General features: G+C 41.2%; 3 protein-coding genes across 6 annotated transcripts; 1 reads left to right on the top strand and 2 right to left on the bottom strand.

Moving 5' to 3' along the window:
* Positions 1 to 4,361: 4,361 nt before the first annotated feature.
* Positions 4,362 to 12,566, top strand: ANKRD22 (ankyrin repeat domain 22; the record flags this gene model as incomplete). 3 transcript variants are annotated; one of them, XM_084526216.1, is made up of 6 exons in its annotated part: positions 4,362 to 4,579; positions 8,512 to 8,703; positions 9,682 to 9,789; positions 10,119 to 10,196; positions 11,302 to 11,400; positions 12,091 to 12,566. In XM_084526216.1, 6 exons carry the CDS (start codon positions 4,559 to 4,561, stop codon positions 12,166 to 12,168), a joined length of 576 nt encoding a protein of 191 aa, XP_084382342.1. In that variant the 3' UTR covers positions 12,169 to 12,566. The 3 variants fall into 3 exon arrangements, with proteins under 3 accessions (XP_084382342.1, XP_084382343.1, XP_084382341.1); XM_084526217.1 differs by lacking the exon at positions 10,119 to 10,196 and having other exon boundaries at positions 4,371 to 4,579; XM_084526215.1 differs by lacking the exon at positions 4,362 to 4,579 and having other exon boundaries at positions 8,488 to 8,703.
* A 1,967-nt stretch (positions 12,567 to 14,533) lies between these two features.
* Positions 14,534 to 27,431, bottom strand: LOC311439902 (lysosomal acid lipase/cholesteryl ester hydrolase-like). Of its 2 annotated transcripts, XM_084526205.1 has the most exons (11): positions 27,339 to 27,431; positions 26,476 to 26,549; positions 22,650 to 22,788; positions 22,012 to 22,126; positions 21,421 to 21,619; positions 20,724 to 20,833; positions 19,306 to 19,442; positions 18,571 to 18,711; positions 17,082 to 17,153; positions 15,234 to 15,302; positions 14,534 to 14,772 (listed from the first exon to the last, which is right to left on the bottom strand). In XM_084526205.1, the coding sequence occupies exons 3-11, from the start codon at positions 22,779 to 22,781 to the stop codon at positions 14,539 to 14,541; spliced, it is 1,209 nt and encodes a 402-aa protein (XP_084382331.1). In that variant the 5' UTR covers positions 22,782 to 22,788; positions 26,476 to 26,549; positions 27,339 to 27,431; the 3' UTR covers positions 14,534 to 14,538. The 2 variants fall into 2 exon arrangements, with proteins under 2 accessions (XP_084382331.1, XP_084382330.1); XM_084526204.1 differs by lacking the exons at positions 26,476 to 26,549; positions 27,339 to 27,431 and adding an exon at positions 22,922 to 25,483.
* Positions 27,432 to 29,723: 2,292 nt separating this feature from the next.
* On the bottom strand, positions 29,724 to 41,433 carry LOC311439905 (lipase member M-like). The gene is made up of 10 exons (XM_084526208.1): positions 41,066 to 41,433; positions 39,831 to 39,942; positions 38,575 to 38,692; positions 37,409 to 37,607; positions 36,902 to 37,011; positions 36,036 to 36,172; positions 34,236 to 34,382; positions 33,303 to 33,374; positions 31,744 to 31,815; positions 29,724 to 30,476 (listed from the first exon to the last, which is right to left on the bottom strand). Exons 1-10 carry the CDS (start codon positions 41,179 to 41,181, stop codon positions 30,243 to 30,245), a joined length of 1,317 nt encoding a protein of 438 aa, XP_084382334.1. The 5' UTR covers positions 41,182 to 41,433; the 3' UTR covers positions 29,724 to 30,242.
* Positions 41,434 to 50,667: the final 9,234 nt, after the last annotated feature.

Genomic DNA, 50,667 nt, shown 5'->3' with positions numbered 1-50,667 from the left:
CTGCAGTGTGATGTAGATTAACAGAATTTGAGGATTCATACTATAGGATTGAAGGTAGGTTTTGGGAGCAGCAGCTTAAGTTCTTGATAGAGCTGGTGAGAACTGTACATACCATGTTGATGTTTTTCATGTTAAGCCACCAGACTGAAGAATATATTTCTACAAAGTCTGGCAAAAGCATGGTGGCTATTAGGGATGATTCTTAGTTTTCTCAGGCATTCATTCTGAGAATCACAGAATTGTAGAGGTTGGAAGGGACCTCAAGAGATCACCGGTCCAAACCCCCTGCCAAAGCAGATTCCCTAGAAAGATCAAGCAAACACTATAAAATACAAAGGTAGAGTTCATTTAAGGAAATGGTTTGTATGTGTTCTTCCCTTCATCTTTGAACTCTATTCCTCTTCCCAAGTACTCTCACGGTTCTCATAAATTTTCTTCCTGCATTTGCCAGATGATTACCTGTTGTTTGAGTAGGCATGTATGGGAAAGAAACTAGTTGTTTATCACATGCATCGCTCTGCTGAGGCATCGCCCAGTCAATATCCTACTTGGATAATTTAGATGAAGAGATACCATATGGGATAACACTGATGCTGCAAATATTTGTGCATCTGCAGGTTTGTGCAGATGTAAAGCTCCACTCATTTTTAGGGGCCGTTGTGTTTCACATTGTGCAATACTGCCAAAGAACTGGTTATGGAGGTCAGTAGCTCAGGCAGGCCAGGATCAGCCTTTATGAGTGATGAATCCTAAGAGTGATGCAAAAGGGAAAGATGGAAATTCAGTAGCTCTGGCTCCTGTATTCTGTCCTCAGAACGCAATTGTGAAGTGTGCACATATCTGTGTCCTGTTTTGTAGCACCTGCTGGTGTTGGGGAGATTTTCAAACGGACTGTACTCTGCAGGTATAGTCAATCAACAGCTTCAGCCCTGGGACAGAACTTTCTTAAAACTAGACAAAGTCTGAAGAAATGGATTCTCTGGAACTAATCATCCCAGCCTACATATCAGTCTTACCACTTTTAGGTCCAGCACATGTTTAAAACCAAGTGTGCAGTAAATAAATTCAAAACCAAAACTCATCCTTTTCCTCAAGTAAGGGGGTGTGAGAACATGTGAGAGACAATAGCCATGTTTCTTAATACGACCAAAAGAAATGCGAAATAAGTGCAGAGACAGGTGTTTGGTGCAAGAAGGGAGTAGAAAGAGCTTATGATGGAGCCTAAAGCTCTTCATTTACTGTATGTCCAGATAACATTTTTGCTTTTTTACTTTCTGTTTGCTTTCTCCCCATTTGTTTATGGTAATTTCCAACAGTCTTTGGGAGTTCAAGGCATGCATTTGGAAACTGGGAAGGAGATAGAACAGATCAGTTGTGCACTGGGAACATTCCTGAGGGCAGCTGAGTTGTTGGAACAACTGTCTTAGGCACAGGATGGACTGTAACAGAGGTACCCCAGTAGCAACCGTATGAGCATTGGGATGTAAGGCTAGGAAGTCACCAGTCACCTTGAGTCACCCCAAAGAAACCCATCACATCTCAGCTGTAGACACACATGTGCAAGCATCACAAGATTCAGTAGTTCCTACTAAGTTTCCCTTACCGTTTCTCAGGTGAAGGCCCTTCTGATAAATTCCTAGTTCGATTCTGGCTCACAGAAAACTTTTCAAGTACTGTAAATTCTTTCAGGAAGTACACAGACTAAATAGCTCCCAGTTCACCCATCCACTCAGTCTTGGCATCTTTTGCAGAAAAAAACAACTTATTCAACAACAACAACAAAAAGATTAAAACAGTCAGGATTTGAATCTTCATTTATAATCATGTTAAAGAACAGTAAGGATATACATCTAGCAGAATTGAACCTGTGACTACATGAATTTCCATAACTCATATCTCATCTCAGTTGAGAGTTCAGATCTCATCGCAGTTGGGCTGCTTATCTCTTTTCCAGCTAAAACTCTGACCGCAACACTCACTTCAATAATTTATAAGAGGGCCAGAGATGTTACACTGGATTAAATGGTAATTTACACTGTCTGGGGAAAGGTGATGCCTGAAGCTATCTATCTCTGTGCTATTTGAAGACAGGTTTGTTAGTTTTTTCTTTAAAAAATTATTTTCCTTTTGTTGTGGGTTATCTCTGGTAGACAACAAAGTCCCACACACCCACTTGCTCATTCTCCGTGGTGGAACTGGGGAGAGAATCAGAAGAGTAAGAGTTGGGAAGCTCATTAAAAAAAAAAAAAATAAAAAAAAAAAGGAAAAATAAGGAGTTTATTCACTGCTTCCCACTGGCAGGCAGATGTTTAACCATTTCCAGGAAAGCAGGTCTCCATCACATGCTCCATCACATGTAATGTTTACTTGGGAAGCCAAAAGCTGTAACTCCAAAAGTCCCCCAACAACACTCCTCCTTATTTTTCCTAGCTGTTATTGCTGGATGTGATGTTTTATGGCATAGAATATCCCTTTGGTCATTTGGGGCTAGTTGTCCTGGCTGTACCCCCTCCCAGCTTCTTGTACGTACCCAGACTGCTTGCTGGTAGGACAGCGTGACAAACAGAAAAGGCTTCGAGGCTGTGTAAGCACTGCCCAGCAATAGCTCAAACATTGGTGTGTTGTCAACCCCATTTTCATCATAAATCCAAATCTCAGCACCATGAAACTACTATAAAGAAAATTTGGCTGTCCCAGCCAAAACCACCTTAATACCATACGTTTGTATATTGGTATTAAGAGAGAATTAAGTAATTTACTAAGGTTGTTCCCACTAGGGAACAGCTGAGTGATTTAAGCCTTTATAAGCGTTTATAAATTCCAACAACCTTGCCAGCTGATGTTGGAGAGTGCCCATTCCTTAGGATCTGGACATGACAAAATACTGACAAGGAATGAGGGCCACAAAGATGATACGGGGCCTGGAGCATCTTCCCTATGAAGAAAGGCTGAGAGACCTGGGTCTGTTCAGCCTGGAGAAGAGAAGACTGAGAGGGGATCTCCTCAGTGTATATAAATGCCTGAGGGGTGGGGGACAGAAGGATGTAGCCAACCTCTTCTCAGTGGTTTGTGGGGATAGGACAAGGGGCAATGGCTGCAAGTTAGAGCACAGGAAGTTCCGCACTGACATGCGAAAGAACTTCTTCACAGTGAGGGTGATGGAGCATTGGAACAGGCTGCCTAGGGAGGTTGTGGAGTCTCCTTCTCTGGAGATATTCAAGGCCTGTCTGGACGCCTACCTGGGCAGGCTGCTCTGAGGAACCTGCTTTGGCAGGGGGGTTGGACCCGATGATCTTTCGAGGTCCCTTCCAACCCCTACAGTTCTGTGATTCTGTGAATACCTTTTACTTCTGAGGTGTTACTACTCTGATCAATTCATTGGGAGGATACCAGGGAGGTTTGTTGCAGTTAGGTGTACTGTGTGTTTCTGTTCCAATCCAACCTAATTTTCTTCCAGTAAGGAGCCAGTGAAATGTTTAGAACTGGTGCCAGCAAACTGCCACTAGTCAGTGGAGCTATCCAACTTTAACCAGAGAAGGATAAGTAGTTTTAAATGTCTACCCACCTCACTGGAGAATAAGTTTGAAAATTGTATGGTAATAAAAGTTCTCAAATGTAACGCAGATGGATTGGATTTAAGATGGGCAGTTGCACGCATTTGTTTTAAAACTTTGAAATAGAGGACATGTAGTGGATTCCAATTATAAAGGGAAAAGGGATTTTGGAGTGTCTTAAACACTTAAAATATACATATCCTACTCAGAAAGGCTAAGCATAATACAGAAATGTTCATCATCTTATTCTTAGAACCATGAACACTCAAGCAGAATGGAGGCATTGAGAATAAATCTCTTCCCAAGGAAGCTCTACGGCATTTAATGTGTAAAATGAGCAGCCTAAACATGAGTCATGTTCATTGTTTGGGCTGGGCTAGGAAGAAATGAGTGAGCAGATGGTGATGAAATGGGCTGGTGTGTTTAATAAGAGACTGAAGCTAATTACACCTGGAACTCTCATCAAAGGTGTGGGATCTTTCCTGGTAGACATCTGACGTGTTCTTGCAGAGAGTTTGAGTTGTATGCAAGTGGGAAGTCTACTGACTGGCAAACTAGCTACTGTTCTCAGTTACTTGTTTCCAAGTTTAGTTTTCTTACTTTTTTTTTTTCTTTTTTCTTTTTTTCCCTTTCTTCACTAGTGAAATTTTCTTTTCTTTTTCTTTCCCCAACCCCCTAGTCTGTTCTGCTGCCTTCCTTTTTAGGCAACCAGAGGCTGTTATTGCAAAAATAACAAAGGAAAATGCTTCTCTCTGTTGTAACTTGTTCTGTCAGTCTCCCATAAGCTGCTGTTCTCACGTTTACCTCACTGGGTTGGGTTTCTGAAGGCAATTGTTTCATGCTACCACGCAGAAAGCACTTAAAGGAAATGTAGCTTAAGAAAGCGAGATAGCTACGTTTTAAGTTAAATATTAACCAGAATTAAACAAGCTCAAGAGCATTTCAAGTGAGGTTAACTTGTTGGGCTGGTGAACAAGAAAGAACTCAAGCAGTGAAGAATAGGCATGGGAATACTCTATTCAGAGGTACGTGACCATTTTCTGCACGGTAACTGAAGCTATTGGAGCTGTGGATATACAGTAGTCCTGTAGTTGTTTTTTTTTTTTTTTTTTTTTCCTTTCACATCCTCACATACACAGGCTTAAAACCATGGAAGTTCTTTTCCTTTGGAAATGCTGTGCTTTGGCTATTACAAATTGCAAAAGTACTGTTTGTAGGAGCAAAGAAAGTGCAATAACCAGTATAAGTGTTGTGACTTCACAAAGAAAGTATGTGTTTGTTCAACATTTTTTTGCTGTTCTGCGTTAATATCAGAGAGATTCTGAGCACTGCATAATTAAGGACTGCAAGCAGACTCCTCGGCTTCTGTTGAATACAAATAATAAAGGTAGTATCTGAGGAAACCCCCTGTCCCAGGACTGCTTTAGGAAGGTGATTTAAAAAAAAATATAATAATAAAAAATAGCTCTTTATGGGTTTATCCTCAGACTATTGTCCATTTAGCACAACTCTGGATTTCAGCATAGGTGCTACCTAGACTTACTAGTTGTTTTATAACCTTTCCATCTGTGCACTTGGAAACAAATGAAAGTTTCAGTTCTTTTTGATTGTGAATACAGTGAGTTGTACTGCTGTTTATCTTCCTGGAGATAACATCAGATAGCTGCTCCTTTAAAAGGTTACATTTTGATGCTGAAAGCCACCCTTTTATTTTTAAAAGGCTATTCAATGAAATTAAACATCTTCTCCTCTTTCAGTATTATGGAAAGCTTGAATCTGTGCATTCATATGCTGATAGGCTGAGTAGATTGAGTCTTATTCTGAAAGTATTTGTTTCCTCTTTCCAGTTCTACTACTCTGAGATAGTACTGTACAAGAAACCAGTCATCTAGCTTAATTAAAGTGGTGTTTAGAGAATGCTCAAATGCTGTCTCTATCTTCCATGCTTGTTAATTAATAATTTCATATGGTTTGTTATCCTTCCTTTAATTTTTTTTTGAGTGAGAGGTAATTTGCTTGGTAAAAGCAAATCATTTACACCTGATAAAAATCTACACAAGTGCAAATAAGAAAGTCCAAGTTTTATTTGCTGAGAAGTATGGAAGGGATAATAGTACATTCCTCAGCATCCCAAATATGATTTAGACTTTCCTGTTAAGTTCATAGCATGCCTCTGCATGAATTTTAGCACACAGGAAGACTTTGGATTGATTCAGAATATCTGGATGTTATGAAGTGACTCCATTTTTGTCTAAACAGCTGGTGTCTGATGTAACTTTGGCAATCCCTTGCAGTTCTTGAAGGAGAAGGCAATTATCACCTGAAATTATTGTTCCAGTTGCAAGACCAGCTTTACCTTTAGCTTCTTCTCTAGTGGCTGAATGCTTTGTCCTTAGTGCTTTGCCTCACACTTTTATGTCATGTTTGGTAGAATTTGCTGAATATCTGGTAGCCTACCACTACCTCAGCAAATCTAAGCAGAGGAAAATACAAGAAGCTCTGAAAACAAACCAGGAAATTCACATGTGGCAATTCATCTGAATCTGAGCAAACTACCAGGTCCTGATTTCGGACATATGACCCATAATTGAGACTATAAATAAACAATTCCATAGAGGCATTGTCCTTCTATCTGACATCTAATGTTTTTTACTTTCACCCCTTATCTGGTGATCTTGTACTGAGTGATTTTAAACATTAAAATCTTTGTCTGTCCTATGACTACTTCTCACCTTTCCTGTAGCCTCAGATACCGAACAATGCAATCCTCTTCTAAAGGGCTCGTAAAATGTGTTTGTATAATGAGAGATTCTGATCTAGCTATAGAGCTTTTGCTTAAAAGTCCATATTCAGCTTTTCTTTGAACACCTGACTTGGGTGACCATCAGTCATTGCCATGTGTAATCCTCAACCCCAGATTTCATAATAACCATACAGGCAGGCTCTTGCACAGCATTGTGTCTGTGGCTGGTTCTTCCTGCAGAGCACTGAAAGCTCTCTGGAGATGCCAATGTCCTTGAGTGCCCCTTGGTGGCTGCTCCCAAGCTGAGTAAGCTTGCTGTCAGCCTTGTATCCACACAGCCAGGTTTTGAAGAGCTGCCAGGTCCCCCTTCTTTCACCTCCCACACAGCACGGTCCCCAGTGCCTGCCCTTTGTTCTCTTCAGTCGGACAGAGCTGTGTGCTCTGTCCATGGAGGGTCTGAGGCAGTTCCTGGTTTGCCCGATCCTGCAGCAGGGAAAGGGCACCCCTGGTGAGGGTGGGATGAGTTTGGTGTTGGGGTTCTGTGTTCTCTGGCCTTCTATCATATGTTTTGTGCAGCTGCTAGGTTCTGGTGTGCAGCTTGTGTCAGTGTAGGTGGTGCTGCAGGAAGGTGCGAGCAGAGGTGAGGGGATTTGCTGTGAGACTGTTCAAAGAGGTGCTCACTTCGTCTTTACCTGAGCTCAAATTGTTGGTCCTGCTCCCTGCCTTTCAGACCTGGAGCTCTTGTTTGTATCTTGTTTGTGCTTTGTGTAAAGCCTTGTCTCCTCTGCTACGGTGAAGAGCAGGACTAGGCCTCTGCTGAGCTCTCTGGGGTGCTCAGGTCACTGGGAGCTGACAAGTAATGTGGTGTAGGGGAGAGCCATGGACTGCAAACCTCTCCAGAAACTGAGCTCAGTTCCCACTGATACTTTCCTCAGTTTTTTTTTTTTTTTCTTTTTTTTTTTTTTTTTTTTTTTTTTCTCTTCTCTCTCTCTGGGAGCACTGGCCTTAGTATCTCATGTGCCTAAAGAGAGGCCATAGACTTATATCTGTCCTCCAGTTGGCAGTGCATCTGTAACAAGGAAACTGTGGCGGTTCTCCTGGCTGTTATACCCTTCCGGGCAAGAGCAACAGCTATTTGAGACTTCTGCTGTCATAGTCCTGCACTTCTCCACAGCTGAGTCAGTCTCAGTCCAAGTTGTGAATCTTGGATTTTTCTGATACTGCCTTCCAGTTGCTCTGAGTATGCATCTTGTGAGTTTTTTTCCCTCTTATGCATGATGGACAGCTAACAGTAATAGAGTAACCATAACATCAGAAGCTGCTTGTTTAGCTGCGCCACTACTGAGACAGGCTTCCTACACTGTGGAAATCTGGGTGAGGGCTTCCTGACTTACAGTCTCCTTGCTTTTCTGTAGACATGAAATGTGTTTTCTAGGGCTTAACATGGAATCTACTGTCTGTACATTACATTGTCAGAACTCTGTAGTTGCCTCAGTGCTCTTTGTTTGTTTAGACTGTGATAAAGGATAAGAAATAATAAATAAATAATAAAATAATAAATAAATGTATTATTAAATATATTATTGAATCAAAATATTATTAAAATAATAAATAAATAAATAAATAATGAATTATAAATAATAAATCCATAAATAAAATGATAAAGGATAAGAAAGAAAAACTGTAGGTAATATTTAAAGAAAAGACCTGTTTGAAAATATAAATAAGGTGAATGTTTTTTAATGTGAGAAAAATTAAGCTAACAACTGGAGGGGGTGGGGAAGTGGCTCAGTGTTCAGGGCTAGGTCTTGTAGCATATTTAGACTGTGATAAAGGGAAGATGAGAAGGAAAAACTGCTGGTGATATTTAGAAATGCCCTATCCTGGAAAATGATGAAGAACCCCGGTACAGAAGAAGAAAGAAAAGAAAGAAAACTCTTCCTTTTGAATGGAGAACTTCAAATGTTACCAGTCTGCCAGACTTCCCACTGTTGGGCTGTGTTAGGATACTAGAAACTCAAAGCATTCTTGTTATTCTCAGCTTCATTTGCTGTGTGTCATCTCTTACCACCATCTTCTGGAAGTCACCTAGAATTACAACCTCTGTCAGAAATGCTTGGCAGTTTCGTAGCATGTGCAAGTAAAAGCCAGGATGGGCAGTACAAATGTCTTAGTGAATCATATCGGTTGATGAATATTATCTTCTCTTTTCAGCCCATTTGCCAAGCAGCGTATAATAATGATTTCAATGAAGTTCAGCTCCTTTTGGATAAAAACAGCAATTACGTGAATATCCAGGACAGCTTTGGTGGAGATACCCCTTTAATTTGTGCATGCAAACAGGGAAACAACAGAATAGTTAGCTATCTTCTAAAAAGAAATGCTGATGTCAACCTCAGAAACAAGGTAAGTGGCCACAGACTCGCCCTTTGCACTGACTGCTCTTTAAGACTCTTGGAGTACATGTGTGTGAACATTGCCAGTACTTCCAAACCTTACTTTTGTTTCCAGCTGAGGCATGTCTAACCCCTAAATTGTAATTCAATAAACCTTTATGTTTCTTTTTATCTCCTCACTTATTTTCCTGACTTGCCAATGCACACAGGATACAATAAACATTGCCAACCTGAAATTCTTTCTATGTTCATGATCCCAGGTTAGGTAATACTGCATGGCATCCCCAGTATATTCTGCCTGCAGCAATTTGCATTTGTCCTACACTCCAGCTTATTTCTGTTCCTTCTGTTCCTCTTTTTTTTTTTTTTTTTTTTTTTATTCACCCTAGTAAAAAGGAAGTTCTGAAGGACAGCCTGTCCATTTTTCTTACAGCATGTCCATTTTGGGCCATGATGTAACACCATAACCTAGTTTGTAAGACTCCAGTTTGAGGAACTGTAGGGTGTTTAACATGAGTGTTCTTTAACACCCAAGTCAACAGCTCTGCCCTTTACTAGCTCTGGTACATGCAATACTCAAAGATTTTGAAACTCTGTTCTCACTGAGAGTCTGCTAGGGGTCTTGCTATTTCCTCTGTGTGTATCTCTATGTGACATTGAGCTCTTATAAGTCTCTGCAGCCAAGTTTGCAGACATACTTTTGGAATCCTTTGGATCCCACATCCTTCTTTCATGTGGAGTCCAGTTTTCACGGGTCTTTACAAGTTAAATGTGCTACCACTTGAAAGAAGCAAAATGCATGTGCCAGTTTCTGCTTGAAAATCAGAGAACTATTTATAGTAGATAACCTGGGGAAAAAAAAAAAAAAAAAAAAAAAAAAAAAAAAAAAAAAAGATTGTGAAATATAAAAGGATTGAGTATTGTCAGTATTAAACAAATATAATCAGATCAGTGAATCTGATACTAATCAGAGTTATTTTGTATTTAGAAGGACCGCACTTGTCTGCATTATGCTGTGAGAAAACGGTTTACCTTCCTTGACTATGTGCTCATCATAATACTCATGCCAGTTTTGCTTATTGGATATCTTCTCATGGTGAGTCTGGAGGAAAGCAGAAAAGCCCCGATATCTTTACATTTCCCCTTATAACCTTTCTTATGGTGATATTTTAGGCCAGGAATGCTTACAGAATGCTCTCTTTGAAACAAGAACTGATGGAGAGCAATGGAAGAAGCAGTGTTTTTGCTACAAGTGTAACTGTTGAAGGGGCAGAATTGTATCACTGCATCAGTTTGGCATTTGTAGAAGCCAGACAATTTTATTATTGTTATTTTTTAAGGAAAAACAGTATCTGCCAACATCTACTTAATCATGTATGCAGATGAACTGTCTCACTGTGTTATTCTTTTCCTTGCACCAAACAGATCTCAAAAACTAAGCAGAATGAAAACCTGATCAAGATGTTGCTTAGGGCTGGAGCTGATGTTAATGCTACAGACTTTGTAAGTGGGATTATACAAACGTAAATATGGCTCATATGCATAAAATGTTACTAAAAGCAAACTTCAGAGTCTTCTGGCTATAAAATACTGCTTCCAGAGTAGGACCAGGGACTGAACTGATTTTGATGTAAAAGGAAGATTCAGTTTTTCACATTGACACTTTGGCAGGAGTTTTGTAATGTACACAGCTAATTCTCCACTGACAGCTCAGTGCAGCTTTCTGATCAAGCTTATTATTTTCTTAGCTTTAGAGCCAGAACAACTGTTGTTACAAACACAGCATCTAAAAACCAATGTGATGTTGTTGGATGTGCACTTTTACTTTTTACTTTAGACTATTATAATTGACTATCTGCTTCTTCACTGCTGTGGTATGTACCCCTGGAGGGAATGATTTTCTGTTTTTTTGTTTGTTTGTTTGTTTGTTTGTTTTAACTTTGTCAGTCCCTTTCTGACCAAAGTCTCTTAGAAGAGAATCCAGGCCAGCTGGGTCAAAATACTGATGTATTAAATACCTGATCCTATAAAGATTCTAGTAATATAAGGATCTGGGTTTATCACCATTTAAGAGTTCTTGGACTGGAGTAGATACATGGGCAAAGGTCATGTCCCAGTGCTAGACCCTGTGTCTTTTCTTGGTTTTCAGAGTGCATTGATCTACCACGTGTAATGTCTGTGTTGACTAGTCTCCTTGGGTGTGGCAAAGAGCTACTCTCCTCTAAGGTAGAAAAGGAGAAACCACAATTTCACCAGCAATCAAATTATAAAACACTTAAGCAATACTGTTTGCTCAAACTTAAGACATAGTTGTTGAGCAAAAGATTATGGAATCTTTTGAAATAAGTAAAGAACTATTGGCTTCCTGATAAAAGGTATCAGATTTGTTTTAGCAACTACATCTGAGGAGAGGAACGATTTTTTATTTTCCTGTTGCTCTTATGAGAATGTATTTTACTGTGTTGTGCATTGGGAAATGAGATACGTTTTTAATGCATTTAGTTATTAGGGGAAAAATGATAAGGCATAGAGTAAAATTGATAGAATTAACAAAGATCTAATAAAGAAGTGATAAAAATAAAATTCTTCTGCTACTGTTTCCCTTCAGTCTGGTAGCACAGCCCTTCACTATGCTTGTGAAATGAAAAACCAGGCAGTCATTCCTCTGCTTCTTGAAGCTAATGCAGATGCCTCTGTAAAGAATCAGGTAAGACAGTGGAGTTAATAACTGTATTTCCTTATCAAGAGGGTGAATAATTACGTTGTAGGCTTTGGTTGGTGTACAGCAGTTAAAAAAACAAAACAAAACAAAACAAAAAAAGACAACAAAAGGTGCACAGCTTCTTGGCATCAGACTTGTTTGCTGTGGGGGTATAATACAATATTTGCCCCTTTGCCTTCATTGGCAAGACCAACTTTAAAATCCACATTCTTCACTGTCAGATTTCTTCCATTCAAAACTGCCTAGATGTTCAGTGGATTGGCAGATCTCTTAGCTGTCTTTAGAATACCTCAGCCTAACTCATAGCTGTGATACATTTGTTCCTAAGATGCAGGCTGCAGGGAAGTATTAAGAGCCCTCCTAGGTGCTTTGTTGAGCACCATTCTTCTGAAAGGAGCTAAGTCAAGCAGCTGCTGTCCTCAGAGAAGCTCAAACATTGTCCCAAGAGATATTGGGAATACCTGTACTGCTCAGCTGAGATGAGCGAACTTCTGCCTGTATAGATCTTGAAATCAGCTCTGCAGTGTCTTTGGACATTAGCCCCAGGAAACAGTGGATTGGCTATCACTACCTAAGTGGGGGCAAGGACTCTGTCCCTGACTTTAGCAAGACTAGTATTAGACCTGGTATGTTGGTATTTATCATATTACAATGTATTTCATCTGTTTCTTTCAGGATGGGGAGACTCCTTTAGATATTGCGAGAAGATTACAGTTCAGCAACATTGAAAGCATGCTAAGGAAAACTTCCTAGTGCTGGATGGGGTGCTATCAAGGACTCTTGAACATGCAGAAAATTACCCCATCTGGCAATCCACCTCTCACAACTGCAGGAGTCCTGCGGAGGACTGCGGTCTGGTACTTGATAGAGTTTTGGTCCAAATCGACCTGTTCTTTGCTGCAGACTTTGACTGTTTTTTATGTGACTTGTCAGTACCCCCAAGGCTGTGTGGGTTGAAAGGAGTTCATTTGCTTCTACTAAGCTGTGAATGACTACAATAATGGTCAAAATATTGCCCTTCGCATCTGCTCCCCCAGTTTTACTGCTTGACTTGCACAGACAAGCAAGTCAATGGTAAGACTTCTGTAAACCTAAACATTGCACATGATTGGCAGCTGATGGAGTAATAAAATATCCTTTAGTGTGTGTTACTGGTTCTTTAGGGGATATGCTTGACAACTGAACAGTATACCACAGCAGCTTATATAAGGTCTGGCACCCTTCCTCTTAGTATTTCTTTTCCAACAATGGAAATGACTTGTCAAACAGATCTCTCTGTTCTACCTCCTTCCATCTCTGCTACAAATTTCACACACCTTGTTGCTGTGAGGGAAGTTTTATCTTCTCTTTTCTCAGATAAGAAAGAGCAAGAAGAGATTAAGTTGTTGAAGTCCACAAACAAAGCCAGTTCCCAGGTTGCTTTAATGCATTAATAAATAACAATGAAAATATGTTAGTCTCAGAAGAGAAGCAAGTGTCTAGACTGACTACCTTTCCAATATAAACAGTTTACTAATAGAAAATAAATCAATAATTGAAATGCTGATGATGGGAGCCAGATGTGTCATTCCCAGGGGACTAGACAGGATAGTATGTTTTTAAAAGTGGTGCACACAGCAGAGGATGCACATACCAAAACAATAATAATAAATTCATGTTTCTTCTCTTGCATATATGAAGGCAGTAGAAAACCAGCAGTCATAAATGATTTGTAAATGTGGCCTGGCACTTTGCGATTTAATAACGTACTAGTAAAGCGGAATCTCTCCTTTCAAACACTGCTGTATCTTGCTTCCTTGGTCTAATGGATCTTTGTTTTTATTGGCAGTTTTGACCATTTTCTGTAAGCTGTCATAAGTTTAGAAAATAAGTGCCATGATCAACGCTGCTAAGGCCTCTAGACTATATGTATGAGCAAGTTAGCATGTGTTTTCCGTGTTGCAGAAAGCCGGTGTATTTTTCAGTGTACTTGTCCTATTGGATACTGATTCCAGCTGCAGAGGGTCTTGATTGAGCAATATGGGGTCAAGGCCCCACGCAGAAACACCTGGGAAATAAACTACCCTGTCTGAGCCTATAGCTATATATAATATATATATAGTGGCTATACCATTTTGGGTATAGCCTGGGGACAGTATCTACCAGATCAACTTGTAGGTCAGTAGATATGAGGCACTTGTTTGGTTAGCATGGATTTAGTATGGATTTAGCTGCTATCTCTTTGGGCTGGAAGGGAAAACTGTCGACTGTTTTCCTATACTGAAGAAATTTTGTGAATACAGAATGATCAAGACACAGTATTATGTAAAAGTCAAAACTGAAAGCCCAGAGTGCTTTCAGCAACTCAATTGACAGTGTCAAGAATACTATATGGGGAGGAAGCTGTATTGCTTGGAGTGCAGCTTGCCTGATGCATCTGCATCTCCTCATTCCTCAGCTGCCACCTATGGTCTTTTTTTTTGGGGTGTTTAGAGTGTATGAACAAAGCCTTGGGTGATGTGTGATCATAGAAGGCAGTAGGAAACTGGGATGAGTCCAAAAAGAAAAGGCTGACACAGTTCTTCTGAGGTTGCTTTCCTTGGTATTTGGAAGTCATTGATTGTCTCCTCAGACTCTTATGAGTTAAAATAATCTTGTTGGTCATGACAATGTTGGTAAACATGAAGAGGGAAAAAAGAAAAAAAAAAAAAAAGCTAAGCTCTCTGGCAAGTGGATAAATTATTTAATTTAAATAAAGGTGAGTTGTTCTTTAACAGACAGATGAGCAAATCCCATTTTTGTGTCTTCATGGGATAATGGTGCTGTGGGATACATAAGATACAAAAGAAAATCAGTCTTGTACAAATAAAAGCTGTCTAAATTAAGTGATCCCTGAAGAGTAGGCCCAAATATATTTGTGTTTTCAGTTTTCATTCCCATACACATTAACCTTCTTAGGAAGATGATGGTCACAACAACATAATGTAAAACCTCAGACTTTGTGGAAAGCAAGAAACAAACAAGTACATGTGAACACCTATTGTGGTATTCATTATGCATGTCTGTGTGTTTCTCTTTTCCCCTTATCACCAAATACAATTTTTGGAAGTTTATACTAAATGAATCAACACTCTACACGTGGTTTCAAAGGTATTTTATTATTAGTTCAATGATTTTCTGATACATTCTCTCAGTCGCATCAAGACCCCAGATGAAATCAAGATGTCCCCACTCAGGAAAGTGCTTATGGTAACAGAGATTAGTAATCTGAGAAAGTAGCTTTGCAATGTCTTTTGGACCTGCAAATTTGTCTTGTCCGCCACTCCAAACAGCAATGGGTGTGCTTATCCTCTCTATGTTGTATACAGGAGGAGTAGGCTGCAAGAAAGGGAGGAGACTTTAGTGCATACTGTTATATCAGAAACTGTGTTTAGAGAAAGGATGCTGTGCAGACATCTCTCTGTTTCCCTTCTGCACTCGCTCCAGGAAAACAGCAAGGGTCAAGCTGCCCCTCAGTTATGTTTATGTCCCTAGCCCTGGTCCCCACCTACTCTGGAAGGGAACGATCCATCCTATTTCTAAACATTTCTGAAATGCAAGGCAAGAAATTGTCCTGGAGTTTGACATCTGTTCGTGCTGTTCAGAGGTGGGCATAAGGAAAGAGCAATGTTTCTGTTTATCATGGAAGGGCTGTGGAGCTTATTCGTGTGCATACTTAGCATGAGTACTTTAACTTTTGCTGGGGCAACAGTTGGTCTTAGTTGTTTTGTTTGTGACTTACTGTGACTTGTTACTTAACAATATTGCCTTACCTGCTTGTGACAACCATATTGCCTTACCTGGTTGTATTTCTTCATGTTTTCCTTTGAGCCATAGTCATAAGCCTGGAATTGGCCTGCCTCTGATATCTGTGAATATTTTAACAAAGATAAAATGAAAGTGTTAGTGATAAGAGACAGAGCAGAGTGCAGGAGGTATTTTCTTCCCTGTGATTGACCCAAGGCTCAGATGGTGGCTTGTGGCTTCCTCCTACCCCTTCCTCCAGTTTCAGGTTTCCACAGGTACTGAGGATGGGTCGTAGGATGAGAGGCTTTATTGCCTTTGCCCTTGCTAGTGTTCTCTCCTCATCCTCAACTATCACCCTTGTTATGTTTTGTTTTTAAAGTGCTGTTTGACTAAGTTAACTAAGGTGGTGTTCCCGTTTGTGATGCGGAGTTGTGCTCAGTTTTCACCTTGGTGGGAGGGCCAGGCTGTCTAGTACCTGTCAGGGCTCTTAGTGGCTATCTAGTGTAGCTTATGATTTCTCCTCCCCTCCTCCCACAACTTGTTTTGTGTGTCAGCAGTGTCTGGTCTGCTGACAGGAGTGGTCACATTTCCAGTGCCTCTGTAATTGTTAGAGAATTTGGCTATATGTAATTTGTGCTCTGACAGCAGTTTTGAGGAGGGACATTAGACATATGGCCTTTTGAGCTTCTCTTGTCTAGAAGACATGCCATATGCCCTGTAGGACTGAGGAGTGAAGAAGTGTATACATATCTGTTGTGTTTTTATTGTTCTTTTATTTTATTTTTCCACAAACCTGACATGTAATTTCATTTTTAAGTGACTGTGTAATACATGGTGAGAGAATGCCAGTATCTCACTTGGATTTTGTGGTTTAGAAAATCTTGACTTCAAGGCTTAAGTAGTTGGGAATGTGCTAGAAATATACTTGGTATATCATTGTTTTTGCTGTTTTCTTCTATAGTATCTGTGTTTACTTTCTAGCCACTTGACTTTGTTAGAGGTTGACAAAATAGGCTGCAAAGCCACTGACTGTCAATGGTTTGGTCCTCATTTCCTGGCTCTGGGTGGATGTATCCCGAGTGACCTACTGTCAGGAATTTTTGTCAGAGGATGCACACAGATATTTTACACCATCATGTTTGTAGAAACGGGGGATCTGTCTAGAGGATATGTGCAGATGGATCCTGACTCAGTGTGTGAGTTACCTTGGAGGCATGCAGTGATGTGCTTCTGCTCTGGAGCTTTTTTGCCCTGGTCTGATTCAGAGGACAAGCAGAAAAGAGCTCAGATCTGCCCGTGTATAAGTAGAAGCCCACCTTTAAAGAATTGGAATCCAGGAGATGGACACTGGCATGAGTGGCTAAGATGGTTTTCTAAATACCTGGCTGTTGGGAACAAATTTTGCATGTCATGTACTGGAGCATTATAAAGTAGTTCCCCACTTTTCCATTGTGCCAGCAGAAGAACTTGTGTGGTTAACTGGCTTTGGGAGGTGATCCAGGCTGCAATTAACCTTCTGGGAGAAAAGCTTTAACCTGGATCACTTTGTTCTGGCTCATCCCCTGGCTGCTCAAGTTTCAGCTGTCTTCCTACTGTGCCTTCCAAGTGCCTCGACTGTGCTCCTCTGCAGCTTTCGAGGCAATTGCCTTCACAAATGGAGCTGAAGGCTGGAAGCCACTAGACCCTAACATGCAGAAAGGTCTGATATGAAAGGGACAATGTGGGTAGTGGTCTGGTGAGTGATGGGAAGCAGTGCTTCCTTTGTGGCAGCTGCTTACGGCACTGTGCGAGAAGACATGTTGGGTAATTTCCCAGAACCAGCACCTGTGGACTTCCCTATAGGCTGTCAGTTGCATAAAAAGCAGTAGTACGAGTCTGCTTATGTCAGTACACAGTTATACCTGATGCCAGTGAATGATGTTCTGTACTGATGTCCCGGCTGGAGAATGTGCTACCAAAGCATCTGTTCGACTCTGGAGAGAAAGCAGAAGTGTTATAAAGGTAGGGATTTACTGTTGTGACAGAGTAAAGCTGTGAAGTACCTGAGTAACGTACTGCTGCTGTGTTAAAGCCCAGTTTTAATAGGATACTCAAATCAATATAATAGTCATATCAATATCAAACTGAAGACTGATAGGCAGACTTAGGAATAGCTGGTTAATGGTACACATCTGCATGCAGAGCTTTCTCATGAAAGTGCATCTGTTCATGAAGATAGTGACACTGTGGAATCACGTGGTTCCTTAGTGGCAGGAAAAAACGTTCCTGTCCTTTCTAAGTAGAATCCTCACCTTACATTAACCCCTTCACAGACATAAGTCTTTGAAGATTTGCTTTTGTCTTCACTTTTCTCCTGGTGCTAAAGAAGCCAGCTTACAAAATACAGACTGCCTTTTCTTCTGCCTGCATTTTTATAGTTCTCTTGAGGAGATGTTCTAAGTCCATCCCCTCAGGTTCCTCCTCAGGCTTGTTATCTTGCCCTGAGAAGCTGGTTGGTGACTTAACACAAGTCAAGAAAGATCCTAAAAGGTTTAACTCTGTTGTTCAAAAAGGCTGTTATGCCTTTAACTGCTTTTGCATTGAACCTTTGAGTCTCATTGCTTTCCCATATGTGCTTTTATAAGTCGTCACAGATGGAGAAAAATGGGCCTCAGTCTTTCGAGAGATTTTAATAATAAGCATTGCACAGGCCAGCTTCTGCATACTTTGGCCTCTGTAGAGGGGAATTAAGACTACAGGATCCATATGTTGGCAAGTATAGGGCCAACTCTCCTGTCCGTCCTGTCCCCCTTACTAGCCCTTGTGAATCCCATTGTGCTGCACTCCTCAGGCACAGGCAGGGCATTTCTGTAGCCCTCTGTGTTATGGACTGAACTGTTGGGCTTGGTTCTGAGGACAGCAAAAATGGGATGTGCTCCTTAGGGTAGTTCTTTGGGACCATGTTCTAATGCAAGCAGTCTAAAATATGGGAAGAGAAGTGGAGCTTTTCCTGTCTTTTAATTATTCCAGGGTTCAGAAGACCGTGGTGTCTGTGTGCTGAGGAAGAACACTGAAATCTGACTCCATCATCCACTGTCTCTTTTTGAAGAGCATCTGTGTATGACCAAAATCTGGTCAGATTGGCTTTAAAAGAGGACACAGATAGAGACATATGCAGTATAGCTCCAGACTGAATTCAATCCTTTCTGCCTGGTTTTTGGTCCCATCATTAGGTCTAGCCCTATTTGGTGCTGTTCACACAATGTCCTGCATTCCCTCAGCCTGCTGAGAACTGTTGTGTTTTATGTACATTTACATTTGTGACAATTACTAGTTAACGATGGAGTGCAAAATGCAGTTTCCAAAATGGCTTTAGTTTTACTTTGACTAGGTGTTGTTGCACGTACTTACCGTGTTCAGATTTTGTATGTTGCCCCCAGCTATATAACAGAGTATTTGGCCACAAAACTTATCCATGTTTGTACAGAACTCCGTCACAGGTCCTTTCATAAATCCAATCTGGTGCATGGTTCCTTTCCAGCCAAGTGTTAACTGAGGAAAGGGAAAAGTGTGACACTTTTTTTTTTTTTCTTTTTTTTTTTTTTCTTTCTTGTTACAGGAGCATTTTATGCAGGAAACTGTTGCTAATATTCTTGCCTCTTAACACTACAGTCAGAGACTTCTGAAACAGCTTGCCCTCCCAGTACACCTTAAAACATCTTCTTCCCCGTAGTGCACCACATGTCCTTCCTGACTCATATTACTGTCTTCAGTCCTGGAGGAAACCATCCTTCCATTTCTAGTGTAGTGATCTCAGTGCTCACTCATTTCTGAAGTCTGAGATCATCATGGCTGTTATTCCAGCTCTGTTTTAGTTCCTCCTGCACAAGGCCAGCATGATGTTAGTTAACAGCAAGAGTCCTATGACGAGACAGTTTCACAAGTCTCCTGCTTCACTGGAACCCGCTGCAGCAAGCCCCATCTTCCTGTTCTCCAGTGCTCTGCCCCAGAGTTTCAGAAGAGATTTTTCAACAGCACTTTGTTCATCCCAAGCATCTCACCCCTTTGGAAGCACTTTGGCTCGGGTTGAGGAACCCTAGAAGGGTAAGATGGACATTGAGCCTCTGAGGAGGAAAAAAGACATACCCTGAGCAGTGCTGGAGGAAGATTTGCTATCTTCATCAGAGGGCTTGTAGCATGCGTGCAGGTGGTTACTGGGCCAAGAGCAAAGAACACTTTTATCCTTTCAGCCAGCTCAGGATATGTAGAAAATGCTATAAAGCCTACAAACAGAAGAGAGAGCCTGAGTTAGTGAAGACATGTTCCACAGGCAAAAACAAACGAATAAGCAGTAGGTAGCAAACAAGAAGTGAGACTAGATTTGTCATCGGTTGTCTCTTTGTCTTTGCTGTGTGTTTTAGCTAAGGCAAGTGTTGATGCTAAATCCTGAAATACATTTTATTTGGGAAGCAGAGTTCATCCTGAGGTTGACAGCATATCTGGACATTGCTTTTATTCAGTTTTTGCAGGTGACATGGCTAGGAGGTTTTTGTGATAAAATCAGATTTCCTCACAAAGCTATTATTAAAAAATGTTTGTTTGTTTGTTTGTTTGTTGTTTTTTTCATATTATAGTCTCTGAAGGACTATGTATGTTTGTGCTTCCATGGGGCAGTAGAATAACATGCTGAATACTGGGAATTTTAAACATTTTCAACTGATTGCATCAAAGGCAGCTGACGAAAGCATGAATGGAAAGTTTGTTTTGCCATCAGAGTCTTTAAATACTCTTATGAGAGGAAAAGAAAGAAAAGGCCTGGAGATTTCACAATATATGACTTTTCCACATTTTCTTCTCTTTTTCCAGGCAATTAACACTAATGAATGGGCAGTTGATCACTTCTAGTCAATGTTCATTCACGGGTCTTGCACATAAACCATAAACATTAGGAACTTTTACCTGGTGCTGAAAGAAAATTGCATTCGAACACTACAAAGCTGGTTAAGTTATTAATACTTTTTATTTCCTAATTTTCAGTCTCCAACAATGTGTTTTTAAACAGTAACATGGACAGTTTTATATACACTCATGAACTGTGCTTTTAATTGTAGGATTGGCAATAAGTCATACAACTTAGTAATGTGGAGGTTCTTTTTACTTTTCTCTTCTTTGAAATTTTGCACTTATGTGCAGTTTTTTCTTACTAGTTTTTCCTTACACTTCACAAGGAAAACAACTGTATGCCTTAATAGAAAAGATGAACTTAATGAAAATTCTTGTTGCTGAGAATTTCAGAATAGTGCCCAGTGTCAGTACTTGGAGTACCCAGTAAGGACTGGCTTTTATGTCTCTAATTATTGGTTGAACAATGTTTAGATCTACTATTAGATTTATTTTCTTATTAATGGTAACCAAATCTGGCTTTAGAAGTGTCACATTTTGCAGCCCTCAACTCAGAAGGCACTTCTCCACAAATAAGAACAATTGCCGAGGCAATGGGGAAACTCTCCTCCTGATCAGATGGGAACACGAATGATTGTGAACCATAAATGTGCTGACCTTACCTGATGCGGTGCCTTCAGAGTGACCAACATAGTATACATCCTTCTGTTCGGTTTTATTCATGATGAAGTACAGCTCTGCTGGAATATCATATTTACCCATTTCATCAAAGCTACAGAGGGGAGAAACACAAAAAGCTGGCAGACTGTTTGGCTATCACAGTGTGTGTTACTGAAATGTCAGTCTTGTTCATTGCACTGGGCAGGACCCATTCAAACAAGACAAGAAGGGGGCAGAAGGATGCAGCCGTACTGACAGGTTGCCTGATGCCTCAGGCTCTCTGCAGAGGAGGTGCAAATTTTGTCTGTCATATGTGGCCCTTGGGGAAGTGAATTTAATCAGTGCTTTCACTAGCAGGGGTTACAAAACACGTTTCTCTCTTGGTTGAATTAAGCCGTGAGAGATTAGAGATTTCTAGACAGGGCTGCTAAGCCTGTTCCAGCTTGCTTTCCTTCTCACAGTGCTGTCTCCCTTTTTCTCAGCATCCCCTTTCAGTTCCCAGTGTCTGAAATCTCTTCCTCAGCCAGTACTTCCAACCACAATTACTAGTGACCATACTTCTTTGTCTTGATCTTTACTGTCCTTGGCTTGTAACAAGGACCCTGTTCTGATGATGTTTTAAGTAAAAAAACCTTTAGGCTGAAGCTATCTAGTTCCCTTGGACTTTCTGTCTTGAATAATTCCCCATCCAAAGAGTACCTGAACTGCCAGAACTCTTTCTGGCTGGTTTTAAGGGTCTTGTGTTTTGAAGACCAAGTATTCCCTCGGCTGTTTCCCAACCAGACATCGTAGCCGGCATCTGCAAGGATGAAGCCTAGGCTGTTGTTGGGCAGGTTAGAAATCCAGTGGGTGGCGTCTCCTAGAAAAGCATGCTGTAGGAAGACTGCAGGCTTTTGCCCTGGAAAAAATTAAAGTATTCTCATATTGGAGCAGTAGTTAATGTCATTCTGAGATTGGAGTACAGGGTTTAGTCTGTGAGAGGCTTTAAATCTTTCCTGCTTATAGAAGCTCCCAGGAGAACTGTATAGATATTGGGCTGAGAAAACCTAAGAATTTGTCACATGCAAGCAGTTTAACCATTTAGTGACAGGAATGACAGATAAAAAATGTAATGAGGTGGCCAGTCCCCACCTACTTTTGTGCTAGACAGCCAGTGTACAGGTCCTACATTGAAACCAGCTATCTACAGCTGAAAAATGCTGAAGGCAGAACAGCATGTGGAAAAGAGTATCCTGATTTGTGTAGGAGTTGGATCTCAGACCTTCCTTATGTCCTATGCCCATGTCACACCTGTATTTTGCATGTTCCTCCCACTGGGAATTCTGAAAACAGCAAGTATGTATCCATCCTCAGTGGTAACTTCATACTCCTCACAGGGGTATCCGTGATACCTGATAATTTCACTCTGTGGGAAGCCAAAGGAAAGCTCGTTAATATAAAAGCCATCCCCTTCTGGAGCATAAACAAGCTGAATGGGCAGGCAAGGCAACCAAGTGTGGAGCTCTTGTCACAAGGAACCTGATGAGACCACCTACACCTAATTTTGCCAGTTCTGTGAGCCAGAGCAAGGGGTCCTGGATTACTTTGTGTTGTGAGAATCTACTGCTCGAAGAAGGGGTTAAGCTTCTCCTGCCACCATCCTGAGCAAACAGGTTGTTACCAGAGATTGTTAAGAAAGATGACTTTATAAGAAATTCACAGTTATAAGTATAGCCCAGCCTCGTGTTCATCATGTTCAGATAAACGATGCTGTGTGTGCTCTGGACACAGTCTAAAGCTGAGTCCTGCTTCTGGGGTAAAAATTCAGCAGCCCAGACCTCCAGGGCCCTTCAGCAGGTTCAGGGGAGTTGCTTGTTAGAGTTGGTACCATGGTGGTGGTATTGTGAGAGAAACTTTAAAAGAAAGGCGGAGAAAGTGCCACAACTTACAACATTCATAAAGTCTTCAGGGTTGCGGTGCTTCATGTGCTGTCTTCCCTCTGAGCCAAGAGTGAAGGGTGCTGTGAACCCTGCTGAAAAGGCAGCTCCCTGGGAGCAGAGCAGCACGAGGAGGCACCACATCTCGGGGCTGTGTGAAAGAGCAGAGGCATGTGCGTTTGCTGTAGGAAGGGAGAGCTGGGGAATTCCACAGGGATACCCAGGTGGGGAGTCTCTTGGAGGTTGCCTCGGGTGTTCCCCAAGGGGCTGACAGAAACACATACCTTTGTGAGGAGGGACTGTCTACAGACCACAGTTGCAGAATGGTAGAGGGAAACACCTGGGGACACCTTCTGAGAATATGCCTGAGCATTTTGTAGAGGACAAGTGAATTGTGGTTGGTAAGCATGGCCAGCTCCTCCATTGAGTCAAGCAGAAACTTGATATGGAAGCATAGTCACCTGGGATGACGATCACCCAGACTGGCTACCTATATGTGCCTCCACCTCTCTGCCAGCAGGAGAGTGAGAGGAGAAATCCTTTTTCTTCAGGAATGAGGTGGTGGAGGTTTGGTGAGGGCCCTCTTTCCACCTTCCCCCTCCTCCTTCAGAAGCAGTGCCATTCCTGGTGCTGGTCAGCAGTGTGCTAGGGTGAGAGATCAGCCAGGGAAGATGGTGAAGAGTTATGCAGGGGCCAGGAGTGATTCAGAGGCTCAAAGAGGATGTGTAATGGGATTAGCGGAACAAATTTGCACCAGACCAGTGCCAGCTTGTACTTTCACCATGGGTGATCTGCCCCAGACCATGTTACAGTTCTTCTGGAAATTAGTTCCTCTGAGATGATGGTGCTAAAAAGATGACTATGTGTGGCCACCAAAAAGCACCATGAGTCAGTTCCCAGCCAACCTTTCCTTTCAGGCTGACACTGGCTCATCCAGGTCTTCATTCAGCATCCTCATGAGCATCTTCATCAGCCCTTTGCTGCCCTCTTCATCCAAAAGCCTCCTCTGCTATCCCCAGATAACTGCGTTTGTGCTTCCGCTACTTCTGAGCCCAAAGTATCTGTCTTGAAACTGATGCTTATCACCACTGAGAAACTGTGGAATGATTCATTTTTAGAGCAGTAAACAATGGAGACTGCCTGCATGTTGCCATGGCCCTGTATCCTTTCTCTCTTTGAGAGAGCTGTCATTACAGATCTTGTCTTGGTCACAGGGAGGTGACACCTTGCTCTTTCCTGGGCCCACTGATGATCACATGGGAACTTTTCTGAATAGGAATTAGAGAGTGCAGTCTATCTAGTGCCAGATTACACTGATACCTCCTACCACAGATAAGATTCCAGGCCTTAGTCATTTTTCCCCACAACTGAGTCAATGAGTATAGGAACACTGCAATCTGTGAGCCTCCCTGACCTTTTTGTCGTCATGCAAATTTTGTTTTTCAAGTTCCCTAGGAAAGGGAAGAGCATGTTATATGCCATAGGAAGCTACTGAGTGTGCAAGTATGAGCTAAAACTGCAAGAGAATGGCAAGAGAAGTGCTATTACGCACAGTGATCCTTACTTACAAGAGAGCTGCAAGGAGGTGGGATAGGATTTTTCTTTCTAATGCGAAGAACTGTACAAAAATGATTCATCCATGAAGCTCACAATTGGGCTTACACTTTCTGGAAATGCCCTTATACACTTAATTATTATTGTGTGCTGAACCTGCCTGTGTGAAGAGAGAATGAGGGCTGGGAAGAGAAAAGTAGCAACCATTCTGCTTGTAGATAATAATCTTAAAGGTCAGGAAGGCTACCTAAAGTTCAACAACAGATTCCCTGGATGAGTAATGCAACGTAATGTTTCAGCTCGTCAGGGCTTCTTGTAGGACTGCCTCACCAGTAATGACTGGGGACATTGCTGCTTGTGTAGGCCGGGTTTCCTCAGAACAGGGCATGCTTCTGTGACTGAGGGGTGTTTATCCTAGCTCACCTTTCTGTCCATCCCGCTATTAACTTCTGATGTCAGTTTCTGTCAAGTTTAACACTGAGATACAAGCCTGCAAAGTAGTGGGGCTATCAGGAACCCTTGAGTACTGTTTGCTGGGAATGACTGTTCAGTGGGGTTCGTGCCCAGCTGGGGGAAGGCAGCTGAGGCATGTTCTGCAACCAGCTGAGCAGTCAGCATGGGTAAACTAGCCAGCTAATCAGCATTCATATGGCTCCAAAGTAGCCATGGCATGTGTGGCTGGTCAGGAGGGTTTGTGAGGGAATTTCATAGGAGACCCATATGAATTATAGGTTGCGTTAGGAAGTTAAGCAGTCTTGGGAAACAAGTCCTTCTGAAACCACACGTTGGTAGGTCCACTGAACACAGAGAATCCAATTTTTAATGGAGGACAGAGGTCCTCATGCAGTCACATTTCTGGAGTCTGCTTCTAGTGTAAGACATCTGCTATGGCAAGACGTGCCACTGTGATGTTTATTTCAACTGGGAAATGGAGCTGTCGATCAAGGTAAGAAAAGAGAGTACTCCCTGGCAAGTAATGAGGAAGGTGATCAGGATCTGTGGGGTGACGGAGAGGTACCCAAGCACTCTCTGAATATCCATATAGGAGAAGGAATTCTGACTTTTTTCTATTCTTCAATTTAACCTTCAAATTTGACTGAACAAATTGAAAGAAGCCAAACCTCCTGAGTCATCAAACAACTGGAATGAAGCAGAGTTTGGAAACACCCAAAGCTTTAAACTTCACATCAAAACAAACACCATTCAATTCCCTTTATATGTGAAATACTTCTTAATTTTTGTTGTCCAAACAGGAAGCCTCCCAGCTACACACTGAGTCAGCACAACACTCTTTTCTGGTTTTTGCCATTTTGCTCTGTTCTAATGGGAATAAAACATATCTCCTTTTCTGTGCAAGAGGGAATAAAGCATTTTGCTAATGTCTCAGCTTGCTTTCAAATCACTAGCAAGACTAGCTGAGGCAATGTAGAGGCAAAATTACTTCGTTTTTTTTAGGGCAAACTTTTCTCGATGCACTCTATTATCATGTAGCTCAGCTGGCATAACTCACAGACTTCCAGGTATTCACCTTTTAAATCAGATACAGCAGGCTAAGTAACATCAATCTTGGCAGGCCAGTGCTCCCTTAAGCTTCAGGAGCAAAGGCTTACAGTTAGGAGCTTTCAACAGCCATTTTTTATTGAGAGAAATGAAGTCATAAGGAAATATTGGACTTGGTAAACTCATAAAAAACATACATAGAAGGAAAAAAGGTCAGAGAGAGAAATGCCCTTGAAAGATCTTTAGGGACTTTTAAGATTTGCTGAAACTAAGTTATAAGACTTGAGAAATTTATCCATCTAGCTTTATGCTTTAAGCAGTATAAAACTTACTTCATATTGGCTGTAAGGCATACACACACCAACCACAGAAGCAGCTATGACTGAATGCATATGAGAGTCTGCTGGCTTACTGATAAAACATACATGTGCATGGGACTGCAAGAACAGAACATCCAATTTACACACACAGCTGCAGACCTTCATCCCCTTGCTCTCAGACTGAATAAAACAAGTAGAGAAAAATGAAATAGTTGCACTTTCTTCTTTTTCTTTTTTCTTTTTTTTTCTTTTTTTTTCTTTTTTTTTTTTTTTTTTTGCAGGTTGAACTTCTTTGTTTTCTGACTTGAGCAGACACGCACTTCTGTGCGTAGCAGTAGGCTTACAGAACAGAGAAGAAATAAGCTGTCTATTCTTACAAGCAACGACACAAAACCAAGACTGCAAAACTTTATGGAGACAGGCAGCAGAGAGAGACCATGATCATGTATGTACAAGAAACTTACCTCTGCTTTGACTTGTGTCCTCTGCTGCAGTTCCTTGTCTGTCTCCACCAGCAGACTGATTCACTGGCAGAAACCTATGCCAATAAAAGGAAGTCAAAACACAATGAGCACTTCAGGGTAGCAGCAATGAGTGTCATGAGTTGGCAGCATGTATTGAAGAGCATGTTTAAGTGCTGATTTGGCAGTACTTCAGAAGTGAGGAAATCTTTGTGATGAAAAAGATCTTCCAGTTAAATTCACAAAACCATGGAGCAGGAGAGGTTAAGAATTGCTTACATACCAGTGGTTACGATACTTAACACAGACCTGGGCGTCCCAGTTCCCTGAGGCTGTGGCAGACCTCGACCTGTACTGTTGCCTGTCTCGGTGGCTGCTCTGAATGTAATGTTTTAGGATGAAGAGGAGGAAATGTCCAGCTACCCTCGACATACTCTCTCAAGAACTCTCTTTCTGCTGCTACTTTGCATTTATCTATGTTAATTTTAAATTTAGCACTGCGCACACATTCCCAAATACATTTTTCAGTGAGCACCACTGCTCCTGATACCCATCGTACTCTAGATCAGTCTCTCAGAGTTGACATGGCTCCTGCAGGGATCCTCTGGTGCCAAAGAAGGCTTGAACACTTCATATAACCTTTCTTACAGGGAGGAAGGGGGGGAACAAATAAGGGTTCTAGTTTCTCCTAAGCCATTTCCATGAACTCTGAAAACATAGTGTCCTTAGAGACCTCTGCCTAACCGCTGAGTTAATTGCAGACAGCCCAGGGGCTCAGCGCTCACTGAAATTGGCCTGGTGGCCGTGGCCAGAAGGACACGTTCTGTGTCCCCAGGCAGCAAGGCTGCAAAGTAGATTTCTCCTACCTGAACACCAGTCCTTTCAGCTAATTAAGTCATAAATGTCTTTGGAAGAACTTGTATTTTGTCATGGACTGATGAGCATTTAGAAGAAGACCGGGTGAAAGGTATGTGTTCTCAGGAACATGTCTGCAAATAACATGCTGCCACTGGGTGGTGGAGAAAGGAGAGGAGTGATGTAAGAACAGGGTGTCAGAGTAGCCACAGTACTGTGGTTGTGCTCTACATGCAAAGCACAGAACTGTCACACTTTGGGCTGTGATAGGGTTAGTTTTTTTCATAGAGGCTTGTATGGTGCTGTGTTTTGGATTTTTAATGAAAATGGTGGTGATAGCACACCAGTGTTTTAGTTGTAGCAGAGCAGTGCTTACACAGAGTCAAGGACTTTTCAGCCTCTGGTGCTGCCCTGCCGGTGAGGAGGCTGGGGGTGCACTGTGAACTGGGAGGGGACACAGCCAGGACAGCTGGCCCAGACCACCCAGAGGGATGTCCCATGCCATAGGACACCATTATCAGCAACAAAAGCATGGATGAAGGGGGGGATGTTTGGAGCGATGGTGTTTGTCTCCCCAGTCTCACCATCAGGCCTCAGGAGCCCTGCTCTCCTGGAAGGCGCTGAACATTGGCCTGCCAGTAGGAAATAGTGAATGGATTCCCGGTTTTGCTTTGCTTGTGTGTGCAGCTTTTGCTTTACCTAGGAACTGTCCTTATCTCAACCCAGGAATTCTCTCTCACACTTTTACTTCTCTGATTCCCTCCCCCATCCCACCTGGGGTGAGCGAGCGAGCGGCTGGGTGGTGCTGAGCTGCCTGCCGGCGCTAAACCACAACAAGAGCATTCTGTAGGATGACGGAAAGGGTGATTTCTCAGTGAAAAGCACTGCAGCTCAGCAGCTTTGATGTCTCTGCATGACAAAAACTTTCAGCAGAGCATAAATTCATCACTCAGAAGGGCTCTGAGACATGATGAAACATGTCTGTCCTCATGTCCCAAGGTGGGATCAACAGTCCCCATGATGTTTTCAATGCTCCTTGTCCAGCCTGCTTTTATTGGTTTTCCACGCCAGAAAATTTAACACCCTGACTCTTATGTGGTCTCCCAAGTAGCAAAATAGGGGTAGAACTCTGATCTCTTTCCCAGGTGAATCTGAAGGATGTTCTGACTGCTTTCAAACATACTGCTATTGCACTTCCAATCCTAAGTACTAGAAACTCATAAATAGGCCTCAAGTCCTCATGCATTTCCCTCACAATCAGTAAGTTAGTTGATGGGCTTACTCTCTGGAATGCTTTGTCCCCAGGAATTTATATTGGGTGGAAGGGATGTCCCTGCCTGGAGGGAAGCTGTTTTCTTTGGGTCAAGCTTTATTTACATTTGCGGAGCCCTTGATCCCAAGGAAATGGGATGGGCTTCAGCAGTGGGCTCAGAAAGGGATAGAAGTGGCATTGGCCATGGTTAATTTGTTTGGCTAATGAACCATTTCATAGAGTAATATTGTGTCACCTGCGAACTGTCTTAAGTGTCACAGCTGTACCTGCCCTGGTTATCATCCCAGGCTTCACCCACATTGACACTTGATTCAAGTGGAGAATGAAGGTCTCACTCTGAAAAGAGGCCCCCTAAAATGCACTGTGTTTCTTTTCGTGGTGAAGCTAATGGCATTTCCTTGTGGAGGCATGGTGAGCCATAATGCTGTAAGCTAATAGCATGGAGGCGACCCTTCAGGTGAGTGCCTCTGTGCAGTAACTATGTCACTGCAATGAGGTTTGTAGAGGCAGACTTCCCCCAGGAAATGGAATAGGATGACATTTCTTCAGCACTGTTTTAAAGCTATCCTTTCCGCTGATGGGCAAATTGTACCCATGGGTTGAAGATAGTGATTTTTTTCTAGAGATGATTGGGTGCCCTTTATTTGAATGTTTACTCCCCAGAGAGGCTTCTCAGAGCTGTGATAAAGGTTCAAGCAGCTCTACCCTGTAGTAGTTAGTAGCTTCCATGCAAATTAGCAGGAGATGTGAAGTTCCTGATGGAACTGGAGTGCTGTTGTTGCCAAGATGAAGTGAGTTCCTGCCTCCCACCCTGGAGAGTTCAGGTACACAGATCCTGAAAGTGTTGTCAGCAGAGATCAAGTCTGACAAGAATTCTTTGTCTTGGGAGGTACCTTGAACACAAGTTTCCCATCTTACAGGTGCATTTTTGAACCACAAGACTGGCTTTCTTCTTTCTGACAGAAAACTGCTGTTTTCTGCTGTCTTCCCTCCTTTTGTGCCTTGTTATTCCTTTTGAAAAAAGTGTGAAGCTCTTTCAAATGAAGACAAACCAACTTTTTTTTTTTTTTACTTTTTTTTTTTTTTTTTTTTTTTCAGTAGTGAGTATTTTGTGTGAACTCAATTCTTATTTTCTGGTGATCATCTTATCAAATAATAAAGCATAAATGCCATGGCTGCTAGAGTTAGTCTCAGTTTACACTAGCTTTTCAGGAACTTCCAGTCCACTAAACTGAGAAATGATATGATCAGTGGAAAACTTTGACATCATTGACCATATACAGAGAAAGTCAGTGCTTTCATTACTGTTAGGGTCTAAAGAAGACATCAGGCTGCAAGAAAACCCTGGTTCCTGTTAGCAAAGTACAATGTGTTGCAGAATCTAGGCTTTATCAACTACAAAGTGATTACTGATCTCAAGGTTGCCACAAAGTATGAAGTGCACCATCAGGATCCAAAAGGCACTGTAGTGACACGTAGTGTGGAAATAGCATCAGCCAGGAGAAACCCTCTCTATGACTCCAGCAGAAGCTGTATGATGCTATATGATTCCTTTGTACCCAGCAAAGGCTGAGGAATGAGGGAATGAGCCAGCTATGGCAGAGGGAAAGGGAATGAGCCAGGTATGGCTACTGCTTGTGAGTTAAGGATACTTCTGCATCAGATCAATAATTTCATTATACATACGCAAAGGTGCATCCAATCCCCAGATGAAATCCAGGTGTGCCCATTCCGGAATCTTCTTGTGGTAGATAAGCCTCTTAATATGAGACAGTAAAATGTCAGCATCCTTAGGATCTGCAAGCAAGTCTCGTCCCCCAGTCCATACTGCAGTTGGTACAGTCATTTCTTCTACATTGTAGAGAGGAGGAGTAGCCTGGAAAACATGAAGTAGGGCTGGAAAGAATGTCCAGTAAAGCAGAGCAAACTTTAAACATGTATCTGGTGTTTTTTGTTTTGTGTTGTTTTAGGTCACTGTTCAAAGCAGAGGTGTCTAAAACAAACTGGAGGGAAATGCCCTCACTTGCCTTTTCTGTCTATGTTCACAGGGGTGATGCAACTGATAGTACGGCCAAAGGAAAAGCACCTCCTGAACTGACAAAGAGTTACTGTTGGATCGTTGCTCTCTCAGCTAGGAATTCATAGGGCAGAAGCCAAGAACAAAGACAGAGGATGTCAGGATGCATCTGGATAATCCCCCATCTTGGTCCTCAGCTTGCGTACTTGTTTTGGAGTACCAGTCAGCTCCAGAAGACATACGCGGTCTGGTTAGAAAAGAACGTGTGACGAGTATGAAAAGGAGCATGAAGTGACTTCTGTAGGAGGAGAGAGGAAGTAGCTGAGGATTCTTCAGTTTGGAAAACAGGGGCCAGCACAGGGACAAGAGGCAGGCTTATACAGTCATGAACAGTATGAAGAAAGAGCACAGGAAGTAATTACCCCATTATTTCTCATAACACAAAACCTAGAAGGCATCCAGTGACTTTCCAGGGGTAAGCAAATTCAAGACAAACCAAAGGAAGTTGCCTTTCATGAAAGCCATCATTAAAACAAGTAACTGCTAATGAGAGGCTGTTGTGGAGACCTAAAGAGCAGGAGGGTCAAGGATGGGATTGGAGTCTTGGGTGGAGGAGAGGATCCTCAGGGTCTGCTTAAGGACAAAGTCCTTTTGTCTCTGGCTTCCAGAATATAGGAGCAGCTATTAGACACATTAGTGCTCTCCAGTTGCACTTTTTATAGTATTGTTTCCCTGAGTATTTATATATTGCCAACTGTGTCAGTCACCCTAGTAGGCAAGATTCCTCTTTGGCCTGATCCACTAGGTATACTCTTCAAAATTAATTTTACATATTTCCTGCCCTTCTTTCCTGTTATTATTATTATTGACTGTTTCATTGACAAAGCTTGGTCTTCCTCTCTCTCTCTCTCTCTCTTTTTTTTTTTTTTTTTTTTTTTAATATTATTACCACTAAAGCTTGCATTTTTTCTCTGTTAACTTCCAAACTGGAAAGTCATAATACAGATGGTGGTGGCTAATTCCATCTACATGTATTCAGAAAATGTGTCTCCTACTACATTATTGTTCTCTTCCTCTGTGCTTCTGTGTTGTTCAAGGGTGACAATGTTGTTTCACCAAAAGGTACCTGCTGGTATTTCTCGATGTTCTTCTTTGAACTGCCCCAGTCATAAGCTTGGAACTTCCCCGAATGGGCTTCCTAGTAGGATGAACCAGAGAAGGGTAATTACAAATCCATCATTCAGGAAGGTGATGGGATCTTTCCCTGCTAAGTGTCTGACTCCAATCCAAAACCTCACCTGAAGCTTTTCTCTTTTAAAAGGTTAGAAAGAGACAGTGGTAAGTTAGTTAAAAGTTTCAAGCAGTGAAAAGGAGTCAAATGCTTTTGTAAGCATCAAAAGACTCACTGCTCCTGTAGAAAGACCTAGGATCACTTTCATGGATGATATGTTCTAGTTTGTAAGCCTGCAAGTAGCAATTGCCTCCAGCTATTTTCCCTAAATGCTGCTGCTGTGTTGCCTTCTGACAGTCATGTTGCCATCACTCAGCTCTGTTAGTGGCTCCTTCGTATGTTTTCCTTTCCTTCTCTTGTCTAAATACAGAAGTCACCATTTCTAGATCTTCCTTCCATCTCCTTGGCTTTCCCTACAGCATGTGTTGTGAGAGACCCCATCAATGGGATCTTAATACTGAGGGCAAGGTGTCTGTTAACTCCTGTAACAGTAATAACAGCAATTACAGCAAAAGCTTAGGAGCATTTCTCCTGCATGCCTGTGCCTGCCAGCCTGTGGCTAGGTGCCGAATTAAACCCGAGTCAATTTGCAGACCTCCCCCACTAAGCCTTTGTAACCCTTTTACTTTACAGTTTAGGCCGTGGTTATGAAAGCAACGTAATCAAATCTAATATCTCATGTAAATTCACAGCCAAAAGTATTGTTTGATTTTGAGTGAATGCCTGTGCAGCTGTAACTCAAACATGTCCACATGTTTGCTATGTTGAAAAGTGCACGAGCCCTCCTGCAAGCTCACGCTGCTTGCAAATGCTTCCAGCTGTGCTGCTGAGCCCACAGTGCTGCCAGGAAACCTGTCTTTCCTACAGCAGCTTGTGTGACAAGCCCAAAGAGAGACAAAGGTAGCTTCCAACAGCAGTGCTGCTGAGGAAGTCCTGTGATAGAGCACAGTGTTCTGTAAGTAAGTGTTACAGCAAGTCCACTGAATGAAGGGTTTATTATTTACAGTTCTATTGCTGCCCACAAACTGAGCACTTTGCTTTTGCAAGAGATGAAAATACAAGGGCCTTATTAGTCAAATTTTATATTCTACAAAGTGTCATACATCTTTGCTCATTTCTTGACCCTCATTGGAAAAGTAATGGTCATTTCTTTAGGCAAGTTCTACACTGGAGTTTAGACATTTATATAGGGCTCTGGATACACCATAAAAAGAACACTATATGTATCTGCATGCACAACTTCCAGCATACATGTATTTACACAAATGCAGTGTCTCATTGTTGGCTTCAGATGTACCTGTATCACATAGGTCATTTCTATCTATGTAAAGCACACAGTGCTGTATTTCCAAGCAGTTAGCAATGGCTTCACAGCAACATTATCAGCTAGCCCCACTCCTTATGGTACAGCCAGAGGTGAGTACCTAGTTTGTGTTCCAGAAGCTCACTAGTACCTGGCTCCAGTGGACTATATTTTGCACAGATGTTCCAGCAGGGGTTTGTGCGATGTACACATTGATCCGGTTCTGAAAGAAAATAATCAGTGAGTGTTCTTTTCCTCCCTTTTACCCATATGTGCATCAGAAGAAGCCACAGCAGTGTCATGTATCCATAAAACTGAGAGAAATCAAAGCGGTGTGATCAGAGACTCCCCTGAGAGCTCCTCCAGGTGAATCAGGTTTGGAGCAGCAGTGAAACAACAGCCCCCACAGAGATCGTTTTCCAGGATAGGTGAGTATCTGAAAGAATCTAACAGATAGAGAGGGGAGAATGGAAAGTCAGCAGCCTAGATCGCAAACCTGTGATTTATTCAGGAGTCTGCAGCAGGTCCTATGTGAAGCAGCACCGCTGTCAGACAGAAGAACAAAAGGAACTGCAACTGTCTGAGGAATGTGTGTGTGTTTTTGAAACAAACCCACACTTGTTCTGCAGGGGTTTCTTAACAAATCACTGTGTGGTCCTCCTTCTGAGAACACTCTGAGGCATATGTTTGAAAACAATGGAGCAAAACTTTGAAGTCCAGGTGGCCTGGCCTCCAGCTGGACATAGCATGGAGTGACAGCAAGCTGAGGATCTCTGATGAGACCAGCAGTCACAGTATGAAGAGGAGACAGAGCCCTAGGTGAGGTCTGGCAGAGGGCAGCCTTCAGGGTTGTGGTGGAGCAGCTCTGCGTTGAAGGGATGATGCCAAGAGCTCTTCTGAGGAGCAAGGCAGTGATGCCCTGACAGCAATGGGGCAACCAGCAGATATTGCTGGCTGGTACTGGGGGGGCTGTTCCCTGCAGTGTTATGTGGACTAACAGAATAGAGGATTCATACTATAGGATTGAAGGTAGGTTTAGGGAAGTTATCGAATTCTTAATAGAGATGGTAAGAGTTGTACATACCATGTCAATGTTTTTCATGTTATAGCCACCAAGACTGAAGAAGATATTTCTACAAAGCCTAGCAAAAGGACGGTGGCTGCAGACAGGAACTATCAGCCTTCTTAGACATTCAGCTTGGGGAAAGAATTCTCTTTTGCCAAGCAAACCCTGTGAAAGACAAAAGTAGCATTCATTTAAGAATGTACATTGTACAACATTACTTTTAAAATATGTTTTTGCTCTGTTCCTCTTCCCCAGCACATGCTGTTGTTCTCACTTACCTTTTCTTCATTTGTCAGATGACATTCCCACAAATGAGAAACAACCCAGGTGTTTTCTATTGCATCAGCTTGCTCAGGCATTGCCCAATTTGTGTTACATCATTTTAATGAGTGTATATGTTAAATGTTAACTCCAATTCATATTTTAGCTCTAAGCTTTCAGATATTTACATGTAAAAGTAACTTTGCATATATGATCAACCACATTGATTTAACACTCTTTTTCCTAGCACTGTGATCAAGTGAGTACATTCATTTCCGATTTCAGTGTTTGCTGGATTGGAGACCAGGAATTTTTTTTTTATTGCTGTAATTAACGGCAACTGATGGGGTGAGTAAATGTATATTTTGAGGGCAGGTACAATGTTGTTCTGGGATTCAGCTTTGTGTCCTTTCCAGAAAAAGGACAGATACTGTCTGTGCATGTTACACTCACTCTCATACCTTTAAGAAGCTAAAGTTTAGAGGAGATTCAAATCTGGCTTATGAGCCACCAAAAAAACATTTGGAAGAACTTTTGTGAGTCTCATCCAACCACCTCCTCCCAGCAGAACTAGACCAAACTGGCTGTGGCTTTGTCTAGAAGAATTTTGGAAACCTCAAAGATCTGCATCTTTGTGCCTCTCTGGGTCACCTGCCCCTGTGTTGCACTACTTCTATGGTTGTTATATGCCATATCTATTGTGTTACAGCAATAATCACCCAGATTAACAATGAATGAATTTTGATGGAACTGAGCAAAGCGCAGGGTGGTGGAACCAGAACTGGCTTCAGCATGCAACAACCCAACACCACACACCATCTCCCCTGCCCTGTAGGATAGTTACAACCAATGTAACATAGAGGCTTGTATGATGCTCTGTTTTGGATTTTTAATGAAAATAGTGGTGATAGCACACCAATGTCTTAGCTGTAGCAGAGCAGTGCTCACACGGAGCCAAGGACTTTTCAGCTTCTGGTACTGCCCTGACAGAGAGGAGGCTGGGGGTGCAACATGAGCTGGGAGGGGACAGAACCAGGACAGCTGGGCCAGACTGCCCAGAGGGATTTCCCTTATCATGTGGTGTCCTGCTGAACAAGTAAACTGGGGTGGTTGCCTGGGGGAGCTGCTGCTTGGGGTCTAGCTGGGCGTTGATCGGTGGGTGGAGAGCAATACATTGTGCATCACTTGCTTTGTATATTCCTTTATCATCATCATAATAATTATTATTTTCCCTTCCTTTTGTGTCCTATTAAATCATCGTTATCTTGACCTGTGAGTTTTACTTTTTTTTTTTTTTTCTCCTGATTCTTTCCCCCATCCCACTGTGTGGGGGGAGTAAGCAAAAGTCTGTTTGTTATTTAGCTGCCAGCTGCAGCTGGGATAAACCGCACCTATAGAAACGGTTTATGATTGTCCCATAGGAACTGCAGTCAGAAGTTAAACCTACCTAGCTGCAAATGAATATGCTTCATAAAGCCCCATACTTTCTGTATATATACCTTAAGAGCTGAGTGAACAATTGCATGGTTCAGCACTTGAAGACACACTAATACATACCCTGAGCATTTTTTCAGGAAGGTAGAGGAGCTTTACTGCTGCACTTCTGGCATACTTAATAGTAGTGACAGGTGCCAATGCAAAATAAACTTTGATTTTCTGTGCCAGTTCTGGCATTGTTGAAAAAGCAATAAAAGCTGAGGAAATAAAAATAAAGTGATAAGAAAACCATTATTTGTACATTAGACTGTTTTTAGCATTTATGTAAGCTGATCTGCAATTTCATACCAACAAAGAAACATTGTTATCTGCTCAGAGACTGGTTCAGCCTAGCTTGGTGCAAAATACTTCTTCTCCTTGTGTTATCAGCTTGTAGTCTTATTTCTCACTTCAGAGATTTTAATTTCTATATTTTGCCTTCACGTTTTTTTTCTAAACCCATTTAAATGCACACTTTGATGTACATACATGCACTTCATACAATACTCTGGAGTTGCATATGTTTTCCTTCATATCAATCTTTTTTCTTTTTTTTCTGTTGTGCCACAAACTGCCCAACTTCTCTTTCTGTGCTGTCATCTTCCTATTTTGTTTATTTTTGTTAGCTGACCAGCTGCTGTTGGGCACACCCTTACATCTTGAAAAAAAAAAATCTGCAGGGCCCAGAATAATTTCTGGTATAACTCTAAGTTGATGGATTTCAAGCTGCAGTGCATTTGGCCCTTCAGGTTTAATCATCTTTATAATAAATTAAGCCTGCCTACATGCTGAAAACAGCTTATCTTTTTTTTTTTTTTTTTTAAATATATATATATATACCAGCAAGGAGCTGTTGGAAAGCCCTGGTACATTCAGCATCTCATTGTCTCAAATCAGGTTTTACTCCTGTGTTTTCCTGAAGTATCAGTCCATTCTGTGTAACTTACCGATGGTGGTGCCTTGTGAATAGCCAATATAGTACAACTTTTCCTGGCCAGCTTTCTTCACAATAAAATTTATCACTGCTGGAAGATCAAATTTTGCCATCTCATCAAAACTACAGGTAGGAGATTAAAAGAGAGGTGTGTATAAATTAAAATACCATTTGAATTTACATTTTATTACAGACTTGTTAGCAAATGAACAGCATGAACTGTTGTGTGAATCATTCAGCTGTATTAGAATCTGTGCCTTTTGGGCACTGGGTATAGGAGACGCTATTCAAGCTTTTCTGGGCTATTTTCTCCCTTCACATCAGTAGGAGGACTCTGACTACAAGAAGCATCAGGTTGAGCTGTAAAAGTCTACACACAAGGAACAGATGTTGTTATATTATCAGAGATGTTTCCGTAGAATCACACATTTTACACAATTTGCCATTAAAGAATATTTTTAAATGTTCATTCAAATAAAAGCTTGAAAAAAAAATCTTCAATCTCAATCATTTGATCTACCTGAAAGCCCAGAACTCATCTTGATCAGTGGAGTAATTTTGATGTTCTCTGGACCAGCGATTCCCTCTGCTATTTCCCATCCAAACATCAAAGCCAGCATCAGCTAGCATGAATGCCAAGCTGTTGTTGGGCAGGTTTGAGATCCAGTTACTGGCATCTCCCAATAGCCCGTGTTGGAGAAATACAGCAGGTTTCATAACTGAAAACAAAATCAGAAACAAAACAACCTTTATAAAATTTCTTGATTTTCTGGTAGTTCAGGGACATTACAATCCCATATTCAGTACTGGGATTTGGGCCTGCACTGACTTAAAGGGAGACATCTGATCATAGGAACAAAGCATGCATTTCTGTAAAGAGAGAACTTGTAAAGTTTTGTAATGATCTGTAGGAAGATAAACCCAGTATCAGCGAACTCTGGCTTGGCAGCCTCTGGTCATTGTTTGTATAGCTCAGCCTCATCAACTTAAGATTCTCAACAGTGATATAATAAAGGAAGGTGTGGGATCCTTTCCAGTGGTTTCCTGTACCCAAAATATGAATCAGACTGAAATTAAACAGGTGTAAGCAAAAGTAAAGTCAGAGGCTAGAACTGCTCTTCCAAAACAGCATGACTGGGAGGTTGCAGCCTTTACACTACTTTAATTTCTGTTCTTTTTCTTCCTTCCTTCCTTCCTTCCTTCCTTCCTTCCTTCCTTCCTTCCTTCCTTCCTTCCTTCCTTCCTTCCTTCCTTCCTTCCTTCCTTCCTTCCTTCCTTCCTTCCTTCCTTCCTTCCTTCCTTCCTTCCTTCCTTCCTTCCTTCCTTCCTTCCTTCCTTCCTTCCTTCCTTCCTTCCCTCTCTTTCTTTCTTTCTTTCTTTCTTTCTTTCTTTCTTTCTTTCTTTCTTTTTCTTTCTTTCTTTCTTTCTTTCTTTCTACTTTTGCTCACCAACTCATATTATGAAGATATTATTATACTTAATTTATATTGTAGCAGTGTTTTATTGTAAACAAGGGTGCTTGACATAAATCCTGTTTATCTTGCAAGCTGTTCAGGGCAGCCAGAATTCATTACTTAAATTTCACTTGTGTATACAAGCTCTGGTGAACATTTTACAACTGGAAGGTACCTCTTTTCAGAACGTGCACTATCTAGGCTGTTTTTGTCTCATATGAAAGAACTGTACCTGGGTTTCTCTGATTCTGTATACCATCGGGAATTCTGTTAATGGTAATGATATAGCCATCTTCAGTCATCACTTTGTGCTCCTCACTGGGGTACCCTTTGTACGTAATGATCTCATTCTACAAGAGAAAGAATAAATGCATTTGATTGCAGAAGTCCATATCATACATTACCTTCATGAGATATTCATAAGGAAGCAATATTAGAAAGCAGCTACATCTGGGGATTTAGTCTATGTTTTTAAGCATCTGAATAAAGCAATATCAGATTGGAATATAACCTGAAACTACCACAAATTTCCTTCGTTCTTTGTCTGATCTCCAGGATCTATTAACTAACTATTCAGTTAAAATCTTTTTCTAAAAACTGTGTTACACATGCCATATGATCACAATCTCTTGCATTACAGTGATATGAGAACTAGTTTAACCTGATAGCAGGAGCTTACACTTCCCATAGCTGAGATGAGGGGCTGCTTGGGTGCATGCTCCTGATCTGCTGCAATACGAAGTGAACCCAGTTCACCTATACGACCCTCAGAGAAATCCTGTGAGCTTCACAACTGTCCTTTCATGGATGGCGTATGTGCAATGAGTACCACTGTACAAATGACTACATTACAGAAAAGACAGGGCCAGCCCCTTGCATAGTCACGCTAGATATCATTAGCACAGATGATTATCAGCTCTGAAATAATCATTTATCTACTTATTATTCTATTTATTTATTTGTTTTACAAAAAAAATAATGTTATTTTGTAATTTTATTCAGAGAATTATTCAATGTAATCTTTTCACACGGGACAGAAAAAAAAAAAAAAAAGAAAAAGATTTTAGCAAGTGACTAAAGATCCAAACAAGCTTGCTTCATGAGATATGTTCTTCTGAAAAGCTGGCCATTCCCAATCTAGGCTGGTAGTTCAAAGGAGGAAACATAAGTCATTGTTATTTGGAGCTGATGAAAAGGTGGCATTCCAGATACTCATTCTTCCAGATACAGGGATAGTGCCAAACTAGTAAGTGACACTAAAAAGAAAATTAACTCTGCAGATGTACTAACGAAAGGGGTTGGTCTTGATTGCTGTCAAATATAAGAACTGCTGTTACCTGTACAGACAGAAGGGAATAGAAAACAGTAGTCTGAGAATGGGTTAAATGAAGGCAGCTTATCTACCTTGTTATTTCCAATACCTAGAAATCCCTCTGCCATGAGTCATGCATTCCTTCTGTCCCCAGGTAAATCCACCAAGAAACTTACAATATTCATCAATGCTTCTGGATCCACAGCTCTCCTCATTTTTTTGAATTCTTCTGAGCAAGTAATTCCCTGAAACAAATACATCACAGCAAAACCCAGCCATATCTTCTCTCTGGATAAAACAGCATATTAATCTGTTAGGATTCATGATATGCACTTGACATCTAGACAGGCTCTGTGCTCTCTGGTTGAGAGAAGTGCTGCCTAAACCTAAATGGAGCTGGTGCTCTCTACTTGTTAATTAATCTGAACAAAACTGACTTTAAACATGTCTGAGGGAATTTGGCAGCAGTCTGGTTTCTCTGCTAAGGACTGAACTAGGACATTGCTCTCCATCAGGGTGCAAAGCATCAGTGAATCCAAGGAAAATAGCAAAGCTTTTGGAGAAATGGCACATTTCTCCAAAAAATGCCACATATTTGTTCTGTAGGTTAATTAGAAAACTTCTGTCTAACTCTGGGGAATGCTAAAGTTATCTACAACTCATAACTAAATCATTGCTAAAGGGAAGTTTTCAAAGTGGAAGAAACCAAGTTGTTGGATAGCTAACTGAAAAAGGAAACCAACAAAGACAAATGAAAGTTAAATTATATAACATTTAATTAAGGATTTAGGAGTCTGAATAAAGTACTTATTTTGGTTGCCTAGTATAATTTATACAAAACTCCTCAATGTCAAAATGTGTCCACTCTGTAGGATGAGGACGGAGAAAGGAAAAGAAAGCTTTGCTAAATGTAGTGATACATACAGACTATGTGTAATGACATCCAGTTTTGTTCAGGAAATGGCAAATAAAAAAACCTGAGAGTAACCTAGCCTGCTTGGATGCAGCTCCACAATCTATGAATGCCTACATGCTCTCAGTTGAAAGATGCAGGGTGTTTGAATGAGCATTCTCTGTACCATACAAACCAAGACCTAGAGCCCGCATCTAAACCTCTGTGATCCCAGTGACACATTCATGAGGTAGACTGAGTTCACCAATAAATCTACTGCATTTATTGCTCTCCCAGTCAACAAGACGGTGTGATTTTTTCCCCCATGAGTAGAAGTTTTTTATTTTTTAATTTATTTATCACAGAGCAAGCATACAATTTATATCCAAACTTCCTAGCAGTACATTCTGATATAATCTATATTTTTAAAATATTTGTCTCCTTTGTAGTAAAAATAAGAGATATTGTAAAAATGTCCTTTTACTTAGCTACTGTTAGGTAAGTTAAAGTATTACTGACCTTGTGCCAGAAAGCATGTGTTCTGCCGAGCGACTGAGATGGCAGAGGAATGGAAAATCAATTTGCAGATGATTGAAAGCAGTGCTGGGTAAACAAGGCAGCAAAATGGTAGTCATGCAGCGTTTTTCCCACAATCATGCAGAAACTTGCCAATAAACATTGATTTCATTCCCACTCCTCATTCCTTCTGCTAGAGCTTGAGCTTTTACTTATAGCAACAGCAGAGAGGTGACTGCTTTTATTCTCAGACCTGCTTTTCATCTTCTCAGCCATAATGGCTCTAACAGTGCTCTCTTTACTATCACAGATTGCTGGATTTTTAAGGAGAATACCAACCTCTGTGGAGTGGCAGAGCAGGATCAGGAATTTTGAGAACAAATATCTGCACAGGAATCCCTTATCATACCTAATGAAATTGTCGATAAACCTGGCACAACGTCCTTGTTTACTTACAGCCTGCCAATTCCAGCTTTTCATGTTACGTAGAAAGGATGGGATAAACTCTGACTCCTTGATACTTCTGTAGATGTTATTGCACAGGTTTTTCTTTCATTCTATTAATGCTCATGTTGCTGTTCCAGAGTTTAATACTGCTGCAAGAGTGGTTTCAGAATATTTTCCTTTATTCATGATGTTTCACCACCAAAGTGTCCACAAAACAAAGTGGGTATTCCCTAAGTCTATAGGTAGGGAGGTAGAATGCTTTTCCGTATCTGTATGGACATAGAAAAGGAAACATGTCTCAGTGTTCTCAAGCATACCAGGAGTTGACCAGTACTGCCCAGCCCTAGAAGTTAGGTAGGTTTGAGCAGATTATTAGGTTTTCAGGATAGGGGCCTTTTTGAGGCTCTTCTTTGTGCAGAACACAGGCAATCCAGCCAAGTGCCCTAACTGGTGTCCAAGCTACCACTGTAATGCACATGTTGCAAGAGTACAGTTGAAGCTCTCTTCTCTCTTTTTTTTTTTTTTCTTGCTTTTTTCTTTTTTCTTTTGTTTCTTTTTTTCTTTTTTTCTTTTTCTTTTTTCTTTTGTTTCTTTTTCTTTTTTCTTTCTTTCTTTTTCCCCTTTCTTTCTTTCTTTCTTAATTTCTTAATTTCTTAATTTCTTTCTTAATTTCTTTCCTGAGAGGAACACCTCCCAAGGTTTTGCAAAGGCTTTGAGATTTCTATTTATATTATAGTTAGTCTGTATATCTTTTCCTTACATTACTGACTCTGCTTATGACCAGATTTATTTAATATAACTTCAGGAAGGATTTTGTCTAGTATTTACAGAGCAGGCAGAAATATGAAAGAGAGTCTCATGAGAAGACCTGTACATACAAGATTGACTAGAATGTCTTCAAAGAGAAATATAACAGTCCAAGTTCAGGTTCTGGCAAGGAAGAAGGAGAGGAAATTGTTTTCAGAGCTGGTTTAGCATGTGTTTCCAAACACTGTCTGCTTGTGTGTTGTTGTTTTGTTTTTTTTTTTTTTTTTTTTTTTTTGAATCACTTGTTTATTTCCTTTTATATACCTTAACATCTTACATCTTCCCTCTAAGAAAACCAGGTTTTCTCCTTTTTGAAGTCCCAGTGTCTGTTGAAACTCAACATGAATTGCACGAATGAGCTATTTAAATACAGACCTGTCCTCAGTACTTCATGATTTACTAACTCATTAAGGTGTGGTGTTAACAGGCTCTGAACACAGCCAGCTTCATTCTTTAGCGTGAAACAATGTTTTGTTGACCAAACAAACAAACAACAACAAAACAACAGAAAAACAACCCAACAAACCAATATCGAGTACAAGGGAAACACATAAATGGCTAAATAACATAAATAGCAAAAGAGGGGATACAATGATCATTGCAGGGTATTGACAGCCCTTGTTTGAAACAAGTGTTTGAAGTGGGGAAAGAACATGACCAAAAATAAGTGTTCAGCTGTTTATTTTACTTTTAAACATAGACAAGCACACTCCAGTTTAAGTTGACAAAGCTTCAAGGGTAGTTACTCAAAGTATAAACAGGCATAGGATACAATGGAGATGCTTTAAGGTTGAAATAGTGCTCCCAAAGGTGTGGCTGCAGCTTCCCAAATGTGGGCATGCTCAAATGGACATTCAACTAGTAAATTTAAGTGTTCTTTTATAAGTAGGTGTGTTTGTATAAATTGTTGGCTGTGTACTCCTTCCTGTACTCTCTCTGGATAAAAAGAAATCCATGGGATATAATCTCTAGCATTTTGGTGTTTTCTGCAGATGCATTGCTCTTCCCATCCTTTCTTGCTTCAGGACTAGGCCTGGCTCTGCCTGGAAGTGACTTGGAAATGGAAGATATTTACAAGCAGCTGAATATAGCAGTTCTTCGTGGATCAAATATGTCCTTTTGGCTTCTTCACCCAGCTTGTGTACGCAGTTTTCAGGAAGGAACATTTGGCTATTCTGAGTGTGCTGAGGAGGGCCTTTATAGCAATGTATGCTTCACTGAGAGACAGACTTGTTTTCATGCGAGTTGCCAGCCAGTAGTCTCCAAGGAAACAAACAGCAGCAAAAAACAGAAGGAAACTCTCTATGCACCCTTATGGCTTTAAAAATAATTCATGCCATAATGGTATGAGGAGTTGTTACTCCAGAGTGAGCAAAACATGCTGAAAACCAAGAACAAGGCCTAGTAATGCATTTTCCCTGTGCCCCTGGGGCAATGCCCGGCTTCCAGCAGGGTGGATGTAAAGCATGCCCTCAGCCACCATGCCCCTCAGCCGTTTCCTTGGCTGGAGCAATCTGGGCCAGCAATGGCCCCTGCAGTTCAGGCAGTGAAAGGGAGCACTTCATGTGGAGTCCACACACATTGTGCAAAAGCACAATGCACTGGGGACAGCTGGAGTTGGGTGGGGGATTGTTCTCAGCTCTCTGAGGCCTGCAAAAACACTCCTGGTGTGCACCATCAAGGCAAAGAGCATGGGCTTGCCTTGAGGGGTTCCAGCCACCAAGTCTGAGTGTCACGGTACTCAGGAGTGATGAGTGAGGTGGCTCTGAATCAGCACTTACACAATTACAAACCTTTCGTGTAACAAAGGTGAAGTTGAAGTGTCAACGGGCAGAGCTCAGGAGGAGCAGGGAGGGCTGCACGCCTGTCTCTTCCACTCACACTGCTGACACCTTGGCTGGGAATGCCCCAGGAAATGCTGGGGGAAACTCCTGCCCAAGCCTCTTAGAGCCTCAGTCACCCAGAGAAGGCTGCAGCTTGCAGGCAAAAAGCTCAGCACTGGCCCCTCACCGTTGATTTATCCAGAGAAAACCCAGCTTCAGAAAACAGAAATAATTTCTGTAGTACCTTTTGGCCGATGCTGAAGTTTATGAAATGTATGCAAAATAGGATTTCTTCACCTCTGAGGGTGGATGGAGACGAAGTCTCTGTTGCAATTCATGAGTTTTGCATAACTGTTCAAATTGTTTTGCCCCAGAATCCACAGGTAATTCTTTTTACCCTTCTGCTTACTTTGTAGTAATATACAGTCATTTCTTCTTACCCCTACATGAATCAAATTCAATTAGAAAGAAAAGGATTTCATACATGTGCATATGTGTGCAGAAAAGTTCATTATGTATGCATTTTTCTCATACATTTGTTGCTAAATTAAAGCCTCAGGAGTGTGAACTCAAACCCTCTGGCTGAAGAACTAGAGCCAGTACTAGTGCCAAGCTGGTCTGGTGAGTGTGGTTGGGGTTGGGTTAGATAGTTTCCTCAGTTCAGTTTTGTGTTGGCATCAGCAGGAGCTACCTTGCTAGTTTTAAGTATCAGAGTGTCTATGGACAGTGAGTTTTTCTTTTAGAGGTGAGATTTAAAGTAAGGGGTTTACTCTGAGACAGAAAGAGGCTGCTAGGGGAGTTAGAGGTGGCATCACAAAGCCTCCATCCTCCATTCAGCCTGGCATTTTGGCACACCTGTGACTGGGCTGGACTGAGATGAGTTGGGTGCAGCCTGGTGAGGGCATCAGCATTATGTTTCTCTCATTAAATGGTGCATCATCAAAGTAATAAAAAAGAAAATAAAATTAATTACAAAATTAAGATGATTACTTTGCACGTACTGATTAGAATATTGTTCTGAACTTTTGCAGGGAAAATGTAACATGAGAGAAATGTTTTAACCTTATCTGTAGAATGCACTTTAAATAGCAAGGCTGCATACCAGATACGGGCTGTATTTTCAATACAAGCTTTCCCTTATAAAGATAAAATTTGTCTGCTGAATCCAAAGCAATACTTTTCAGAAACAAACGAAGAACCTGCACATTCTATTTTACTTACATTGGCAATATTTCATTCTCTTGCTATGTAACAAACTTCTAACATGCTAGTGCCAACAGGTAGTTTTACACTGCTGCACATAATCAGGACAAATGAAGCTTCTGGACTCAGCCACTACTTATGATGGTCTCACTGGGCATTCAAAAATTCCACAAAACAAGACGATATTCTTTCATTAACCCAAATGATACCAGACAGGGGCATAATTCTTGCCATCACACAGGAAAATAAATATCTATTTTATGGTAAGGAGAGGCACTGGTACAGAGCCTGCTGTGGTGGCACCACCAGGATGGGGTCAGCACAGGGCTGTCACCCAGTGCTGCTCACCCAAAGTGCTCTGTGCTTGTGGTATACAAGAGGAGTCTCACCCAGGTCGTCCCAATTTCCTGCAGTAACAGGTGGCCAGGTCTAGTGAGCAGGACACCAAGCTGCTTGACTCTGTTGTGCCCATTTCACTTCAACCTCCAGGGTTTTTGTTCCTTTCTCCTTGTCCAACTGGCACCTCCAACTACAAGTACTTTGTGCACAAGCTGTTCCTAGTACTTGTCTGAACAGCGTCTGAGTTGTATTTCAGTTCAAGTTGCATTCCTGTTAATCTGAATATTCCAATTGCTGATAGCTGATAACTAAATGAAAATTATGGCTAAAATCCTTGCTTTCGTGCCCTAAGGGATATCAGCTTTGATTCACATGAGCCATAAAAGCAGAAATGTCATTAATTACAAGGTGTATTGACAAAGGCTTAGTAGATTCTGGAGACAAAGAAATTCCTGATGAGTATTTGCTTTTAAAATATGGAATAATATCTGAGAAAAAAATAAAGATGTAAACACATTTTTAACAGGTGGATAGATTGGAGCTAGCAATACTGTCAAAATGTTTGTTTGATCATACCAGAATTCTTCTGTGTTTAAAATATTGTTCTTTTAGCATGAGATACAGCAAACATCAGTTCCTTACCAGTTTGTACCTTACAGCTGGTTTCATGTTCAACATTTCAACACTGTCTGAGGTTTCACTCTTGCTCTTCTGCTCCCTCCTCTCCTGATGTGTATACTCTGTGGAGTTGGATAAAGGCTTAATTATTTTGCACAGGATTATGCTGCAATCAGTGAGAACTGGCTGCAGGAACATACAGACAGACACACAGAGAGCATAATACCCTGAGCATTGTTTCCCTAGGAAGACAGCTTAGCCATCCTCCCTTAAACACTGTGTGGTTCTGTACTTTTGCTGGATTGCTACTGGCTTCATGTATTGAAAAGGGACTGCACTATTGTAAAACAAGACAATTTTTTTAGACCATTATAATTTTCAAATGATAAAGACAAGTACAAATGTTTTGCATAAGTTCCTCTGATGTTACAGACTTGCCCTTGGCCTTACAGGCAATATGCAGTGTAAAACTCATGGCTGGTACATATACTGGCTGTCTGCCTTGTTAATTTCATAAGAAAGTGTTTGTTCTCTGCAGAAGGCACCACCTTAGGAAGCACCCTGAAGTTAGTGCTGTTGCCTTCTGTGCTGCTGAACATGGTTGAGATTCGAGGAGGAAAGAACTGAAACAAGACATATTCAGAGAAAACCTCATAAGACTCCAAAAAAATGGTTATGAGATTCTGGTCTCCAGAGGTTTTGGCAGTTACACAGAAAGACACATTACCATTTTGTATTGTATGAGTTCTCACCTGACATTCATCACCTTGGAGGTTGTTATGCATTGTAGAGAAATGAGCCACATCATGTCTTGTTCACACCTGAGGTCCTAGTGAGGGACAGTGAGGATGGCCACTGGGATGATCTCCGGAAGGAGCCAGGCTTCCCTTCCCCACCACAACACTGCCTAGCCCAGGTGATCTCCCCCTTGGTGCCTTCCCCATGTGTGATGCCACCCACTGCATCATGCTTTCCCCACGGTGTCCCTTGCTGCTGGCGCCAGGGAGGGGGAGCAGGTCAGCTCTGACATGGCTTTGGTGACAACTAGTCTGTAATTTTCATTTGGGGCTGCAGAGAATTACACCATGGAGTTTATTTATTAGAAAATAAAATCAAAGCCAGACTAGATAATTGCTTATGGCAAACCTATTTCTACACAAGGTACACTAGGTGTCAAATACTATTGGGTGAAATCATAAATACATGGTGTATGTACAATACAGGGTGTGTGTGTGCAACCCTCTACTCATAATGGTTATTTTTCCCCTAAATGACAAGGCACAGAAGTGTGAATTTTAGGGAAAAAAATGCCAGGAGAATATTGCTGAATTTCATCCACTGACCTGCCTCCCACTCCTTTTTTTTCTGCCTTCCAGAATCTCTGGATTCTGCTGTTAATGGGGCATTGGACAAAGAAGGGGTGTGCAGCAAGACAAGGGACTACCTGAGGCCTCAGTACCCAGTGTGTTGATCCATCAACAGACAGTACCCAAACATGGTTTCTTGCTAGTTGAGATGTCCTCAGACATCCTACCTGCCTCTGGGATTTCTCCTTGGCTTTGTGTGCATTCATTTTGATTGAACCAGCTTTCTTCCTGGATCATATTTGGAGGTATTAAGTGTTTTATTCTTATTTGTTAAAGGTCACTTTATTCTCAAAAATACTAGTAAATAATGAAGACTAGGTTTGCAGACACCCTTCTCTTGGTTTAGACAAAGCAGCAAACAGATTTGGAAATGAAGAAGAAGCTTTCTGTCTGTGATGATATGGGCACAAGTTGTGCCCATAATATTTGTGAACATTGCTGTCTGCAAATTGTTTACTCTTTGTACTGAACATTACAGAAAACATGAATGAAAAGTGAGAGGTCATTTATGAGGAGAATTCTGAACAGTTTTCCTTTTTACAGGCAATGCAGAATAGCCAGCCAGCTCCTGGCATTCAGAGCCATGAACAGGATCCACAAGAATCATCAAATCCAACTCCTGGCTCCACACAGGAACACTCAAAAATCAAACCATGTCTGAGAGCGTTGTCCAAATGCTACTTGAACCCCAGCAGGCTTGGAGCAGTGAACACTGCCCTTACAAACTACGAGTTATGAGTTATGAATTATGAGCAGATAGGGTTTCATTTGTCCTTAGACTTCCAAATACTTGATAGATAATTTTATAACCTTTTATCTAGTAATTTGATGTTGTGCAGGTTAGATTTTTTTTTTATTACTTTATTACTGATGCTTTGGAATTACCTCTAGTGGTAAGGCTACTCTATGCCCAGACATTTCTAATCATGCTATGTTTCCTTACATGGATTACCAAGCAACAGGCCATTGTGCTTGTGTACATATGTACAACCCTTACTGAGTCAGTCTGTGTGGGGAACTGAAGAGCATGTGGTGCAGAGGTTGGCATGATTCCTGAGCTAATCCCGGAGTGCTTGCTGTCTTTGAAACATCAAATGCATAATGCGTCAGCTACCCAGCAAGCACACACGCATTTTTGCCCAGGAAATCACAGTCAGAAGTAGTGTAACTGCACCTAATTGGAGACAATCATCATGATACTTCCCACCAAAGCAATGTGGATTACTGTAGTGGCACAGAATGAAATAGCAGGCTCTCACTATGCAATGCACATTTGTGTGGTCTGTTCATAATAGATAGGGGAGGCCATTTAGGATGAGCTTGTTTTTCCAAATACAATTGTAGCATGAAGGGGTGTGGTATCTCCCTTACACATGGAGGGAAGGCTGATTAGCTGCAGTTGTGCCATGAACATGCCCCATTCCCATACACACCCTGGTGTGCTTTGTCTTTGAGTCGCATCCAGTCATCTACATCTGCACTGTGAGGTGGTGCACATCGTCCTGCCGTTCCTCCCATGAAACCACACAGCTATGCTGCAAGAAGCAGAGGAGTATTGCACAATGTGTTCAAACCACCTCAGAATTAAAAAGCTGATGAAAAAGTTATGCGGGATAATTAATTAGTGTATATCCACATGTTTGCTTATGCTTGCCATTTGTTTGTTTCTTTCAGTCTGCCTTTTGGTCTTTGAAGGGGAGGGAACTACTGCTAATTTATGCAACACAATTTGGAGTTTCAGACTGAACCATATGTTGCCATACATCTGCTTGGGATAAATGAAACAAGTCGTCCTTTAACCTCTCTCTGTTTATGAGGTGAGGCCAGCTCCTAACCTAGGGACAGCTCCTCTGTCCCTTGCTCTTCCATACTTCAGTTCTCTTTGCAGTACTGTCAATGTCCTCTGCTCTCACTGTTTTCTTGTGTGTCCCTCAGCACCTCTTGTCCCTCATGTTTGCTTTTCACTTGAGTGCCTTGTCATGTTTTCTCACCTATCTGTCCTTTTTCAGTTCTTCAGCTGTCCATAAATCCCCTTTCTTCCTGTTTCTCAGCTTTCCTGCACACCCTTTTCTACTCTGCCTTCATGATCCTCAAACATATTTTCTTGTCTCACCACTGTTTTTCTGCTGTCCACCATAGTCCTTTATGTCCTATCAAGTGCTCACATATACCAAGGCCCCAGGTGAAATCCCAGTGCTTTTAGTTATGGAATTTCTTCAATTAAATCAAACTGCTGATCTGAAGAAGAAACATTTCAATGTCATACCATTGGTCTCTTTCACCAGACCATACACCTGTTAGGATGGACTTTTTTTACCTCATGGTGAAGACAAGTATATGTGGGGGGAAATATATGTATTTGAGAAATTATCATAGTTTTAAAACAGAAACACTAACACCTCCTTTGGACTTTGGGTAAGTTTCCTCAGGGAACAGCCATCAGCAATTCCATTTCTGTAGTAGCAGAAATTTGAAGTGTTACCTACATTAGAATTAGATTTATATTAGCTGAAGTTATTCTATTCTATTCTATTCTATTCTATTCTATTCTATTCTATTCTATTCTATTCTATTCTATTCTATTCTATTCTATTCTATTCTATTCTATTCTAATTATTGTCTATTACATACAGTCTGTGTACTGACCCATGTATCCTCCTGAAAGTCAACATTTTTCTTATAAAATAGATGCAACCTGTTGTGTCAGGTCTTTTGTCTGTATTTCAGGCATGTGTAGTAGAAATTATTTCTGAGGTATTGGTCATAAAATTATTTCCTGACTGCTTTTCATATATATCTATTTGCGATTGACTCATTTGAGACAGAATAAATGTATAGATATGTGAACTCAAAGCCCTGTTAAAGGTTCTCATGACTATTTTGAAAAAAGTCAGATTTTAAACATGTTTAGATAGATCAAACAGAAAATATAAAATACAGTGTATTATAACAGAAATTTTACTTGGCTTCAGTGCAGCTTTTTAACAGCTATTCTGTGTGA

The sequence above is a fragment of the Aythya ferina genome, assembly GCF_964211825.1.
Source record: "Aythya ferina genome assembly, chromosome: 7".
Taxonomy (NCBI): domain Eukaryota; kingdom Metazoa; phylum Chordata; class Aves; order Anseriformes; family Anatidae; genus Aythya; species Aythya ferina.
The sequence above is the reverse complement of the archived record's forward strand: the minus strand, read 5'-3'. Positions and strand labels throughout refer to the sequence as shown.

Coding starts and splice junctions, on each gene's coding strand:
- LOC311439902 (XM_084526204.1), bottom strand. CDS start 23,061: ATGGAGGAGCTGGCCATGCTTACCAACCACAATTCACTTGTCCTCTAC. Junction 22,789..22,921: donor GACAGTCCCTCCTCACAAAG/GTATGTGTTTCT, acceptor TCTTTCACACAG/CCCCGAGATGTGGTGCCTCC. Junction 21,620..22,011: donor GAGGAACATGCAAAATACAG/GTGTGACATGGG, acceptor AATTTTTTCCAG/GGCAAAAGCCTGCAGTCTTC.
- LOC311439905 (XM_084526208.1), bottom strand. CDS start 41,181: ATGACTACCATTTTGCTGCCTTGTTTACCCAGCACTGCTTTCAATCAT. Junction 37,608..38,574: donor ACAGAATCAGAGAAACCCAG/GTACAGTTCTTT, acceptor TTTTGTTTTCAG/TTATGAAACCTGCTGTATTT. Junction 34,383..36,035: donor TTCCTGAAAAAATGCTCAGG/GTATGTATTAGT, acceptor TGTCTTTCACAG/GGTTTGCTTGGCAAAAGAGA.